Source organism: Manis javanica, chromosome 13, assembly GCF_040802235.1.
Source record: "Manis javanica isolate MJ-LG chromosome 13, MJ_LKY, whole genome shotgun sequence".
Classification (NCBI taxonomy): domain Eukaryota; kingdom Metazoa; phylum Chordata; class Mammalia; order Pholidota; family Manidae; genus Manis; species Manis javanica.
Window position 1 is genome coordinate 33,899,364 of NC_133168.1, and position 72,089 is coordinate 33,971,452.

At 40.7% G+C, this 72,089-nt stretch overlaps 1 long non-coding RNA gene across 1 annotated transcript; it reads right to left on the reverse strand.

The window, feature by feature from the left end:
* Positions 1-3,674: 3,674 nt before the first annotated feature.
* LOC108408902 (uncharacterized) lies at positions 3,675-53,061 on the reverse strand. Its single transcript, XR_012124162.1, has 5 exons — positions 52,854-53,061; positions 47,941-48,032; positions 40,149-40,217; positions 14,073-14,197; positions 3,675-8,381 (listed from the first exon to the last, which is right to left on the reverse strand). It is a non-coding gene; the product is annotated as an uncharacterized lncRNA (long non-coding RNA).
* Positions 53,062-72,089: the final 19,028 nt, after the last annotated feature.

The following is a 72,089-nucleotide window of genomic DNA, read 5'->3' on the forward strand; positions in this document are numbered from 1 at the left end:
TACCAACTTGTCTTGATTACTGTGGCTTTGTAGTAGACCTTGAAGTTGGGGAGCATAATTGCCCCCACTTTATTCTTCTTTCTCAGGATTGCTTTGGCTATTCGGAATCTTTTGTGGTTCCATAGGAATTTTAGAATGATTTTCTTTAGTTTGTTGAAGAATGCTTGGTATTTTGATAAGAATTGCATTGAATCTGTAGATTGCATTAGGCAGGATGACCATTTTGACTACATTAATTCTTCCTATCCATTAGCATGGGATTTGTTTCCATTTATTATTATCTTCTTTAATTTCTCTCATGAGTGTCTTGTAGTCTTCAGAGTATAGGTCTTTCACTTCCTTGGTTAGGTTTATTCCTAGGTATTTTATTCTTTTTGAATGGAATTGTTTTCTTGATTTCTCTTTCTGCTCATTCATCATTAGTGTGTAGGAATGCAACATATTTCTGTCCATTAATTTTGTATCCTGCAACTTTGCTGAATTCAGATATTAGATCTTGTAGTTTTGGAGTGGAGTCTTTAGAGTTTTTTATGTACAATATCGTGTATCTGCAAACAGGGACAGTTTAACTTCTTCCTTGCCAATCTGGATGCCTTTTATTTCTTTGTGTTGTCTTATTCCATGGCTAAGACATTCATAACTATGTTGAATAGAAGTTGGGAGTGTGGGCATCCTTGTCTTGCTCCCGATCTTAAAGCAAAAGCTTTCATTTCAGCTTCTCTTTGTTAAGTATAATGTTGGCTGTGGGTTTGTTATATATGGCCTTTATTATGTTGAGATACTTGCTCTCTATATCCATTTTATTGAGAGTTTTTATCATGAATAGATGTTGAGTTTTGTCAAATGCTTTTTCAGCATCTATGGAGATCATGTGATTTTTGTCCTTCTTTTTGTTGATGTGGTGGATGATGTTCATGGGTTTTCAAATGTACCATCCTTGCATCCCTGGAGTAAATCCTACTTGATCCTGATGGATGATCTATTTGACATATTTTTGAATTCAGTTTGCTTATATTTTGTTGTTTATTTTTGCATCTGTGTTCATCAGGGATATTGGTCTGTAGTTTTCATTTTTTGTGGTGTCTTTGCCTGGTTTTATATAAGAGTTATGCTGGCCTCATAGAAGAAGTTTGGAAGTATTCCCTCTTCTTCTACTCTGGAAAACTTTAAGGAGGATAGATATTAGGTATTCACTAAATGTTTGACAAAATTCAGCAGTGAAGCCAACTAATTCAGGAATTTTGTACTTAGCTAGTGTTTTGATTACAAGTTTAATTTTGTTGCTGGTAATTGACCTGTTCAGATTTTCTGTTTCTTTCTGCATCAGCCTTGGAAGGTTGTATTTTTCTAGAAAGTTGTCTATTTCTTCTAGGTTATCTAGTTTGTTGGCATATAATTTTTCATAGTATTCTCCAATAATTCTTTGTATTTCTGTGGTGTCCATAGTGATTTTTCCTTTCTCATTTCTGATTCTGTTTATTTGTGTTGACTCTCTTTTTTTCTTGATAAGTCTGCCTAGGGGTTTATCTATTTTGTTTATTTTCTCGAAGAACCAGCTCTTTCTTTTATTGATTCTTTCTATTGTTTTATTCTTCTCAATTTTTTGTATTTCTGTTCTAATCTTTACTATGTCCCTCCTTCTACTGACTGTGGGCCTCATTTGTTCTTCTTTCTCTATTTTCTTTAATTGTGAGTTCAGAGTGTTCATATGGGATTGTTCTTCTTTCCTGAGGTAGGCTTGTATTGCAATATACTTTCCTCTTAGCATAGCCTTTGCTGTGTGCCACAGATTTTGCGGTGTTGAATTATTGTTGTCATTTGTCTCCATATATTGCTTGATCTCTGTTTGTATTTGCTCATTGATCCATTGGTTATTTAGGAGCATGTTGTGAAGCCTCCATGTGTTTGTGGCATTTTTCATTTTCTGTGCATGATTTATTTCTAGTTTCGTACATTTGCAGTCTGAGAAATGCTTGGTACAATTTCAATCTTTTTGAATTTATTGAGGTTCTTTTTGTGGCCTAATATATGATCTATTCTTGGAAATGTTCCATGTGCACTTGAGAAGAATGTGTATTCTCCTGCTTTTGGGTGTAGAGTTCTGTAGATGTCTGTTAGGTCCATCTGTTCTAATGTGTTGTTCAGTTGCCTCTGTGTCCTTACTTATTTTCTGTCTGGTTGATCTGTCCTTCAGAGTGAGTGAGTGTTGAAGTATCCTAGAATGAATGCATGGCATTCTATTTCCCCTTTTAATTCAGTTAGTATTTGTTTCACATATGTAGGTGCTCCTGTGTTGGGTGCATAGATATTTATAAAGGTTATATCTTCTTGTTGGATTGATGCCGTAATCATTATGCAATGTCCTTCTTTGTCTCTTGTGACTTTGTTTTGAAGTCTATTTTGTCTGATACAAGTACTGCAACTCCTGCTTTTCTCTCCCTATTAGTTACATGAAATATCTTTTTCCATCCCTTCACTTATAGTCTGTGTATGTCTTCAAGTTAAAAGTGAGTCTCCTGTAGTCAGCATATAGATGGGTCTTGTTTTTTTGTTCATTCTTTGATTCTATGTCTTTTGATTGGTGCATTCAGTGCATTTACATTTAGCGTGATTATCGATAGGTATGTACTTATTGCCATTGCAGGCTTTACATTTGTTGTTACCAAATGCCAGGAGCCATGCTACTCAAGCTGTGTAGCGAAGCTCAGGCTGGAAGAAGACTCCCATAAGGCAGGGGTCTTCACAGCTGGCTCCCTCTATTACCCACCTTGATTTTGTTATTATCCATTATACTACTGGCTTTGTTTTTGCTTGCATTGTTGCCAAAGACTAAGCTAACCTTTGCTAAGCAGCACGGAAAAGATGAGAACATAAACTTCCCAGAAACTTTTCAGGACAGTGCTTCTGAAGAATGGAACACGCAGGGGCCAAATGGCGATCTTGGCATAAAGTACCGAAACCTCCTGTTAGTTAGTCAAACATTGACCACCCCATTTCCACTGAGAGTGTCCCCCTTGTTTACAATGCTAGTGAAACTAGTGATGGAAAGTTTTATAGAAATAGAGTCATGAGAAAATATTGAATAGAATAACCCTGTCTGACATTTAATTAATCATTTCATGTTTTCTTCCCTGTACTACTTCTATAGTTTGTTTTTCTTCTTTCCTAATTACAGCCACTTACTAGAATTTGTGCCTTATATGTGAGATTACCAAATACCATAATTTTCCAGGAAGTAGAAATACCTCAAGACAAGTGCTGGGCCTAGAAGCCACAGAGCATAAATCTGCAAAAAAGTAAAAAAACTAACATTTTCAAAGAGTATTACTTCTCTTTCACTTGTCAGCTTTACATGTCCCTGTATGGCTCTGGAAGATGGCTGGTTAGCCAAAGACGGGTAAGATTCCTCAAGGAGGAACAACCTAAGACAGGCACAGTTGCGGGGGGGCCATCAGGTGAGAAAATGGGAGTTAACAGAGGTGAGGCTTAGAATCTCATACCCCCAGTTTTGAGAGAAATTGTGTACACCCATGGATGTTTTGTTGCCCTTGTTCAGCTTGGATTAATACCTAGTCTATAGGCACAAACCTGATCATCTACACCTGCCTTCTTACAGTTCTAAATCATGCTTTCTATCTATATCTTGCATTTACCTACTACATTAACATTTTATTAGATTCACATATAAAGTATAAAAATCAAATGAATAATTCATACATTATATTTAACATGATTGTTTATAGTTTAAGGCTTATAGTTAAAACAGAAACAGTTTCTATGATATGAATGCCCTTGCATTGTTCACCATGTAAGAACTTGTTTAGTCCCTGCAGTAGTAGAGTCATGGAGAACTGTGTAGCATATATCAGGGAGATTTTGGTATCCACACAGAAGAAGGAGTAATGTAGATAAGAAGGGGAAATTTAGTTTGCTGCTTACTGTGCCCTATAATGGGGTATAAAGTGAAGATATGAGTTTATGATTTTAGATTGCTTATAAATTTATTAAAGTTTCTAAGAATATTTTTGTGAGAAAGAATCCTAGCTAACTGTGGCACTAGGTGACCTGTATTTCACCCTGAGCTGATAGACTCCATAGTCGCTGCTATGTACTGCACGCTCCTACGGTCACATGCACTGCTTAGAAACTGCATTGCATAGAAACGTAAAACACAATAGAGTACATGTTGATAGGAAAAGTTTCGGTCAAGGAACTGAAAAACAATCACCTATCTAACACTTGACCAACCATGAATAGATAAGAAAGGAGAAGAAAAAAAAAAAGCTTGCCTATAATTATTAACCAACTGCCTATACTAATTAATCATCAAAACAATAAAAAATAATCATATCCTTGTGCAATATAGTATAAATAAAGCTGTCATCAACACTTTGTCAAGAGACCACCTCCATCTGACTCCATGTCCTGTCTCTCCATATGCCAACTCAATCTCATCCTTTTGGGCTTCACCCCTCCCCCGCTGGAGCTGGACTCCAGCAACCAAAGTCTCAATGGTAACTTCCTTACTATCTAAGAGTCTAACTTAACTCACTTACTATGCTATTACGAACACAATCTAAAGGTTTTTTTTCCATCCTTTTTCTTCCTCCTCCATTCTTTATATATTAGGTATCATCTTCTGTACTCTTTGTCTATCCCTTGATTGACTTTGGGGATAGTTGATTTAATTTTGCATATGCTTAGTATAATTAACTGTTCTACCTTCTGTACTGTGGTTTTATTACCTCTGGTGACAGCTATTAAATCTTACGAACACTTCCATCTATAGCAGTCCCTCCATAATACACCGTAGACATGGTTTGTGGGAGCTAAATTCCCTCAGTTTTTGCTTATCCAGAAATTAATACCTCCTTCAAATTTAAATGATAATCTTGCCAGATATAGATTATTGGTTCAAAGCCCTTCTGCTTCATTGCATTAAATACATCATGCCACTCCCATCTGGTCTGTAATGGTTCTGCTGTGAAGTCTGATGATGGCCTGATGGGCTTTCCTTTGTATGTGATCTTATTTCTCTCTCTGGTTGCTTTTAATAGTCTATCCTTATCCTTGATCTTTGCCATTTTAATTACTATATGTCTTGGTGTTATCTTCCTTGGGTCCCTGGTGTTGGGAGATTTGTCCATGTCCATGGCCTGAGACACTATCTCCTTCCCCAGACTGGGGAAGTTTTCAGTAATTAGCTCCACAAAGACTCTTTCTATCCCTTTTTCTCTTTCTTCTTCTAGAACCCCTATAATGAAAATATTATTCTGTTTGGATTGGTCACACAGTTCTCTCAATATTCTTTCCTTCTTAGAGATCATTTTTTCTCTCTGTGCCTCAGCTTCTTTGTATTCCTCTTCTCTAGTTTCTATTTCATTTATTGTCTCCTCCACCCTATCTATTCTGCTTTTAATTCCCTCCATTGTGCTCTTCAATGATTGGATCTATGACTGGATTCATTCCTGAGTTCTTGAATATTTTTTTGTACCTCCATAAGTATGTTAATGATTTTTATTTTGAAATCCCCTTCCAGAAGAATCCTGATGTTGATTTCATTTGAATCTTTCTCAGGGGTTGTATTCATATTTTTACTCTGTACCTGGTTTCTTAGGCACTTCATATTTGTATATAGTGCCCTCTAGTGTCCAGAAGCTCTACTCTCCGGAGCTGCTCATCCCCTACAGGAATGTCAGGTGTCATAGGGGAGTGGTATTGGTGCCTGGGGAGAGGAAAGAGCTATTTCCTTCTTCCCAGCTGCTATGCCTGTCTCCACTGCCTAAACCAGTGGGCCAAGCACACAGGTATAAGCCTCTATGCTTTGTGTTTGTAGTTGCTGTAGATGGGGCTTCCCTCTGGCTGGACTAATGCCAGGGTCAGGTTTGCCAGTTTGTGACCCAGGTGGGGCTGGCCGGGAGAAAGTCGCAGTAGGCTGAGTATCATGAAGGGGTCCTTAGAGCTGTGTAGCCATCCAGGGAGCTGAGCGCCTGAAGATCGAGCAAGTTCCCAACCTGCTGGGCAGAGTGCATCTGGACAATTTTGTCTACTTCTCCTTTCTCCTGCATGGAAAGTTCTGTGCAATCCTTGCCCCATTAGCAGCCCTCTTGCTGTTAGGACGTCTTTCAGACTGCCCACCTTTTTTTGTCCCAGAGCAGCTGGATATGGATTCCTGCTTTCCACATGTGGCTGGAATCTCAGTCTTTCCAGGTATTCTGACTGTCTTAGCTTTCCAAACCCCTAATCACTAGAGTACCACAAAAAGACCATGAAATGTAGGTTTGTGCTCCCAGATTAGATCTCCGCAGTTAGGTATTCAGCAGTCCCAGGCCTCCACTCCCTCCCTGCTCTGTTTCTCTTCCTCCTGCCAGTGAGCTGAGGTGGGGGAAGGGCTTGGGACCTGCAGGGCCATGGCTTTGGTACATTATCCTGTTCTGTGAGATTTATTCTTTTTTCCTGGTGTATGCAGCTTGGCACTGCCCTCTTTCCTGTTGCTCTTTCAGGATTAATTGTATTAATTATATTTTCATATTATATGCAGTTTTAGGAGGAAGCCTCTGTCTCACCTCTCATGTTACCATCTTTAATCCTCTACAAAGTCACTTTAAGCTCAACTAGAAACAGTTTAATCCTGTAAAAGAAAAGTTGTACCTGACAGAGTTAAATGGGCAAAAAATACTTGATTCAACACAATTGCAATAAGTGAGAGAGATTGAACACCACTCCACTGAGACAATAAGTGGAAGAGTTTTAAGTAGTGAGGTGAGCTAGTGGAAAAGTACTAGCCTTAGAAGAGAGGGTAGTCAATAAAATTAGCCCCTTCATGTTTGCTAATTGATGCTTATCTTATGGGTTCTCATCTTCACACAGGGTCTGAGAGATAGAGGTGATGGCTGTTAGGTCCTTGAGTAGGAGCTTTTCTGAGTATTAAAAGGGGCAACAGGCTGGGTGAATACTTATTTCTCAAAGAGAAAAGGAATACATTTAAAATTATTTCCTAAAGTAAATGATTTAAGAAAAGTGATCAGGGGGCCGTTAGGAAACAATAACTGTGGCTCAAGTTTCATCAAGCTGAGGGGAAATTAAGGCCATCTTGATCAATACAGTATGCTAAATGAAATGATGGAGTTTTTAGGAACATATAGGAAAAATAGAACATACAGGAAAATAAGTGTTAAATTACATTGAAGGTATATGTTAAGACTGCCATGGGGTCATTTTAAAGTTAGAGCAATAGGCAAGATAGTGTGATCAAAAGAAAACTGGAGTCTGAATTATTTGGGACTTTAACTCCTGACTCCTGCATTCTACACCAGTGTTCTATTGGACAGGTCAAGCCTATTGGGGTACTATTTTTTTTTTATTTTGCCAGACATAATGACTAATTTTATTTTCTGTACTCTTGATAGCAATATATGAAATTTGACTAGAAGTGCCTCCTGAATCAATCCAGAAGAATGCCTTTAAAATTTTGGGGGTGAAATGTAGAGTGGAGTACTATTTTTATCTTTGATGGAGAAATGACTATCTACCTCTAATTCTTAGTATTGTCATGAATATCAAATACAATAAGATTTACCTGGAACAACATTTAAATAGCACAGCAGCAAATAAATGCAACGTAACATTCCTAGACATTATCAATCAACCTCATGAAAAACTGAAAACAAAAGTCAAAGAATTACTTCCAAAAGTCTCCAAACCCAGTCAGTTTAACAAGTATACAGTTTTGAAATTTCAAGTAACTGGTAATTCTCTTTCCATAGGTAAATCTGGGCAGGGGAAAATCCCGGGGTAAAATGCCTTTGAACCCGAGATCAGTCAAAGGGAGAAATAAAGTTTAAAGCCCATTTATTGCTTAGAAGGAGTCATCCTGCACCTCTCTCTCTCCTGCTGCAGAAACGAGCAAATCCTCCCCCCAGCGTCTCAGGTAAGATAAACCCTCACTTACCCAGGTAATTACCTATGGATATGGACATGAACTACTTCTCCCCACCTCTTGGAAATGCCTGTTGATATGGAGATGCACTAAAGCCAGGCAAAAGATTCTGGAAATACTGCAATTTTTCCCACAGCCCACCCCTCCAGAAATCTCTCCTTACAATCTACTTGCTCCCCCTCTTCTCCAATGGTCTCTGGGAGAGAAAACTGGAGCATTGTAACCAGAACAATGACATAACAATAGCAATAGCAATAAAATCATGATAATCCTCAAACCAGAGGATTCAGTGAGGTTCAAAGTCATATGCAGATGAAGTCCATAGCTTGCCCATTCCATAGGCAGGCAGTAGTTGAAGAAGTAGAGAGTTCAGAGCAATCTTCATGCAGCAGCTGCAGCCAGGGAGCGCATACAGGCCACAAGGACTGTAGAAGGAAGTAACCTTAAGGGCAATAAGATACATGATTTAATGACATCAACATAGGCAAGTCTTACCCATGCAAGAGAGTGGTCCTGTGATAGAACAGTGGCAGGAATGGGATTTCTTCCTTGTCTAGTATACCAGACTTTCAACCCCCTCCCTGTGGGAGTTACACATGAGTCAATATATAGGGCTACAGGAGGTACATGCACTGGCCATAAAGATAAAACAAAACTTCCCTGTAAGATGTTATTACCTCCCGGATGTTTTGGGTACACTATCATTATCTTTAGGGGATTCTCTGCTGTTAACTCAGGAATACACAGGAGGCCAACTTCCAGGCCTTTCTCCCAAGGTGCCAGAAGGACCAGCCATCACTGGTTCATGTGTCCAGGGCCATGTTTACTCAACACCATCTTCAGGGTTTAATGCACTAGGGGCTGGTAGCAGGATGTTGCTCTGCTGGCCATATCCTGGCTTCTATAACTTCTCTTTGGTTTGCACATACAGTTGTATAGGAGAGGCAGCAAGGTGTGTTACCATATCCACAGGGCTCAAAGCTCATTTTCAGGGCTTCTCATTCAAATGCTATAGCACTGTTCATAAGTGAACAGACCAGCCCCGCAGACTATTGTTGTCTGACTTCAGTCCAGATTTCAACAAGCTGTTGTAACTCTCTATTATGCCTGTAGGGTTATATGGTGCATGAAAATTTCACTTTATTCCTAATTGTTGCACCCATTCTCACAGTGCATGTCCAGTAAAGTGAGTGCCTTGATCACTCTCAATCACCTGTGACTGGCCACAGGCTGCAAAGAGATGCTCCAGGCCCCTCTTGGTGGTTTGCTGATATGCAAGACATAAAGGAAAAGCAACCAATTGTCCAGTAGTCATGTCCACACAAGTCATGGCATACACATATCCTTCTGATATGGACAGAGGCCCAATGTAGTCTATCTGCCACCTGACGAGGGGTATTGGCCCCTTTACTTTTATCCCATGTTGCTGGTGGACTCAGTCTAAGTCCCTCTTAGAGCACACAAGGCACTCCTTCCAGGCTCTGCTGACTTCTTCAAAAGTCAATGGCAAGTCCCACCGATGGCTATAGCTCACACTGTCTTTTGCCCCACGTGCAATGTAACCTTTCAGCTACATCAGAGGCAGGCTTTCCTTCCAGCCAACACACTTCAGCCAATGTGCCTGCTTCATTGTTCTTTGGGGCAGCCAAGCCAAATGGCCAGTCACATAACATACAGTAACTGTCTTAGTCTGACCAGAGGCTCATAGGTCTTGCCACCTCTTGATCCCAAAGGGGTAGTGTCCAACCATCTAGTTGACATGGTACCATGTCAGTAGCCACAGCATCAAGCACCAATAGACAGCCAACCTGTCATTGCAGACTATAGGGGAGGGCTCCTGGGTGATCATGAGCCACACTGCCCACAGCTCAGCCCATTGGATACTCTTCCTCTCTCCATCCTCCATCCATATTGTTTCAGTCTTAGAATGAAGAGCCATAGCCCTCCACTTCAGGGGCTGCCCACAACTGGAGCTGTCTGTATACCAAGCATCTTCAGGTATATGGGTTTTCCCTCCTGATTAAGACTCTCAACTACCAATTGTTCAAAAACAAGTTCTTCTGCTTTCTACTGGTATAGCTCTTTGGCCCCAGTAAGTGTTGGAGTTCTCCAGTTAAGGGACTAGTAGAGAGGGCACTGCACCTCTGTAAATATGTGCCCCATTTGGCCAGTGTAGGTGTCTTTGCCATGCCACTCCATGGCCTCTGAGTACAGTCTCGCACCCACCTCATGATGGGATAGGCGGTTATTTCCTTGGTTTGAGCTGTTCCAGCAATGGACTATGTAGCCAGCAACGTGTGGTACACAGCAGCCAGTTGCTTCTCTATCAAGGTGTACCAGACTCTGCTCTGTTCCATAGTTGTGACCAGAAGCCAAAAGGTTGGCATGTCTGTTCAAGCTGCTGCCAAACACTCCATCTACAACCATCTGCAGTTACATGAACATCTAGCTCAAAGGGCCTTGATGAGTCCATTACAATAAAGGAGTGCACAGCCTTGACTACTTCTTTAGCAGCAGCACAAACAGCTGCACATATCTCATCCAAGTCCCACCTGGTGCCCTTTTGTACCAACTGGTATAAGGGCTTAAGAATTTGTGCCAAGTGCAGGATAAACACTCTCCAGTACCCCAAAAGATCCAAAAACTCTTGTAATAGTTCCACAGTTATAGGGGAGGGAAATCCTGGACCTTGTCTATGACAAGACAACCTCCAAGAATTTTATAGACAAACCAGGCCCCTGAACCTTGGTTTATAGCCCATCCTTTCTCCTGTATATGTTGCAGCAATCTAGGAACTGCCCCTTCTAAATCTGCAAGGGAACCAGAAGTGAGCATAATATCATCAATGTAGTGATACAACTGCACCTTTTGCAGTTTCTTCCATGTGACCAAGTTCTGGGCTACAAGTCTGTGAAAGATGGTGGAACTGTGGAGGTATCCCTGTGGAAGGACAGTGAATGTCCACTGCCGGCCTTCCCAGGTGAAGGTAAGCTATTCCTGACTTTCCTGTGCTATGTCAATAGAGAAGAAAGCATTAGCAAATTCAACAACATAATAATATGTTCCCAGTTCATGACTTAGTATGTCCATAATGTCTACTATAGAAGGGACAGCAGCATGCAAAGGGGTGTGACTTTATTCAATTCCCTGTAGTCCACAGTCATATACCAGGAGCCATCTGGCTTTCTCAATGGCCACACTGGGGAATTAAAGTGACTATGAGTGGGCTTTATGATGCATACCTTCTCCAACTGCTGTGGAGTTTCTCCAATTTTCTTGTGCCCTCCAAGGCAATTTATACTGTATAGTATTTGTCACCTGCTGAGGTACAGGCAGAGCTACAGGTGGGTGCTTAGCATGTCCCCTCAGAACTGTCTTTACCACATATACCTTCAGTCTGAACTCACCTGCAGTGGTCTGTAACCACAGGCCCTGCAGTATATCTACCCCAAAAATATATTCAGGTATGGGAGAAATGTACACAGTATACTCCTTTGGGGGTAAATGCCCTGTCCCCAATGAGATTTGGGCTTTCTTCACTCTAATTTCCTTACCCCCATAGCCATCTATCACAGCAGGGGTCACAGGAAAACACTCAGGGTTGCCATAAATCAGAGAACACTCAGCTCCTGTGTCCACCAGCATCAGGACACATTATACATTCACAGGGGACCAATGAGTTGCTAATTCTACATGTTGCCTCTTGTACCCACCATGTCCCCCAAAGTGAGGACCTTGACTCCCCTCAGTTGAACCATGATGCCCAATCACCCTCCTGTGGGGTGAGGGCTCAGGCAAATTCTCAGTACTGTCCCCAAGGAAGTTTTGCCTGGACACAGGCCAGGCATGTGCCTTTGGCTCCAGTTTCCGTGTCTTGGATCTCAACAGCTGGCTTTAACTGGTGCCACAGTTCTAACAAGATCCTATTGGGCTGCCCATCAAGTTTTTCTTTCACCACCACGACCTTTATCAAACCAACCCACATCTGGGTCCTTGGGACCTTCACAGGGCCATTTGCACCTCTCCTTTCAGTCATAGCCTGTACTTCCTTTCATTCTCTTATTGTTTCAACCTCCCCCAGATCTTCTAAAGTATGAGTAGTTATGGGTTGCCCTATGTGTAATGCAAGAGTAGTCACTATGGATGCAAAGAGGGATGTGCAAGCTCTAGGCACCACCAGATTTTTCATTACTACAGTGAACAACCCCTGGAGGTCCATATTATAGATGATATTTTTCATACCCAATTTCTGCAATACCTGTTTGAGCTCTACATACATTTTCCAGCTAGTGGGTAAATACTGTAAATCACTGTGATTAGGGCAAAATGCCCTGATGGCAGCTGTCAGCCATTCCAGAAGTGTCTGATTCCCTGAGGCGTGATGGGCACTTTGCAACCACTGTGGAATGGAAGGGTGAGTCATCAGGGAAGCCAGTCCATCTTAGTACCCGACATAACAGTGTTTTCCACCCCCATATCCCAGAGACATAAAAGCCATGTAGGTAGAGATTCCAATGGCTTCTGCCTATACTGGATGCTCATGTCCACTAGCTCATCCTGGGTATGGGAGTGGAGCCTGGAGTTCTCCACAACCTGGGGAAGGGCAGCTCCTCCCCCTGAAGAGCTTGTGGTTGTCTCCTTTTAATTTTTTCAACTACAGCCTAGAGGGCCTTTAATACAGGAGAGGCTGGTGCCTTTGGCGGTGGCCTTGGCAGTAGATTGGCCCATAGCCCCACCTTCTTATCTTCTTCCCCATGGCTCCTCCACCATTTCCGGGTCTGAGGGCACTGAATTTCGTTCTTCTCTCCCATGGCTTCCTGCAATGCGGCTTCTCCTGCTGCTTCCCCCGTCTCCATTGCTAAGGAATCTTTCAGAAGCGTGATCCGTTTTCTCAATAACTGTCTCTCTTCCTTAAGGGCATCCCACAGGTCATCACCCAGATCCTCCAAGTGAGGTCAAAGTGTGTCTCTCTCCTGCTGAAGTCCCTCTCTCTCTTTGATAACCTTCTCCCTCTCCTGTATAATCCCCTCTCTCTCCTTGATAACATTTTCCACTATCTGGAGGAAAAGAAACTCTATAATGCCAGCTGCTCCATGGCCATTCAGGGCCTCTAAGTAGTCTGCTATCTCACAGACAGCTGATTCTGCAGTTTCTGGTGTCTCCACCCTTCCCCAGTTCTGGAGAAGACCCCACCACTCTAGGAGGTGCTTTGCTCTAAACCTGTTCCCCACTAGGGGATCCCAAATTGGAATCCCTAAAGATAGGGGACTCCCAGGTGAAGCTGCACCATCTAGGGTCTCCCCACTGCCCACAGGTGGGGTTCTGGGCATCTCCCTACCATCTCTAAGGGCAGGCAGCCCAAGGGTCACACACTTGTAGACAGATTTTGGGTTCAGAGTTTCTGCTGACTACTTCTGGATGCAAATCCTGGGAGAGGAAAATCCTTGGGCAAGATGCCTTTGGATCCAAAATCATTCATAGGTAGAAATAAAGTTTAAAACCCGTTTATTGCTTACAAGGAGTCGTCCTGCATCTCTCCCTCTCCTTCTGTGACAGAAGCAAGTGAATCCTCCCCTCAGCCTCTCAGGTCCAGATATGCCCTATCTCACCCACGATAAGGAGATGAACTTCTCTTTACCCCTTGGAAACACCTGTTGATAAGGAGATGGACTAAAGCCAGGTGAGAGATTCTGGAAATAATGCAATTTTACCCACACCATTTAGCCCATTCTCTACCCACCAAAAAATTCCTATTTGAAAATGTTTCACTTCATCAGTCTATCATAACCTACATACCTGTAGATTTATCAATCTGTAGAAAGAAAACACAAAAGGGAAAACTGCAGACTAGTTATAGTTCAGATCTTTCTATCAAGAGATTAATATAAAATGCCCAGGCAGGGTTTATTGTAGGAAAATAAAACTTGCTTTATGTTAGAAAATTTGCCAATATAGTCACATAATCAGTAAGTCAGAGGAGAAAAATGCTATTTTCAAAAGATGCTGAAAGGAAATTTTACAGTATATAACAACCAATTCTTAAAATTAAATTATGGGAAGATAGTAATAGAAAGATACTTATGTTTTAAAATAAAGGCTGTATATTGGGGTCAACAGAAAACACCATACTAACCTTGAAACACCAGAGGTATTCCCATTAAAATCAAAACAAGACCAGAAAGCACTGACACCACAACTAGCATTGTTCTGGGAGTGGAGCTAATCACTTGCAATGATCAGCAGTTATAACCATTAGTACTGTTAAAAAAGAAGAAATACAATTAAAAGCATTATCAGATAAATTAAGAATTCTACTGAAAATGAATTAGAAATATCAAAAGTTTATAAAAGAAACTTGTCACAAATATACAGAACAATAGATTTCCATATAGTAACCAAAAATATTTGCTAATCTTAAAATATCACATTCTCAATAGTCTTAACAATTAAATTATAAAAAAGAAAGACTTAAGGAGTTTGTGAGAAAGATTCCCAACAGTAATGAGGATGAAATAAAATGGCTGAACAGAGAAATGCAATATATTTTTAAGAGAGAAACTGAATATTATAAAAATCAATCAATTATTTTCTTATTAGTTCATTAGTATGATGTGATGCTAAACAAAATGAAAGAAATATTGAACTTGACAAAGTAGTTAAAAAGTAATAAAGCAGTTATAAGAACAATCTATATGGTTAAAATCCAAACCACAACATAACTGAATGAAGAAAAAAGTGAAAGATTATTGCCCATCTTCTTTGTCTTCTCCAGCCCGAACGTTCTCCAAAAGTGTCCAAATAAACAGAATAGCTAGGGACCTCTGAAGAAGAGCTGCCGACTACATGTTAAAGCGGTGGCTGTCAGAGGTGAGCACCAGGATGGATGAAATGGGTGAAAGAGTTCAAAAGGTACAGACTTTCAGTTGTATGATAGATAAGCCCTGAGGAATGTAATGTACAGTGTGGTGATTATAGTTAACAGTATTGTATTGTATATTTCAAAGTTGCTAAGAGATCTCATCACAAGAAAAAGATTGCAACCATGAGTGGTGACAGATGTCAACTAAATTTACTGTGGTGATCATTCTTAACATGTGCATACATCAGATCATTACATAGTACACCTAAAGCTAATATAATGGTATATGTCAATTACATCTCAATAGAAAATGAAAACAAATAGAAAAATTGTATTATTAATTAGACAATACTTAATATGTTACTGGCACAAGAAGTGAATGCAGGATACCTTAAAAAGATTAACTATCACCAGTGTAATAAGAGGTGATGATCCAGGGCCCAAAGATATATCTGGCTCACTGTAAGCATGGGATGCTTATGGAATGAACATGTGGATCACTATTTGGTGCTAGAGCAATTGTTCCAGAACAAAAAATAGTCTTTTCATACACTCTGCACCCAATTATTTCAGGTGGATTAATAACAACATATAAGAAAACAAAAATCTAATAAGAGGATGGAAACTTAGATAACTATGTGATTTCAAAATGGGGAAATTTCTCAGGATAAGAACAGCAAAATAAATGGCACAAGAAAAATAAAGAATAAAGATTGAATAAAGATTACTTAAACTTTGAATATTGAAAATTCGGAAGAAATAATAAACTGAAGGAAATATTCAGATACATATATTAAGTAAAGCAGTATCACCCTTCATGTGTGAAAATATGTGCTATTAAAATTATAACACCAGTAGAAAATTCAAGAAAAAATATACATTTAGAAAATAATAACACCAGTAGAAAATTCAGAAAAGGACATACAGAGTAAACTTAAGAGTTATCTATGAAAGCAAACATGTAAAAATATGTCTGTTAGTAGTTTACAAGGAAAGAATTAAAACATAATACTATTTTATCTCCCATATCAATGTGGGTGAAGTAACATAATATCTAGTACATATAAGACCATAGTAAAATTGAAGTTTCTCTTGCACACTGCAAGCTTAAGTATAAGAACCTGGAAGTTTCTGGAAAGTCAGTTGGCAAATAGTATTAGGAGTTTCAAATAACCTTTGGGGCAGAAATTCCTTTAAAGGATTTTTTTCAAAATATGTAGGTTTCGATAAGATGTAACCTAAATATCCATAAATATGAGAATAGTTGTATAGATTACAACATAACTATAGAATGAAATATTATAAACATTTCAAATCATGTTTTTAGATAATATTTAATGAATGTAGAAATGCACATAATAGAGTTCAATGAAAAAAGTGAGATGCAACTTATATTCTAAGAATATACTTCTGTTACAAATGTATATGGCTAATATAAGACATGCTTGAAATCTAATGAAATATTACTCTTGATTGTGGATAGACTTTACACTTTTTACTCTGCAGAATGTCTTAATTTTTAAAAATTGTTATAGTTACTTCTGTAGTAAGAGAAAAGTACTAACAAAACATAAATGAGCAAAAGCCTGCAAAATGTTTGTTGTCGCATTAGTTTAACAGTAAGCCTCAATATCCCCCAAATATTGTGCATATAGTCCATAGATTACAAACATGATTTCTCTAAACTTAACCCAACTCCTAGCTATAACCCTAGTACTAACAGTATTGTTCCATAAGTAGCAAAGTCAACCAAATGTTCAATATTTTCAAAAGCACTTTTCTCACATTACCAGGAACAATGTAAAATTATATATAGTATAAATCTTAGTATTTTGGACCATAGAAGAGAGACAATGCAGGTTTTATACTAGACACTGCAGAACAACAAAAATTGTATACTTTGTATCAGGTACACATCTTTTTCTAATCCATTCATATTAACTATTAAACAAATATTTATTGAGCATTAAGTAGAGTTACATTCTTAAAAAGATTACATTAATCCAGGAGTTATAAATTAAAACACTACAAGATAATCAAGAAGATGGTTTTTCTGGGACAAGTTGAGTTTTGAACTCCAGAACTTTTATTTACTGAATCAAGGAGCACTCCTTGTTTATCCCTGTAATCTCAGTGAAACTCCTTATCCTCTTTACTTTCATACAGTTATTTCCCCTCATCTTTGTATTTACTGCTTGTTTTCATCATGTATTTCTTTTTTTCAATTAGTCCTTCAGTCAACTTAATGATTCACAAGAGGATCCACTAGCCTGTTCTAAACCTTGTGACACTCATTAAATAATTTGAATTAATTCCATGTTTCACTCTGATGCAAAATTATCGCTGAACTGATGCATTCAATTTTAGATTATTTTGCCCTGCTTACAGATAATGCCTTTACAGATATTGTCTATTCAATACTGTGCGTGTCTAAGACTAAGTGACTTTTTCTAAATATCTAGCTATGAAATTAAACTATTGAATATTTAATGATGTTTAAATATTAATTTTCTTAGAGGGCAGGAATATATAAAAATGGGATTCATATTTTATTCCTTTAGATAATGGTAGCGCAACACCACTCATTGCATCTCTTGAGCATATAGATGGGTAGTTTGCTATTGAAGGTGAACCTAAGTGAATGCCCATCAAATAGAGCTAGCTGGAGGCCAGGGCTGTTGACTGTAAGATATCAATACCAGTTGTATATTAGTGATTATTTGCAGGATTTTCTAAAGCGAATGACTTATTTTATTTACTAATATTGAATGAAGTAATTAAATGCTGTTATAAGATAAGAATAAAATTAGAATCTACCCCTTTTTCATTAAAAAAGGTGTTGTGGAATTTAAGAACATTTAATAAGATGCTATGAAATATACAGACTAAGACAAAGCAGAAACATAATGTTTTACTTGTGTTTAATACAAGTATACATTATCAAGATGAAAGAGATCTTGCTTGTGTTGCTGAAATATACAGAGAAGATGAAACCCACAGGAATTACAGCTTAGGCACTCATATAAATCTGTGATGTCTGAATTGGGGTGCGGTAATCCATTGAAGGGTAGGAAGAAAATATTAGCGCTAATATTTATATTTTTTCCTGAAGATGAAATAAAAATTAAGCTTCTTAATATTAGAAATGTAAATAGGTACTGTAGTCTTCACATGCTTATTACATTATGTTTCCTTCTTTGTGAAGAATCCATGAGGTATCCAAGGGAAGAGTGGAGGCTGAACATCAAAAGGATGTTTGCTTTCAGCATTTTGTAAGGCAGTGTAGTTTGCATGTGTCTCATTAGGTGGTTGTATTGATTATATTATCTAGTATTAACTACACTAACCTTCTAAAAATAAACAAGTGGTTTAAAATAAATACTGCAAAATAACCCTGGCTTGAAGATAATATTTTTAAATACAAATGAATAGCAACCTCCTCCTCACCCCACAAAGAATGTTACAACTGAAATTTCTGCTGTTAGTATGGGCTTTTGCCAGCCACATTTCAAGGAAACCAATGAAGATCTAATCAGCTCTGATCTCTTAAAATAGTCCACTAAATTCTTTCAAATTATAAAATTATTAAGAAAAATATTTGAAATATAAGCTTTTATACACTATTTTTAACAATAAACCTCATCCTCAGCATATATTGTGCCTTGAAATAATAGTTTATAATAGTACATACACACCCATATGTATAATTTTTCAAGAAAAGGAATACATATATAGATTTTGATCCTGCATAACTGTTTATTTTAATATCTATATTTTTAATTATTAATGATGTGAGTACTTGATCAAAGAAATTTAGACACTGCTATTTGTGATAGTGAATTTGAATTTGGAATTATCCTTGGCAATTGGACTAGGGTTGGTTTAGGCCAAATAGTAGGTGCTAATGCCAAATGAATATTTATTAATATATACACCCAAAATGTAAATCTATGTATCACATGAGAGACAAAGAATGCCTGACAATGATTTTGGATTACTGACTTATCAACACTCCAGAAATGGCTTTTTCTGACAGCCCAAAACATTTTCGTAATACCACTGAAGCCAATTTGGAAAACTTGGGGTGCTACATCTGATCTCCAGGGAAAGATTCCCAGGGGAAATTCCTGAGTCTGATGTCTCATTTCTATATGTAAGTTTTTACTGCAAAAGTGGCTCACCATTGATAATGATCATGTATAGATTATCCTTCCAAGCATGGACTGGTAACACCCCCTTCCCTTTTGTCTTGACTAGTACTAAGGATGTTAACAAGGCATTTCAAAATGCATTGTAGACTACATTCCAGGCTTTATTTAGGTCAGGGTTAAGCAAAGGGGATGCATTTCTGTCCTACAGGTTGTGTTCTCTGATCATGAATACCCCATCTAGCAAGGGATGTTGAATCTCTGGGACAGCAGAAAAGTTTGGAAAAGCTACTATCTGGGGCTATCTCTGGAATACATGCCACAGTAATGATGAAACCCTAAGCTTGATGTAACTGCTTAGCAAAGCGATTTGGAATTTCCAAGAGTGACACTAGGAGAGAAAATCCGAGTCCTTCTGGTGGGATACTGCCCACTCTCAGTAAAGGCAGGAAGTTGCTGCTCTAGAAACTGTTTCACTTTATAGAGGAGTACTCTTGAGCATACTACAATACTCTAAAAATAAGTTGTGGTAACTTTGGAGGCCCAAGATAAAAAGAGACATAGAGCTAACTCATCCTGGTTCTCCTGACATAAGATAGGAGAGAGTGTCCAGGCAAAATGTGAGACCTGTGCTTGAGACAACTCTGAGGAAAACAATTAACCACTTGGGTGCCTTCATATCAGACTCATATCTGAAAAGTCATAACTAGATTCATACCTGAAAAGTCACTTGTTAGTTTTATTGAATTTTGCCTCTAGGAACAGATTGTCCACGACAAGGCAATAAATAGTTGGTGATGATTTAACTCACATGGCCAGATATTTCCCATTAGAGATGAAAAAAAATCTACCATAGCAAGTGCGTTATGGGAATAAGTCTTCTCTTTTTATGGATTTTCTGCCAACAGTTATTCAAAAGAAAAGGGCAAAAATTTTAAACAGCTTTATTTACAATAAGTTGCATGTACTTGAACTGTATAATTTTGATAAGCTTTGCTTTGTGTATATAGCAATGGAAACATCACCACGATCAAAACAGTGAATATATTTATTGTCCTTTTGAGGGAGTATAAGAGGCAAGTGGAAGCTTTGGAAGGAATACTTTTTAAAATAAGAAGAAAATTGGGCTTGACTTTGTTGAGGAATATTAATTTTAAGGAACGGTAGAAAAAAATATTAGAGACCAACAAAAAGGGAATCAGAAGTGAGGTAGAAGGACTAATACCAGGAATGAAATAAATGATGAAGACAGGTCCGAAAAGGAGGGAGCACAAAAGGGATAAAGGGTGCCAGAAATCCAACAGATGAAGGATCATAAGTATCTATCATGCTGCACAGGATCGTACTTCTGGGGAGAGACTTTAACCAAAGTGATGAGGATGGAAATCATAGTGCCAGTGATTTCATGGAAATGGGATGCCAGGAATGGTAATCTTGAATGGAGATTATCCTTTTCAGAAACTTGGCTCGAAAGGCCCAGGGAATTGTGGTAGTGAGACAAGGATGCAATGTCCATGGAAGGTTGAGGATTTGTTCTTTTTGTTTATTTATTTATTTAATTAGTTAGTTTTTTCCAAAATCATCTTTAATTGTAGCCATTGGTTCTCCCTGGTTTCTCATGACTTTCAGCCTTCTCATGTTTTTCTTCCCTTTACTGAATCTGGGCTTCTGCTCAGATTTTCCTTGATGAAAAAATAGCCGGTTTAATATACAGCTGGAAGTCCATCAGTCCTTATTTCCTTTCCAGCTTTTCTATAGCAGGACGTAACTTCATCAAAAAGAAACACTTGGGCTTCCTGATTTTCTTTATGGGTAATTCCTGTTTACTGAAAGCTCTGCATTAAGGCATGCTCAGATTCATTCTCCTTAATGGTTTTGGCAAGAACACTACCCTCCTCCCTCAGCAAATCTATGGTTCTGAGAAATAGAAGTGTACTGGCTTCTGCTTCTGGGACCAAAATCTATAATAATACCTCTCCTGTCCACTAGTTTTTTTTTTCTTGCTATCATTAATGTACATTACAGGAGCAACATTATGGTTACTAGACTCCCCCCATTATCAAGTCCCCACCACATACCTCATTATAGTCACTGTCCATCAGTGTAGTAAGATGCTATAGAATCACTACTTGGCTTCTCTGTGCTATACTGCTTCTCTGTGAACCCCCCTTACATTATGTCTGCTAATCGTTAATGCCTCTTTTCCCCCCTTACCCCTCCCTTCCCACACATTTTTCCCATGCCCTTTCCCTTTGGTAACTGTTAGTCCATTCTTGGGTTCTGTAAGTCTGCTGCTGTTTGTATCCTTCAGTATATGCTTTGGTCTTATACTCCACAGATGAGTGAAATCATTTGATAATGTCTTTTTCCGCCTGGCATATTTCACTGAGCATAATACCCTCTAGCTCCATCCATGTTGCTGCAAATGATAGGATTTGTTTTCTTCTTATGGCTGAATAATTCCACTGTGTATATGTACCACATCTTCTTTATCCATTCATCTACTAATGGACACTTAGGTTGCTTCTATTTCTTGGCTATTGTAAATAGTGCTGCGATAAACATAGGGGTGCATATGTCTTTTTACTCTGAAGTCTTAGGGCAAATTCCTAGAAGTGGAATTCCTGGGTCAAATGATATTTTTATTTTGAGTTTTTTGAGGAACCTCCATACTGCTTTCCACAAAGGTTGAACTAATTTACACTTCCACCAGCAGAGTAGGAGAGTTCCCTTTTCTCCACATCCTCACCAATATTTGTTATTGTTTGTCTTTTGGATGTTGGCCATCCTAACTGGTGTGAGGTGATATCTCATTGTGGTTTTAATTTGCATTTCTCTGATGATTAGCAATGTGGAGCATATTTCATGTGCCTCTTGGCCAACTGAATTTCTGCTCTGGAGAAGTGTCTGCTCCGATCCCCTGCCCACTTTTAATTGGATTATTTGCGTTTTGTTTGTTGAGGTGCGTGTGTTCTTTCTATATTTTGAATGTCAACCCTTTATCGGATATTTCATTTATGAATATAATCTCCCATGCCGTAGGATGCCTTTCTGTTCTATTGATGGTGTTCTTTGCTGTACAGAAGCTTTTCAGCTTGATATAGTCCACTTGTTCATTTTTGCTTTTGATTCCCTTGCCCAGGGAGATATGTTCATGAAGAAGTTGCTCATGTTTACATCCAAGTAATGTTTGCCTATGTTTTCTTCTAAGAGTTTTATGGTTTCATGACTTACATTCAGGCTTTGATCCATTTCGAATTTACTTCTGTATATGGGGTTACAGAATGATCCAGTTTCATTCTCTTACATGTAGCTGTCTGGTTTTGCCAACACCAGCTGTTGAAGAGGTTGTCATTTCCCCATTGTATATCCATGGCTCCTTTATCATATATTAACTGACCATATGTTTGGGTTGATATCTGGACTCTCTTTCCTGTTCCACTGATCTGTGGGTCTGTTCTTGTGCCAGTACCAAATTGTCTTGATTACGGTGGCTTTGTAGTAGAACTTGAAGGTGGGAAGCAAGATCCCCCCTGCTTCATTCTTCCTTCTCAAGATTGCTTTGGCTATTTGGGGTCTTTTGTGGTCCCATATGAATTTTAGAACTATTTGTTCCAGTTCATTGAATAATGCTATTGGTATTTTGATAGGGATTGCATTCAATTTGTAGAGTGCTTTAGGTAGGATGGATATTTTGACAATATTAATTCTTCCCAGCCAAGAGCATGGGATGAGTTTCCATTTATTAACGTCCTCTTTAATTTCTCTTAAGAGTGTCTTGTAGTTTTCAGGGCATAGGTCTTTCACTTGCTTGTTTAGCTTTATTCCTAGGTATTTTATTCTTTTTGATGCAATTGTGAATGGAATTGTTTTCCTTATTTCTCCTTCTGCTAGTTCATCATTAGTGTGTAGGAAAGCAACAGATTACTGTGTATTAATTTTATATCCTGCAACTTTGCTGAATTCAGATATTAGTTGTAGTAGTTTTGAAGTGGAGTCTTTAGGGTTTTTTATGTACAATATCATGTCATCTGCAAATAGTGACAGTTTGACTTCTTCTTTACCAATCTGGATGCCTTGTATTTATTTGTTTTGTCTCAATGCCATGGCTAGTTCCTCCAGTACTATGTTGAATAAAAGAGGGAAGAGTGGGTATCCCTGTCTTGTTCCTGATCTTAGGTGAAAAGCTTTCAGCTTCTCACTGTTAGGTATGATGTTGGCTGTAGGTTTGTCATATATGGCCTTCATTATGTTGAGGTACTTGCCCTCTATACCCATTTTGTTGAGAGTTTTTATCATGAATAGATGTTGAGTTTTGTCAAATGCTTTTTCAGCATCTGTAGAGATGTTCATATGGTTTTTGTCCTTCTTTTTGTTGATGTGGTAGATGATGTTGATTGATTTTCTTTAAATAGGTCTGGATTGCTATATACTTTCCTTTTAGAACTGCCTTTGCTGTTTCCCACAGAAGTTGGGGCTTTGTGTTGTTGCTGTCTTTAGTTTTCATATATTGTTTGATCTCTGTTTTAATTTGATCATTGATCCATTAATTATTTAAGGGCATGTTGTTAAGCCTCCATTTGTTTGTGAGCCTTTTTGTTTTCTTTGCACAATTTATTTCTAGTGTTATACCTCTGTAATCTGAGAAGTTGGTTGGTAGGATTTCTATCTTTTGAATTTACTTAGTCTCTTTTTGTGGCCTAGTATGTGGTCTATTCTGGAGAATGTTCCATGTGCACTTGAGAAGAATGTGTACCCTGCTGGTTTTGGGTGTAAAGTTCTATAGATGTCTTTTAGGTCTGTCTGTCCTAGTGTGTTGTTCAGTACCTCTGTGTCCTTACTTATTTTCTGTCTGGGTGATATGTTCTTTGGAGTGAGTGGGGTGTTGTAGTCTCCTAAAATAAATGCACTGCATTCTATTTCCTCCTTTAATTCTGTTAGTATTTGTTTCACATATGTTGGTCCTCCTGTGTCGGGTGCATATATAGTTGTAATGGTTATATCCTCTTGTTGGACTGCCCCTTTTATCATTATGTTATGTCAATCTTTATCTCTTGTTACTTTCTTTATTTTGAAGTCTATTTTGTCTGATACATGTACTGCAACACCTGCTTTTTCTTCCTATTATTTGTATAAAATATCTTTTTTCATCCCTTCACTTTTAGTCTGTGTATGTCTTTGGGTTTGAGGTGAATGTCTTGTAAGCAGCCTATAGATGGGTCTTGCTTTTTTATCGATTCTATTTCTCTGTGTCTTTTGATTGGTACATTCAGTCCATTTTCATTTAGGGTGATTATCAATAGATATGTGCTTATTGCCATTGGTGGCTTTGAATATGTGGTTACCAAAGGTTCAAGTTACCTTCTTTACTATCTAACTGTCCAACTTTAATTCACTTATTGTGCTATTATATTTTTTTATTTATTTTTAAGATTGTTTATATTTCTTCACATCAATAGAGTTTCAAAGAGAGCAAATAAGAAGAAGATGGTAAAGATATTATTGAAGCCAGGATAACTAAGAATTTGAAGCAAATTAAAGAAAAAGGGTAGAAGATTCAGAGAAAAAGTACAAGGGTCATGCTTCAGGTTAAGGAGGGTATTTCTTCTACTACAGGATGAAGAAGAGAGGTAAATATCTCTCTAATTTGGTCTTCTGTGTTTTCTTCCACCTCTCCTGTTCTGATTTCTCAATCAGTTGACTAAACTGATCTTTCTCCACCCAAGTTTCTTTTTACTTCAGAAGTTTCTATCTTAGTAATCAGTACCACCATCAATTAAGGAAAAAAAGATCTAGAAACCATTTTCAGTCTGAGTCTTTCCCTTACCTTTCATATGCAGCCCATCAATATATCCTTCTGTGCTCCCTTCAAAATTGGTCTTGAATTTAATTACTCCTGCTCAGGCAAAATCATACCTATCTTCTATACTCCCACTAAATAAAGTTCCTTAATGGATAAACTGACCATATACTTCACTTCTTAACTTAAACAAAGCATTTTTGAAATAATTAAAGAATATTATTTATACTCATATGGAACACTAGACAAAATTTAAGGTTCCCAAGGTGAATGGTCACCCTGCTAATGGATGCTCTTGTTTCCCCCATCTCTATGCAGTCTGTTCCTCAGATGACTGTGAGAGTGAAGAGTAGTAAGATAGTGGTGTCAACTCCCCTCCCTACTTGCCTTCAGCTGTAAACATCGTGAGGCTTCTACTGGACATGCAGTTTAAAGAAATTCCAGCCAATGGCCTATAAAGTGTTTCATGAGCTGAATCCTGCTCACATTTCCTAACTCATCTCAGAACCTATGCTCCTCCCTTTCTCTTTTATACTGTTGGCTAAATGGGTCTCTTGCCTTCTTTGTGTACCTTGAACATATTCTTTCCTGGCTCAGGGCTTTTGCATTTATTCTTTCTGCACAGTATGTGTTTTTCCAGCATTTTCCTATGGGTACCTTTTCTGGTAAATCAAGTCCAATCTCAAATGTCTTTACCTCAAATGTTCTTTCTTCATTACACATATAGCACATTTTTAATCTTCCAAAAATGCTTATCCCATCACTGTGTATGTAATTTATAACACCTGTTACAACCTGTCATTACTGAGTTTGTTTACTTCTTTGTTACTTGTTTTCTTTCACTGAACTGTACGTCCATGAGGTGGTCTTCATAAAAGCATAGAATGTTACACTCAATTTTGAAAGCAGTTTGGCACTACTTAGTAGAGCTGAGCATAGAGAGGTGGTATGATCTAATTATTCCACTCCTAAATATACACCCATCAGAAATGTACAAGCATGTTCATCCAGAAACATGTATTGAAATTTTTATAACATTACTATATTTAATAACCCCAACTACAGGCATATCAAATGTCTGCCTATAGTATAATGGATAAATAAAGTTTATTCATAAAATGGGCGACCACATAGCACTGAGAATGACAAAGCTGTACTGTAACCATAACATTGATGAGCATACATAATATTGAACTAAAGAAGCTATAGACAAAAAAGTGTAGACAGTATAATAAAATGAATAAATAAAAAGGAAGAAGAGAAAGAAAATGAAAAGGAAAAATGCAGAGTTACCTGTGTTTGAAGTCAGAGCAATGGGGGGTTAGGAAGCATAGCAAAGCTTCTGGGTTGCTTATGACATTTGGTTTCCTGGTTAAGGGGCTGGCTTATAAAGGCATATTACATTTTCGAAAACCCATCAAGCTGTAAACATATGTGCATATTTTTTATGTCATGTTATACTTTAATAAAAAATTAATTTTTAAAATGTTTGTGGATATGGCAGGATACAAGGATTGAGAATATTTGTAGTAGCTAGTATTTGTGAAGGTACAAGGGAGTTAGTTGGAACAATCACCTAGCAGTGTTGGAGAATGGGAATTTACTCTGGCCAACTGTGTGCACAACTGTGTGATTACCTCCAATTTCATTTCAACAGGTCTTGTGTAAAAGGAGAAGAGGTGGGATGTTCAAGATACAGGTTGGAGCATTTCAGAACAGGGCTGGCAGAAGGTTAAAGGAGAAAGGAATGTGATGTTGTCAGCAAGAAATGCACTCGTGTTGGTCAGTCTAGACTGCATGAGAAGGAAAATCGAGTTTACTCATAGATTGAGGAAAGGTAGGGATTTAAGGAATAAGAGACTATAGAGGCTTCAATTACGGTTGTAGCAGGAATAAATAAGTGAGACAATGAATAGCTGTTAGTACAAATGGGAATTTACAGCTAAAACTAAAGATGGAGTATTTCTAGGTTACTATAAAATCCAAGGTAGAGCTTGTGTTTGAGGCTAAGAATAGGGTGGATGTGAAGGTCACTGATGAAGCTAGCAATTGGACTGGTCTCTGCAGGGCATTGAACTAACCCAGAATATTGATGAGAATTTGAGTGGAGGAGAAGTGACAAGCATGGTGCTGAATCCTTTGATAAATGGGGAGAATGACTCAGAGGCTCATTCAAGACTGGATTATAGAGTCAAGTGGCATGATATGAATGGAGACAGTGTCTGTCTGTGGGGCAGGAGGGGTGAGAGTTGCGTAGTGCTGATCTGGGGGTGGATGCAGCTGGAGACCAGCAGAATGCTGAGACCTTCCTATGCAGAGATTCCCCATCCTTGCGACTTCACCCCTCCGTTTCAGAGAGCTGGAATTAGTGTAAGAAGAAGGGGCAATTTTCAACAAAAGCAAGGAACTGAAGGAAATTTTTGTTGAAGAGATGTGAAAGAGGGCTTTGTTTTGCTTTGCTTTGCTTTGTTTACCACAGCACAGGGATTTTAGAAGGAATAGATTAAGTTTTAAGAGGAGAAGATCAGCAAATCTAAGTAAGAACAGTTTAGCACAAATCTCTATGGAACTGAGACTGAAGGGGTACCTTTTGAGTTCTAAGTAAGGGTGACAAGGATGTCAAGTGTTGTGATATTGCAATACCTCAAAGTTCCACGTATCTCTGCTGTTTAGTTGTTACAACATTTCTACAAGGCCAGGATTCAGGTGTTGTTAAGTAATCCACTATGTGGGCAGATGGACTGTTTTTCAGAGTTCCAACAGACTGCTACTGCAAATTCATTGTAATGCCCCTGGAAAATTCTAGGCTAAGGTTATAAAGGAAAGATAATCTAGTTCCTGGAACATATGCCCTCTTTGTAAATTGTAGCAGTTTCTGGTGGATGGGAAAACTCCTTCAGAAGGTGGCAGAGAACTGCAAACTGGTTTCTACAGTAATGATTCATGGTATTGATTCCTGATTCCCTATTGAAATGGTAGCTAGTAGCCAAGGAAAGTAGCCTTCCCTAGGCTGAAGTAAAATGTAAACAAGAAATCTCCCTGGGGTGGACTGAAAGAAACACTTAGAAAGAAAAACAACCTGTTTCTGAGAGCAGGATATACAGTCACAGAAGAGGGAAAGTAAATGAGAAAGAAACCAGGCTGGCTCTGTGGCAACAGTCTCTATTTACCCCAAAGGAGCAGTTTACTTGTTTCAAGAGCCGGTGGAATTTCCCCAGGCAACACTCTTATGTGTTGCTGCCCATGCCTTCTTTAAAGGACTTGACCAGTAGCAGGGGAGTGAAAGGGTATAAGCTAGTCCCAGGGGCACAATCATGGCCTTCCGCAGTTTAATCATGCTCTGGATTAGGTTTGTGAGTTCCTGTTATGTCCTCAGAATAGATGAAAAGCCTACATTTTCTGCATAAACAGGATCTATTAGTTTGCCATTTAGAGAACCTACATTGGCCATATCTGGATGCCCCATAGCAAATGCCCTCTGGAGCCACGTGGTTAAAATTATGAAAGAAAAGAAAAAAAGGTATACTAAATATTCAAAGCAAGGTATTAAGAAGTCTTACAAAGACAGAGAGCCAATAACTACATACTTGAGAGTAAAGACTCTTGGGATGCTTATAAATGTTTATAAGGCTCAGGAGAAAGTCTTTCCAGAAAGTAAAATATTAAAAAGTGTGTGTGTGCATGTGTGTGAAAGATAATGAAAACACTAAGGGATAATCGACATACCGAGTGTATAATGAAAATGATAAGCAATATCATTGGAAAATTCACTAGTTATTTAGAAGCAAAAAGTATACACATTTTATTAGGTTGGGATCTCAAATATCTGCATATGTCCAAATTGTAAAATAAAGGTGGAAAAAATTAGGGATTTAGTTTTACAAAAAGGCATTAGAAAATGAAGGAGTAAATGTCTCAGTGAGAGAAAAACCTTCAATCTTCATTTCACTTAAGAAAAGTCATGCCCTGGAAGACCACTGAAACAATTTATATAAGAAATGGATTTATTTTGAAGAACCCAGTAAAAATGTTTCCTCCCTCCTAGCTCTTCTTTAGGTTCTAGCATGTAGTCTGTCTCAGCTTTGTAGGACTGAATTTAAATCAGTAAATAAAAACATAAGGATGTTCAAGCACTGGATCAATTTGAAGTATTTAATGAGATGTTCTAGGGTGCTGTATCATGCCAAGGATGCTGGTTCAACTCCCACACTCAATTTCTAATGGCCTAATTTATATTGTGGCAATAATTTTAGTTTCAGCATAGCTTTGGTGGCCTTTTCTAACCCCATGTTAATTATCTCATGCCCCAAATTTTCATTTTGGTGTCATGTCTTTCAGTTTTCAAAATTATTGTATTTGATCTGTGATATCTGGGAATATTTTCTTTAAATATCACATAATTGTTTCTTTATATTTGCTGCTTTTAACATATACACAGTATCCATCTTTCTAAAGGCTAAAAATTAAATATAACATTGTGTTTTTTATGTGCAAGGACTTCAGCTATGATTAAGTGGTGAATACTAGAAAACATTCCCATAGAAAAACTACTAACGAAGCATTATTTGGCTTCTCAGTGTGGAAAATGAATGTTGCATTTTATTCCTTTCCATCATCACCCTTAGAATTGCATCTTCTTGCTGTAGCACCAAGAATAATGCAAGGTCATTTCTAAAGTGTTTGCTTTTCTTACCTTTGTTCACCTTTCCTCTGAGGCAGGGCGATTATGTGTTTGAATTGTGACCCAAATGTGTCCAGTGTGTCCAGAAGCTCCCCTTTAATTACTCAGGTGGACAGATAAAAATAGAGGAAATGAACAAAAGTTTATGGTTTTCATAAATGCATCCATTGTGGTGATTTTCATTATGTATATCATCCAAAGGCTATATGCTTTTTAAAGCTAGCATTTCCTAAGTCTGAAGCAAAACGGAACTATAGAAAAGTTCATTTTAAAATGAAACTGGTGAATTGCTTTCTCCTTACCATTTCTATAAAGAGTATACTTCATTATTATATTTTTCAGTCTCTGGGACTTTCTCCCTTGCTTTGTAGATGTAGATAATGGATTTTCCATTATGTAGAACACAGGCTTAGAATTCATATTCTACCATATTAGTGGGCTAAACACTACTTACCTGTAAACCTGGGTCTAGGTAAATTTTCATCTTAATAAACCTGTGTAATCGGCTTTTGAAAATAAGTTGCATCCCTTCATTTGCATTAATTACAGGGGGGTGAAAAACGTCAATTTTTAATTGGTTCAGGAGAACTCTGTACAACAAATCCCCATGCTAAATTTAACAGAGGGGTTTGCAGAGACCAGCTGGCTCTCTGTTCAGATTAGGGCTCCCATAAATGGAAAAGGTTTGTCCACCTTCCAGTATCTCAAAATCAATAACGAAAAGCTTCATAGATGCCCTGATCTTACAAAAGAGTGTCAAGGATGATTTCTCTGGAGGATTCTTAATATGTGCTGCCGTTACTAGTTATTATTTCTGCAGTTACAGTACCTACTAGCACATACGCAGTTAATGTTGATGCGATAAATTCAGTAGCATTAATATAAATCAGCACTGAATAGTGGTTGAATGAAAAGTCCCTAAAATCACCTAAATCCCTACCCAAGGAGTTCCAAATCTTCTTAAGTATTTGTTATGTAAACGTATTGTTAAACCAAAAACATCCTGGAGGTCTTTATACTTAAGATGTAAATGGTCAACTCACTTCCTTCTGTTTTCTCAGCTCTTTCTGATTTCCCTTTTTATTCATGGTTCTTAATGGTCAGTAGCTTTTTCAAAACTTACTGGAGTGAATCCATCTCTTCACTGGGCTCTGACAGATAGGAGGCTTAAAAAATTCAGTCTTCACACATTGACATCTGAGGAAAACACATTGTAGATTTCTTTTTGAATGCCTGCTCCAGCACGAAGAGCCCAGAGTAAAACACTTCCAAGCATGGCTCAGGAGCACACATGCACTCAGCTGAGGACAGCTCTCCTCCCTTTGCTCTGTGAGCATGTCACTGGGAAGCTTCTTAAGTTAGAACCCAATATGACATTTTGACATAAATATACTCTTTTAGCATTTGACTCAGAATTTAGCTTGTATTCTACTACTATTAAACCCCTGACATATTTACATGGTGTCAAATGAGAAAAGACCATTTATTTTTAATGGTCTTTAGAAATGTGGCCATTTATTTTTAATGTTCTACCTTATTTCAGAAGACTGGATCCAAGTAAGTGCTACTTAATCCAATTAGTTTTCAACTTGTATCTTCTTTATGTCAGAAACATTCTGTGATTTCAAAAGGAATTCCTTAACTTGTAATAATACTCAGTGGAATAGGAAATAATATTACAGTGTCAAGCTGCAAATGTTTCCCAAACAGGAATTCTTTGCCTTTCCCCCCATGTTCTTAGATATTGGTCTGTCTTGGTAGATCCTTATGATAAGCATTCAGTTGTTTAATGTTAACTCATTAAGCACATACAATTGGTTTGATTTAAGGGCTATGATAATGACAGATTTTTGAAATAGAGATACCACTGGGATGATTCCTCCAAATCAAGGGACAGCATTTCTGTGTAACAGTAAGTTCAGTAGCAACTCATATTACCCTGGAAATGTGGTGTTGAGATGTCAGTCTTTGAAAACATTGAGAAAAAAAGCCGAATTATGAATTAAACATCTGTTCTTGGACGACAGTTTGAACTTAACAAGACCACCAGGGGGAGCAAGTTACTGGTCAAAGGAAGTGATGTGCAGTTTCAAATATTTAATAGAAAATCTGGCTTGCGGGAGCAAAATTACATCATAGCAACATGACAGAAAATTACACAAACCCTTAGCTCACTGAAGTAGTATCTTACCAAAATCAAATTGCTTTACTTTAGCTTTTGGAGTAAGTGGCTATGCCAGTACCACATAGTTACTTCTTTCTCTCTAAATATTTTTCTAGTGAGGTATCCCATCTTCAGTCCTTATATGATCGGCTTGCTGACAGCAGTTTAGAAAATACAAATGACTGAAATTTAGTGGCATACACATAAATTCCATATAATTATAGATAGAAAAAGATTAAAGAGGGTCTGCCTCCTTGAAAAATAAGCAATGTAGTTTAAATATAGGAGAGCAAATCCTCAAAGATTTTACACTCAAATTAAAGGAAAATAACTTCTCTAAGGGAAATAAATAGAGTGACCTCTAAGCAAACTGTGAGCAAATACTCTTAAATCCTGTGGACTGAGATTATTCAAGAAGTCCCTCATGGAACAAGAAGTTAATAAACTTGTTATGAAGAATTTTAACAAGTGTTTATAATTTTTAAGTCATGTTAAGCTATATAAATTAAACAAAGCATTTTGAGGGAAACAACTTGTATCAGTGCCATTATGGGTATTTCCTATTAACATTCAACAGAATAAAACTCTTATTTTATTTAACATGAGCTATTCATTGACTTCATACAGAGTATATAATACTAAACAAAACTAAAATGACCCCATTCTCTTGAGTCCAAGAGGAGAGGAGAACATTAAACATATGATTACTCTAATATATGATTATTTAACATAAAAATGTCAAAAGGAAGCATTGTATGCAGTCTCCAAGTATAACAGGGTTCTATCTTTGGTTATGTACTTAGGGAAAGCTTCTCAGAGGAAGTTGTGCTGTAGATACTAAAATATTATTCATGTAAATCACAGCAGGGGAGACTGGGAGGAGGGAAGAATAATCTGGTTAGAGGAAACTGCACCTTTGGGAGCTATATACAGAGAAGACCTTGACATACTTGCGGAACTGAGAAGTGCCTGATGGGTCAGGAGTTGAGTGATCAAGGGGTGCAAGTGGAGATGAAAATGAAAGAACTGTGGCATCAGATGAATCTGAAAAGATCTTCTAGGGTTTTTAGATATTAATAGAAAACAATGGGGCCTGGAAGAATTTTGTGCTGGAGAGTGACATGATCCAGATTATGTTCTGGGAAAGTCACATTAGCATATGTGTCAGAAAGAATTAGACTGAAAATAAAAGGGAAGCAGGGAGACCATTTAGAAGTTCTTGTGGTGATCTGGGAGGAGATGATAATGGATGGAATTAGGGTAGAGACAGTGAAAATGAGAATCATATATATTTGATACATATTTTGGGAGTAGAGTCAAGAGGACTTGGTGACTAACTGAACACAGAGAATGATGGATAAGGGAATGACATGGCTAGGAAATGCCCTTTACTAAAACAACAGATGGAGAAAAAGCAAATTTTGCAGAAGGAGATTAATAATTCATGTTTCAAATGTTTGAATATTCAAAAGTTTGATTTTTTTGTGAGCCATCCAAACTGATATCCAGGATGCCAAGTTACTCATATATATAACTCAGATATATATATATAGATAGATAGATAGATAGATAGATAGATAGATAGATAGATATAGATATAGATATAGATATAGATATAGATATAGATATATAGATATATAGATAAGCATTATGAACAATGTGATTGGACTAGTGATATGGGAGTGATAGGCCATCAGATGGTAATTGAATGGAAGGCATAAGTGTTGAAAAGAGAATCAAGGGATAGAGTATAAGTGAGAAGAGAAGAGAACCCAATATTCAATACTGAGAAACTTGATTATTTAACTGATCTGAGTAAATGAGAAGCTTGCCACAGAAGTTGAGAAGGAGAAGACATCAAGACAAGGGGAAATCTAAAAAGCCAAAATATTCTTTAAGTTTCCAAACTTTTGTTGCATGCTGTGGAATGATTTGTTTTTAATGAGATAACTACATTCAAGGGAGGCTAACAATTCTGGTTGACCACTATGGCTATGTTTAGAATTACTTTTTCAAATCAAGGTATTATTATTGACTGTATTTTCTCAGGGAAAGAAGAATTTTACTAGTCTCCTTTATTGATCAGTCACAAAAATGTGTACTGTAAAAATACTTTGATCAATATTCAAATATACATCATTTTGTTATTTAGAAAATACATGAATTAAATATGTGTGCCTTATGTCAATGCCTCTTGTGTCTGTACTCCCTTGAAGAACCCATATTTGAGTAGCTATTATGACTTTGAGTCCTGTGCAAATATCCTATGAACTATTGGAAGGGCCAGCTGCCAGCAGTTTCTTTTTTCATTGCTGCTAGGTGGTTCATATGCTTCACATTTCTTCCTGTCTATTTATTTTTTTATTAAGGTATCATTGGTATACAATCTCATGAAGGTTTCACATGAGCAACACTGAGGTTACTACATTGACCCATGTGATCAAGTCTCCCTGCCACATCCAATTACAGTCACTGTCCATCAGCATAGTAAGATGCTAGAGTCATTTCTTGTCTTCTCTGGGCTACACTGCCTTCTCCATGCCACCCTCATGTTATATGTGCTAATCATTAATGCCCCCTTAATCCCCTTCTCCCTCCCTTCCCACTCACCCTCCCCAGTCCCTTTCCCTTTGGTAATGACTTGTCCCTTCTTGGGTTCTGTGAGTCTGCTGCTGTTTTGTTCCTTCAGTTTTTGTTTTGTTCTTATATTCCACAAATGAGGGAAATCATTTGGTACTTGTCTTTCTCTGCCTGGCTTATTTCACTGAGCATAATACCCTCTAACTCCATCCACATTGTTGCAAATGGTAGGATCTGTTTTCTTCTTATGGCTGAATAATATTCCATTGTCTATATGGACCACATCTTCTTTATCCATTCATCTACTGATAGACACTTAGGTTGCTTTCATGTCTTGCCTATTGTAAATAGTGCTGCAATAAACATAGGTGTGCATATGTCTTTTTGAATCTGGGATCTTCTCTTCTTCAGGTAAATTCCTAGGAGTGGAATTCCCGGGTCAAATGGTATTTTTATTTTGAGTTTTTTGAGGAACCTCCATATTTTTTTCCACAATGGTTAAACTGATATACACTCCCATCAGCAGTGTAGAGGAGTTCCCCTTTCTCCACATTTTCGCCAGCAGTTGTTGTCCCTAGTCTTTTCAATGTTGGCCATCCTAACTGGTGTGAGGTGATATTTCATTGTGGTTTTAATTTGCATTTCCCAGATAATTAGCAATGTGGAGCATGTTTATGCTTTTTATTTTGAAATCTTTATCAAGAAGAATGGTGACTTCAGTTTTGCTTAGCTCTCTTTCTGGTGTTTGAGGGATTTTGATTTATACCAGATTCTTTTACCATTTCATATCTCTAATGATTACCATGGGATAATAACTTTGTGTAGGTGACACCCACTAGTGCCCAGAAGCTCTACTCTCTGGAGCTGCCCAGCACCTGGAGCAATGGTGGTGGTCACAGGCCACCAGTGCTGGCTCCTGCTGGGAGGAAAGAGCCCTTTTCTGCTTCCCAGCTGTAGTGCCTGCCTCCATTGCCAGGTACAGTTGGTCAAGTGCACAAGGAGGGGCCTCTGTGTCATGTTCCTATAGATGCCATAGGGAGGACCACCATCTGGCTGGCTTGGCATGATGGTGAGGGCAACAGGTTGCAAAACAGTGCTGGCTAGAAGGCAGGAGAGGCAGGCTGTGCACCTCAGTGAGACCTTGGCTCTGCATTGTCAGCCAGGGGGATGGTGCACAAGAAGCTCCTGAATATTGCTAACCTGCTGGGCTGAGTGCACCAGGACTATTTTGTCCATATGGCCTTTCTCCTGAGCAGCAAGCTCTGTGTAATCCTTGCCCCTTTAGCAGGGAAGTCTTTCAAATTACTCACCTTTCTTTTGTTCCAGAGTGGATGTTTATAGGTACCTGTTCTCCACAAGCATCTAGAATCTCAGTCTCTCTGGGTATTATGCCTGTCCTTGCCTTCCAACCCAAACAATCTCCAGAGCACCATGCAATGTGGGTTTGTGCTCCCAGAGCAGATCTCCAGGGGTAGGTGTTCAGCATTCCTGGGCTTCTACTCGCTCCCTGCTCCATTTCTCTTCCTCCTGCCTGTGAGCTGGGGCAGGGGAAGGGCTTGGGTCCTGCCAGATCACAGCTTTGCCACTTAACCCTTTTGCTTGAGGTCTTCTCTTTTCCCCAGATGTAGGCCATATGTTTCAGTGTTCTTTCTGGTCACTCTTTCAGGATTAGTTGTATTTGCTGTACTGTCATGTTATATGTGGATTTGGGAGCAGGTTTCTGCCTCACTTCTCATGCTGCCATCTTTTTCCCTCTTCCTGTTTTTTAAACCGTTTCTATTGTCACTTTGTTTGCTGTCCTAATTATTAGCAGACTCTTCGCTTCTATTCATTTTACTCTTACAGGTATACTAGAGTTTGAATAATCTATGCAACTTTCCACAGGTTACTTCTGTGAAGATACTGAATGATTTTTCCTTGTTGTACCCTAGAACACTATTTACTCCAACTCATATTGCCCTGGACAGGTGGGCCACATTCTTTCAATATGAAGTTACTATCAATCTCTATCCATCTAACTCTCATAAATATTTGTACTCCTCCTTATTTCACTAACTTAATCCCTATAGTTCAGGGTACACTAATATCTACCTCCAAATTTTCTGTGCTATATTTTTCCCAGTAACTTAAGGAATGTGTTGTACAGCCTTGAGATTGGAAGTTCATAATTGAGCTATACAGATAATTCCATCACCACATAGCTCTGAATAAGCTCTACATTATAGTCAGTATATTACAACTCCCTTTTAATGTGTTATGTTAATTGTTTGTGTCCTTAAACCATGTGCTATGGGTACATGTAAAAACAAGAGAACTGAGATAGAACTGATGTAAAATTTCCTCTCAAGTCAATAGTGAATATACAAATCAAATCAATAGTGGATATGACTAATATTTGATCCATTCAATGAAACCCTTAAATATGGAGCTTAATTTTTATGTTATTTTAGTGTCATATGGACATGCTGATTTTGATTGTTTTCTCCATCAGAGTGTTATCTTTTGTGCTGTAGGTAAGGGCTTTAAATGAAGACTTTTGGTAGAAAAATATTTTCTTCTTAGGTGGGAGAAATTTGCTCTTGCAAGTTTCTTTTTCTCTTTTCTTTAAATGTAAAATTATTTAAGATGACGTCTTAAATACTGTGGAAAACAATATTGTGCCATTCTTAACCATTAGTCTTTCCAGATAACTCAGAGATTTTTTGACCTGACAGAAGGGGAGTCATAAAAATGAGTTCACAACAAATGAAAAGCACAGCTTTCAAAAAATATGTGTGGTATCAAATCTGTGGTAAAGCTCTATAAAACCATTTGGATTTACCTATTAACTATAATGAAGAACACTGACCTCCTTCACCCTGTAAGTATTGTCAATAAAATAACATAAAAATCCATTTCTCCAATATACTTAAATATATTTGAACTTTTAAATATAATGACTCATTTGCTTAAAAATTTCCCAGTAAAACCTAGGTTATCTATGATTTTCTTGAAATGTCAATCATTCCTAGCCTTAATATCTAAATTGTCCTCTTATTGGGAAATGTATCTAAAAGGGATTGATGGGGAAGACACGTGGAATAGGACTTGGTTCATTAGCTGAACTACAAGAGAATTTCCTTTGAAATTATAACATAGCTAATTATTTTATATTCCATAAGCAACTCTGTAACCATGATACTTAGAGAACGAGGCTAGTATACTAGGCATTAGTAATAGTCAAAGTGATAAAGATGTTACATAAGATGATGTATTAGGGTTCTCCAGAGAATCAGAACCAATAGCATGTGTGTGTGTGTGTGTGTGTGTGTGTATCTGTCTCTGACTGTCTCTTTCTTCCTATCTATTATCTATCTATCATCTGTCTATCATCTATCTATCTATCTATCTATCTATCTATCTATCTATCTATCATCTATCTATCTATCTATCCATCCATCTATCTATCATCCATCTTTCATCTATCTATCATCTATTGAGAGAAATTTATTTCAGAGAAAGAAAGAGAGCTTTATCTTTAGGAATTGGGTCATATAACTTTGGAAATCAGCAAGTCGAAAATATGCACAGCAGGCCAGCAGCCTAGAGAAGCAAGGAAGAATTGTAGTTCAAGTCCAAAGGCAGTTTGCTGGCAGAAATCTGTCAGGCAAGATGAGTCTTTTTCTCAAATTCTTCTGCTGTTTACATGAGGTCTACTCACATTATGGAAGGTAATCTGCTTTCTCAAAGTTTACTGATTTAAATACTATCTTGTCCCAAAAAAATACCTTTACAGAAAGATGTAGAATAGTGTTTGATCAAATACTATACCCTAGACTAGCCAAGGTGACACATCAAATTAACCATCATGAGATGGTCTTTACAACTTCTAAGTTAGCAGGAGAATATTTAGCAGAAAACACACTTTATCAAATCAATAGTTCCTCGGTGCACTCTTTTTCCTTTCATTACCTGTGTCAAGAAAATTCAGATGTATTCTGCAGATTTAGGAATTTTGCTGAAAGAAACTTATGTATGTAACTATATATGAAATTCATTTAGTTTGTAATTAATGTAGACAGGTAGTGAGTTTCTTTACTCAAGTTTTCTTTACTGGAAATAAAAATTAATGTCAGTTGAAGAGATTTTTTCTGAAGGCTAAGTTAGCCTTCTACTTGTGCTGTTACTGAAGTGACAAGCAAAAATCTGAAAAACAGCATTGATATGTGTTATGAGAAATGCCTTGGGTTTAGATCCAATTTACTGATACCTTATAACTAATCTGTTATACAGTACATTTTCAAAGACGGGGAGCCCTCTGGCCTGCTTATCATTGATATTGAAATAGAAAATAACTAGAGTAGACAAGCTCTGTTATGCATACAGAGAATAAAGAAACTGAAAGAGACAGCGCATGTTTTTGATGTATATAGAAACCTAGACAGTGTATTTTAATTCTTCTGTCACTAATTTTTGTAAGTCATGGTTTCCAAACTCTATCTGTTTCTTACATTTTTAAATTGTCTTTGTAAAAATTAATATATAAATTACAATATACTGAAAATTAGAAGATAAACATTCATTTTTCAGTTGCTAACTTTTCTTTTGATCTTTTAATATTCATAATTTTTAGTATTGTGGTACTAAAGCAGTTTCAATAATATATAATTTATAATTTTGCATGCTGCTTTATAAAACTTTATCATACAAATTTTTTTTATTATACAGTGCCTGATATATACTAAAAACATTAGTTAATTATTGAATAAATTAATGAATACAGTTATAGATAATGCATGTTGAAATTCACCATTAACAACTGTTTTCAACTGTTGGCTTATTTAATCAAACAAATATACCTAAATTACTTAACTATTTCCATATTATCCAGCATTTGGGTTATTTTCAACCTAAATTTTCTTTTATAAATAATAATGTTATGAGCATCTTCAAAGTGTAACATTTTTTCTGCTCTCAAGATATTTTCTCCTAGGTGTATTTGTAGAAGTGATAACACTTGGTCAAATATATAAACATTTCCTAAGAAACAACTTCAATTTTCCTTTTAAGGTCATTAGAAATGACAAATTTCTTATAAAATTTTTGGTCAAAAGATGTTTTATTGTTGCATAAAATAAACAATAATTGCTATGAGAAAAAGATATACTGTTAGGATGCAAAAAAGCAGTGGAAAAATAGAAATACATATTTTATTCCTTTCATTCTGATATTTCTCAGATACCTCTAATAGACCCAGATTCTCTGTACCTAACTTTTGTGGTTTGATAACTCAAGCAAGCAAGTAAAAAACCCCAGAATTTTGAAAACATTTCAAAACCAAGTATTTTAATTTAACTGTTGCTTTGGATTACCCAAGCCATAGCTTTTCTTCATATTAAAAGTCAATACTAGGCAATATTGAAAAAACAGAGGGAGATAAACAATGGAGTATGGTAAGTTCATGTTGAATAAAGTTGATTAACTTGGATGAAATGATGCGTAATTTAAATCTACTTAACCAAGAGTTCACAATAAAGATAATAGAGTTCTGGACATAGATTATTGTTCTTTCTGTATCTGTATCCACAACAGGATATTGTTCTGGGAGAAACTAAATGCTAGATAATCAGCGGTGCATTCTTCTGGCTCCAAATAGATGTGCATAATATTAGAAAAGTGTTGCCTTAGGAGTTTATGTCATATGAATACATGGGGAAAGATCAATCTGAAAACATAAATAAACTGGTCCAATTGCTAATAGGATTGGAGTAGTGATTTAAGTCAGGGACTAAAACTAAACTTATCAAGAGAAGATGCACATAAGTAAAATGCCTTTTGTCACTTATCTGTAAGCATCAACAGCCAATGAGAACAGCTTGAGTCCTACTGCAGTCCTTCCTAGGTCAGCCACCTGTGCACTTTTACATAGGACCCAGAAAATTATTTGGTGTTATTTTTCTTTCAAATATTTTTCTTCTCTATTTCCTGAGACTCTTACCTTCAAGATGCTATTTCTCCATTTTTCTGTTGACTTAAGTAATGTTCATGTTTTGTGATTTATTTCTCTCTAGAAAATAAAAGAATAAATATGGCAAAATTAAGAATATTGCAGAAGTTTCAGAAACCTAATACAGTTTTCTGTGATTGTTATTGGACTAAAATTCTTGCTATTTTTCGACAGTGCTATAGACTTCCTACCATCTTGCTTTCTTAAAAAAAAGATAAATATAAGGCAGGAACAAATCTTCATTGTCAAAATCTGAGTGTACAAACAGGTATGCAGCAGTGGTTCCAGAGATTTGCTGTGCATGAGAATCAGAAGCACTCTAGGGCCCTGCTCCAGAAAACATGGTCCATGGACCACAGAGCAACATCAGCATCATCTGAGAACTAGTTAGAACTGCAGATTTTAAGTCCTCTGGACCTGCTTGATCTGCAGTTAAACAGGATTCCCAGGTGATTCCTATGCATATTAAATTTTGACACATGCTCTGTGATTCCATTTATATGAAATTTTGAAAATAGGCCAATTGATAGAGAATGTAAAGTAATAGTTGTATGGGGCATAGAGTGCAAAGAGGATTAGAAGTAGAAAAAATTGAGGGATTGTATTGGCTTGATGCAAACGCTCAAAAACTGATTTGTGATGATAATATAAATTGGTGTAACAGTTCTATAAATCATTGAGTTATACACTTAAAATGTGTGAATTATATTATATGTAAAATATGCCTTAATAAAGCTTAAAAAAAGAAAAACATGTTTGTCAAAAAGCAGATTCTTGGATCTGACACTGGACCCCATGTGATTGTATTTAGTTTGTGGTGCTCTCATTAAGAAACCTTGTTATAAATAGTAATGACCCAACCCTGCAATCCACCCCAGTCATCTATCTGCTCAACGTCACTACTTCTTCTTCTGTTTCACATGGCAGGAGAACTCCAGGGTCAGCGCAATTGGATGAACACTTTGTTTAATTGCTGGATAATATTCCAAATTTGCTGATAACTCTCTGCTATATCTATATTGATGAAAATTTTTTTTGGTATTACAATGTTACAGTAGCATTTTATTTTTGTATACATAAGCAAGTATTTCTTTAGGATAGGCATTTAAAAGCAGAAGTTGAATCTAACTGTACAAAATTTAAAATTGTAACAAAAACTGTTGAAATCTCCAATAAACTGAGGTATTTTATCACCCCCTAATACAGTCTAAATGGCCATTTCTTCAAGATTAACAATTAATAAGTGCAATCAGTCTTTCCTATTTTGCTCAAGTGTCTGGTAAAAAAATATAACTCATTATATGAATTTGGAATTTTTTAAGTGTTCATGAGAATGAGCATATTTTCAAAATTTTTTTCTCATTCCATGAATTATTTAGTTTCCTTGTCTATTTTCTTGGGTTTGTGTATGCTTTTCTTACTTATTCACATAAACTATTTATTGTATTTGCACACTAATTTCACATTTCTTCAAAAAACTAATACTGAAAATTATCCCTCCCTCAGTATTTTAGTTACATTTTTACCACATACACAGTGTCTTTCGTTATTACAGTTTTAAAATGTTTAGGTACTTATGCTTACATGTGTTTATTTATATGTAAATTAGGGATGTAACTTTTCCAAATACTAGGTATTAGTCCCAGCAGTATGTATTGATTACATACTGTTCTTATTGAAAAAAATAAAAAAGAATAATTTGTCAAAAACTAAATCTTCATATACATCTGGATCCACTTCTGGGGTCTTCGTTTTGTTCTGTTAATTTGCATCTGTCCCTTCTCCATACTGTTCTCGAGCTTATGTATGCTCTTACAGAACGTGTTTTAATATCAGGAGGAGCCACTTCTCCTTCTTTACTATTCTTCCACAGATTTTTCCTGTCCAGTAAAAGTTCAGTCTAACCTGTCTTTCAAGAATAAACAAAGTGATTATCTCCAGCTCTTCCTCATTTCATTTTCCTTGGCTTTTACAAAAATCTGCTGTTAATGAGGCAGAGGATATCATTATGTTAGGAATGTTGGGTAGAAAGATGGACCTGAACAGCTTGGGAAGGGAAAGATAAGGTTCAAACAAAAAGCTGTCCCAACTCTGCCGGCAGGGCGTTCCCCGTGAAAACAACAAAGGCTTTGCAGCAAGAGAGCTTCCTATCAGGACTAGTCCAAATCTGTCCCAGCCAGATGCCAGGGTGGGAGCAATCAAACATGACTAAGAACCTCCCAAAACACATCTCATCATAGAGAAGGACATGCTCACTGAAAGGCCTGACTATTCAGGTGGGACCGTCAATCAAATAACTCCACCTTGTCAGTGAAAGAGGTGTCTCCTAGCCAGAATGTAATATAAAGGCCTCTTGCCTAACAGATTGGGGCTTTTGTCTACCTTGACCCTGGCCCACTCCTCCCTTGAAGTGTATTTGAATAAAATTTTCTCTCTGCTTCACGATTGTGTCTCTGCCTTTCAGTTATCTGTTGTGGTGGGGACAGGAACAGAGCAGCACAAACTCAACCTATAATGACTACACACATTTGCATTCCCAACTTCGCAAAAAAATTATGCTGTATAAAGAAAATAATAACACGTGTTTAGAAGCTTCTCTATGTCAGGTACCTAAACTAGTTATTCCCCAAATAAAAAAAGGAAGCAGGGAACAAACGAAAGAAACTGCCCTAGACCCTTGGTATCCCAAATATTTTTATTCTGTGATTTCCCTAAATCACTTAGAGTCTTTTGTGAAAAAGTGTGGTAGGATATCCACACTATTAAGAAGAATAAAAGCTATTTTCTTTGTTTAGTCAATTAAAAATATGTAAGAATAATCAATAGCAAATGCAGAGAAAATCAGTTAAAGAACCCAGTACAAGCAGGGTTATTCTGAATCCCCTTTTCTCACGGTAGATCCCTGTTCCACTATTATTCACGTGATTACATTTTGTGCACTACTTTAATGTTAATGTTTTTCACAGATCAATCTATTCTTTTCTTATCTCCTGGGTTTTGAAATCAATTGCCTTTAGAGTTACAGACTGGTAACAGATGGGGAACAACACAGCCAGCTTTCTTTAGTAGGATAGTTACTGCCTGGTGAGGCTTGGGACAGAACAGAGAACTCTTGTCCCAGAACAGAATGTTCAGATGCAGGCATTTGATAAACACTATACTTTGACTCAAAAAAATGTACCTGGCAACATTTGAATCTTTATATTCCTGGTCATCCATTCTCAAGTCTGAAATTATCATTTATGTCCTCATTTCTCTTAAATCTACATCACTAATCCAGGTCTCTCTCAGTTTCATATCAGCGTTCCCAAATATGTAAATAACATTTCTAAATACCTACAATATTTATCTGGTACAAGGAGATCTTTAGGGATATTTAAAACTGAACATATAAACCACATTTATTTTCTTCCCATATAAACTTAATCCTTTTCATTTATGGCTCATTTGCTTCTAACGCTATAAACAGTCTTGGAAACCAGCTAGCGCTCTGCTCTACTCCCTACTTCTAAACTAGCTGCGAGTCTATTCAATTCACTTGCTTAAGTTGGTTTGTTATCTGTATTCCCAGTTCACTCTCTCAATTCAGCTTCTCGTGTTTTTGTTCTGGATGATTGCAATAGCTTCCTAGTTATATCCACTATCTTCTAGTGTCATATTTCAGCTTGTTTTTCTGTACTTTTACTTTTATGATTTTTCTAAAATGAAAATTTAATGGAGACAACACTTCTCTTGAAATCCTCAGTGACTCACTGGACTTTGGACACATCTCTGCATTTTTCCAGCCTCCTTGCTCATCACTTCGTTTCTCCCACCTTCCTGTGCTTCCTTTCCTACCCATGAGCATCAACCTTCATGGAATATGTTATCCCCTCCAAAATCTTTGCTCATGATATTCCTTTTACTTCCCGGTATTTCTTCCTCCTCCCCCTTTGCTTTCTACACAGCTAACTACTATTGATACTACAGGATCAGCCCAGTGTAATTTACTCCAGGAAATTCATAGTTCCTTATATTTATGCTTAGTTAACATAAATCGTATGTATCCTTATCTTAGTTTTACTTGTCTTTCTCCCCATTCTTCTCTGAGTATACTAAAATTACTGACTCCATCTTGCCGATTTTTTCAAATCCACAATATTTATCTAATCCATAGTAGATATTAAGTAACTACTTGTTTAAATACATGGATATTCATGAAAGCACGACTAGGTAAAATAGGCAGTATCCCAGAGCTTGAGAGATATAAATGTGATTTAGGGAGGAAGGAAATGCAGGTGGTGCCAGGTTTTATTGACACTTCCATATAAGAAGTATCAGACATTTTTGATATGAAAAATCTGAAATAATAAAAATAATGCTTCTAAGAAACCATAATAAAATTGGAATTTCAGTAAACTCCATGACATGTATCTTGAAATACAAAATATTTTGTTCATTTTTGTCGAAATGTTAGAATAAAACTAAATCTAATTTAAGGACATTTAGCTTTATTTCAGAAGAATTCTAACACCTTGGGCATGCAGTTTCTAATAAATAGTTATATTCAATATTTTGTTATGTAATTAGTAATTAGTTTCAGATAAAAATTTCTATTAAGTGTGAGGCTTTGCCAAAATTTGCTCAATAAGCTATTGAAAGGGTCATAGAACCCTTAGATGTTGTCAGTGCTGGAATTTTAGATTGATTCCTTTTTTGAATTAGTAGTGCCATACTACATTTTATTGTTTAACTATTTTTTTAATGGAATTGTCTAACCAGATTAATTATAAAATACCCTATTATGATGGAGTTCATTTGCTTGATGATTTACTGAAATGTTATTTCCTATATCCTCTGTTTCTTATGTAAATAGAAGTCTTAATATAAAATTAGAGAATCTGAGTGCTTTTGAACTGAGATCTCTGCAAACCCAAGGTGATGGGCATAGCTCTATCTCAGTCCTCGAGTTTATTGTCTGTAAGTAATGATTTTAGGTAAGATAAAATGTCTTACTGTTAAGCAAAAGGATTAATGTAAAATTCTGAAGTTCTGAATTTACCCAAAAATTCTAAAATTATGGGCAAAAATATATCTTTAAAGTTCTTTAGGCAAAAATATTTGAATATTACTATAGTAGGATATGTGGATAATATAAGAACTAAAAATTTGAAATGAAATCCTAAATTTAGTATATGAGATATGAATTCAAGGAAACTTAGAAGGCTATCAAGGTAAAATTTTGTTTTTAAGAAGGAAACCGCTTTTGGAATTCCAATTTACATTTAAGACATTGAAGAATTGTAGTGCTATTATGCTATGGCTATGAGTTCATTGTTAGGCTATTTGATAGTATAATTTAACCTATCTTAATATAAGGGAGTAAAGTCCAAGACCAACTATAATCATGGGCTACAGAAGGGAAAAGAACACCCAAAGAATACCTGCACCGTCAATTTTTCCATTAGCCCATTACTTGGGCTGAAATTTTCCCAGTAATGATTAGAGAGCAAAATTTGGATAATTCTCTGTCTTTGAAGTTTAGTCAAAAAAAGAAAGACTGAATGACAGATATACCTGGCAGCTTCTAACACCTAGCACCATTCAATTCTTTCACTCCAAATTTTAAGGAACCAAGGTAGAAAATTCTTAGTTTAGAAGCTTAGTTTGGAAACTAAGCATAATTCTTGGTTTAAAAATCACTAAAATCTAAATATGAAGTATTTAAAACATTTTTCTTCTTTTCTTGGATAACATGAACATGCTATAACTTCTGAAGTTTCTTTTTATATATTTAATTATAAATATGTCACTACAAAAAGCTTTGAAATATATCTGTAGATCACCTCTTCTGAATTATATATTTGTGTGTATACATACATACATATATAAATGTATATGAGTGTATACATGTATATAATTATATATAAAAATACATTATAAATTTATAAATATATTACATATTTGTAATATGTAAATAATATATAAATATATTTGATATAATAATAAAAATAAATGGATAAATCAAATATAGGGATATAATACCTGCTTTAAATCTCATTTAAAGGTATCAAATATACAAGCACTTATCTTGAATGCAGCTCAAAAATATTTTAGTCATAAGACTATAAGAATAAATGAAAGTAAGAAATATCTCATACCCTTATTCAAATACCAGTTCCAAAAGGATAATAAAATACTGAATTAAGATTTCTGACTTACTTAATAAAACGAAGCTACATCTAAGACAGAAACAAAGAAGCATAGGAATGATGTTATGCCAGAGTCTTAAAAATAAATATTTATAAAAAAGGAAAAAATGAATTAAAAATTTTGTAACCTCTTATAGCAGTATTGTACTGCCTCTTGCATATTTGTTTTGCAGATAAAATTTTCAAGAGTATGAAATTATGCAAGTGAAGATGTCATGGCCATTCTGAAGTTAGATATCCTTAAAGTTTTGGTTCTATTTTTATGTAATTTATATACAAGGTAACATATTAACTAGTGTAACAGGATGGTGGCATGACATGAAATCAGCTTTCCTTAAATTATTCTCCAAGAAAGCTAAAGTTAAAAGCTATGCATTTTTAACTTAGCATAAGTTAAAAAAAGACTGCTTATCAGTACTTAGGAGAGTTGCATTACATTTGTGACCCAGGGTTTAGTGGAGTACAAGAATGGCTGTATTGTAAAGCTGACTGGGCAAATGTGTCTTCCTCTGAGGCTTACAAATACTGTGGCTGACCTCTCATGGAGCATGTTTTTAGTATCACCAACAGATCCACCATGTATCTTTGCCACTTCAACTGTGTCAGCTCAAATGACTTCCCAAACAGCCCTTAGATTGCCAACTATAAAAGATGGGTTTATTTGCTCAATTTCCTTACTCAAGTGTGTATCTATGGTGGGTACTTTTTTACATGTTAAAAATTAAGTGAGAATCTATAATCTACCTTAGGAAATTTAGGATCCAAGTTTTCACCTTAGGGAACTAGAAAAAGAAGAACAAATTAAATTCAAAGTAAGCAGAGAAAAGAAATAATAATTAGAGCAAACTTCAGTTATAACATGTGAGAAACACACTCACTGGTCCAAATTCAGTAAGTGGACATGGAGACAAAGAGAATAGCAGAGTGAGGCTTTAATGACGGTCTTTCAAGATCGAGTGTCTGGTGGGCAGGCACACCTAGGGAATTTGGCACCAATACTTTATTACTTTATTTCCTAGTGCGTAAGTCCCTCCCCTGGTTCCTCATTGGCTGAGTATTACAGGGTTCACACTTGTTGCTCCTCAGCAACAAGAAGGGGGGTGGGGGGGACAAGCAGGACCAGCCTGTTATCCCTGGGGGCTGAGCGAGAGGGCAAGTGTCCACGGCTCGGTCACCCTCCCCAGAGATCTGAGAAAACAAAACCACACCAAGCCGGGAGATGTGTCAGCCTTGGAGGTGCAGCAAATCTCAGCTTTATTGCATCAGAGGCTTAGTTATACAGGGGAAGATAAGGAAGTAACAGAAACCAATGGGAATTGACTATCTCATCTGTCACTAGGGTCTTAGGCAGGTTTTAGGTTAGGTGGGGGGGTGGAGTTAGGGCTAAGAGCGCATGCGCGGGAACTCAGTTGGGCCACGAATGTGGAAGTAATGAGGCAGGGTGGAAACCTCCAGCCTGCGGCCGCCTCATAGTCACTAGCCGGAAAGAGGCAAAAGGTTCCAACAATTCCCCCTTTTTGTTTTATAAATGCTCTGGGATGTCCTGGCAGGCAAGGCCCCTGTCTTAGGTTGTTCCCCTCTGGAGATCTTACCCGTCACTGGGTACCTTGCAGCTCCTTGGTTGTCCCAAGCTTACTCATCCTCCGTAGCCTGTCTTAGGTTGTGTCCACCTTGGAGATCTTACCTGTCATGGGCACACGAGGAGATAGTCAGGGGGAATCAATGGACACTGCTGCATCATAAGGCTCACAGCGACTGTAGGGGTCACTGGCTTCTGTGGCAAGTCTCTGGTATTGTACTTGCACGCTTATCAACTGACTTGATTCAATTCTTTTTTTGACAAACTGGATAATCCTGTTAACAAGGCAGGGCCCAAAAGTGAAAAGTAGGAGCAAAAGAAGGATAGGACCAAGGAGGGGCAGAAGATAGGGTGACCACCCATGTAACTCAGTATAAAGAAAATTGGCTTGTAATTCTTGTCTGCATCTCTCGAGGTCTTCTTGAAGTTGTATGACCTTATTTTGGACTATGCCGGAACGGTTCGCATAGAAGCAGCATTCTTCTTATAAAAAGAGACATAAGCCTCCCTTTTTACCTATGAGGAGGTCAAGCCCCCTACGGTTCTGTAGGACTACTGCCGTGAGGGAATCTAATTGTGCTTGAAGGTCAAGAATTGTGCTGGCTACAGCTTGTATGTCATTGATCATCTGTTGAGAAAGGGCTTTATAATAATGCAGAGAGGTCCCCAATCCTGCTGCGCCAGTGGCAGCTCCAGTGGCCACCTCAAGGCCCAGAAGCAGGGGGATAACCTGAATGGCTCTCTTTGATCTACCTCCAATGTCATCTAAAGCAGGAATAGGGAGGCTCTGAGTATTAGGAACTATCCCAATGTCAGGGAAAATGACAGCTGGAGCACAAAGCCCCATCCAGTTCGTCGGGAGAAAGCTAAATGCGTCTTCCCTGCAAATGAAGACTGTTCCATTAGGGGGACAGAGAAAGGTATTATTCACAGTAATATTTTGTTGACAAAAAGAATAGTTGGATTCAGCCCACATCTGTCTCATTAGTATTATCAGAACTGGGGTCAGCTTTGAAGCATGGGCCTTTAGGGGCAAGAGGGTCTAGATAGACTCTAGAACTTGGGGGTAACAGCTGGCACTGGGGCTTGGCCTGTGACAGGTCAACAAGAAGAGCATTGGCCCGTAATGGTCCTGGCTTCAGGCACAGCCAGCAATCCTTCGCTAAGTCAGGATTGGTTCTATTGAGTAAGGTAAAAGCAGCCTGTATGATTGATTGTGTTTCAGGATCAAGAAGCAATTCTCCCCTGATCTCCGGGAGGCTAAGAGGGTGGTAAATTGGGGGATTTTGGTCTTCAATCATCCTGTCTACCAGTTTTTTAATTTTGTGCTGTCGAGCCTGATCTTGGACTCCGCCATCAGAGATGCCTATAGGGGTATATGTATTCCAACAGACTTGCTGTCCCCTGTTCTTTCGACAGTCAGCATATTCAGCCTTGCCTTTTGTCAAAATAGCTTACCAGTATGTTTTGTTACAGTGAGTGCAGGGGCTAACCTCCTGATAGCATGTAGCATGAATGGAGGCTTGAAAGTGGTGCAAGGACAAGTAGAGGGGGGTTTCCCTGGGGCAGGTGAGGATACTTTGGGGCCTTGCCAACATTTGTGATTGAGAACCCTTCCAGGGCATCCATTTTCTCTCCCTTTCGTAAGAGTAGCTGCCCTTGCCCATTAGGGCAGGTTTTGGTAGCAGTATAACAGGTTATGGGGGTAGGGATCTTGGTGAAAGCACAGGCCGTGCAGGGGTCTCTAATGGTCTTTCGTAGTATGGCCCTTGCTTAACCGGGTTCTCCAAATCCTATCTTAGCTAATGGGATATTCATCGCTATTAACAGGAAGACCAGCATCATTGGGTTCATTGTGGACTCTAAAAGAGAGAGAGAAGAGAGATATCTTCAGGAGGAAAGGGGCCTTCTGGGTTATCATTGACATCAGTGAACTCCCCCTCCGTAGGGGGGTAATACTTGAGATCCCTTGCAGGGACCCAGATCGGCCTTTTTTCATTGGTCAGAAAGACACAGCCGAATCCCCTTCCAGCTGTAATGAGGGGGTCTGGGCTCCTCCATTCTCCAGTAAGGGGGTCTTTCCATTGGGCTCTAATCGTCTGATAAGTAACGGTTGTTGTACAGTGCTTTTGAAAAGGCGAGAAGTGTTCACCTTTGGCAAAATTTAAAATATTCAGAGTACATAATGCCATCTTTAGTTGATCATGGGGGGGAGTGTTCCCCCTTTTTCTTTTATTAATTGACATTTGAGGATATGATTGTGTTTTTCCACAATTGCTTGTCCTTTAGGGTTATAAGGAATTCCAGTGGTATGAGAAATTTGCCATTTACTCAAGAATTCAGTAAAAGACCTACTGATAAAGCAGGGACTATTATCGGTTTTGATTTGATCTGGCAGGCCAAAGATGGCAAAGCACTGGAGAAAATGGCTTATGGCATGTTTGGATTTTTCTCCCATATAGGCTGTAGCCCAACAAGCATGGGAGAAGGTATCAACTGTTAGAAATATGTATTTAAGCTTCCCAAAAGGGGCAAAATGTGTGACATCAGTCTGCCAAAGGTCATTGGCCTCAGACCTCGAGGGTTCACTCCATTCTTTTGAAGCAGAGGAACCTGTAGAAAAGGCTGGCATGACTTACATGTCCTAATGATCTTTTTTAAGTCTTTGATGGGGCTTGAGGGAACAGATGGTGTAGTCCCCTCCAATTAGCATGTGTAAGTTGATGAAAAGAGGTGGCCTCCTGTACCATGTAGGCTGAAGCTAGTCAGTCTGCAAGAGCATTGCCCCTCGACAAAAAGCTTGGCAAGTCTTGATGTCCCCTTAAATGTTGTACAAAAAGGGGAACGAGTCTCTGTTTTAACAAATTGCGAGCTTGAATCATCAAAGGAGTGATGGGATTATTGTCAAGTCTGATGTGTGAGCCCACAAGGTTGGGCAGTAGATTGACAGTGTAAAGGCTATCAGAAAACAGATTAAGAGGGCTTTGGATCTCAGACAGAGCTAAAGCAACAGCATAAAGCTCTTTAAACTGGGTGGAGCCCTGTACCTCATGAAAGAGGGTTATGGCCAGAGGGCACTCACTTGTGCCTGCAGGGAATATTACCATAGAGGCTCCCCGTTTACCCCCATCAGTAAAAACAGATGGGGAAGAGGGGTCTGCCTCAGTGAGGAACATTTTAGGTGGCTGTCACGTCAATTGGCCAAAAGAACTCATCCACTTATAGGGACCATAGTGACAGCCCACTATCCCCAGAAAACCCTCCATGGCCATTGCCAATCTGAAATTATTTCTCTGTAACCACGAGAAATCATTGACCCAAAAAGGGATGATCAAAGAGTGTGGTTCACACCCAAAAAGATGGACAGAAAGATCTCATCCCTTGACAATGCAGTCGGCCATTTAATCCACTATAGAGTACACTCGGGGTGCCCCTCCCACAGATAGATGTATTCAATGTACAGGATCTCCCTCCTGAGCTAAAAGGGCAGTGAGAGGGTCTCTCCCACCATAATATAGAGGATTAGTGGCAAGTTTGGATTATATCTTTTTAAGGCAGCGTTATCAATGGCATGTTGAACTTTTGTCAATGTGTCTCTATGTATAGGGGTTAAAGTCACTGTTGAAGCTAGGTTAAGGCCTTTTAATAGGTCGAAAAGAGGGATAAGATCAGCTGTGGTTATAGGAATCCAGGGCCTCATCCAATTGATTTCCCCCAGCAGTTTCTGGAGCTGTGGTAGTGTATATGCGTCCTGAATACATAACTGGGGCTTAATAGGGGAAACAACATCTAATGTTAAAGTAGTCTCCAAAATTTTAAAAGGAGCTATCTGTTGAACTTTATCTGGGGCAATTTGAAAGTTGTAGTTTTTGAGCAGGGAAAGGCACCTTTTAAAGAGGTCATCTAATTTGCAGGAACAAGTGTCCCCCAAGATAATATCATCCATATATATGTAAAAGAGTATGTCAGATTCCTCTCAGCTTGTTTCTGGCATTCCTCTTTATACAAAGCACATGACTTAATATAAAGGGGGCCAGGGAGAACCGCCCGGGCAAGAGCCCTCCAATCTGCAGTGGTACATGGATGGTGAGCAAGTCCCTGGAGGATGGTCTCAGTCCAAGGCGCATTGGGGCCATCCTCAAGAACAGCCTTCTTTAACTCCTTAAGGTCCCCTAGCTCCCAAGGGTACCAGGGGGCAGGGTGTTTACCTCTGGGATTAACATTGACAGGAAATAGCTGACATGGCCCTAGGTCGGGTTGTGGGTGGAGCCCTGGATTCTCTTGAGGTTGACAACCAATAGGAGAGCCTAAGTCCTTATATGGAGAGGAGCTGAAACCCCTGTCCATTGGTATGGGGGAGGGGGGGGCTGATGGTGATTTGAAAGGATTAGAAGGGGAACTAACACCAGGAAGTGGACGATATAAGGGAGTCATGGATTTTGGGGGCCAGAGAGCGGCATCAAATGGGTAGGTGGTGTGGCCACTTCAATCCTTCTCAGGCTCTTTATTACTCTCCTGGCCTGAAGGGGTGGTTTCGGGTGGGGGAAGAGGACCCAATTTTCCCCAAGAGGGGGCCCTTGCTCCAGTGGCCTCCTTATCTCCTGAATCCTTAGCTGGTGGTTTGGGAGGCCAGGGAGGGAAGCAACTCTTCAAGGCTGCCAAAGTGGGGAAAGTCCCTAGAAGGGGGATCTCACCCCTGTTAACCTGGGCCTTGAGCATGAGCTGCTCTACCTGATCCCAAGTCTCCCAGTCAAATAAATTACTCTCCAGTAACCATGGGGCAACCTTAACTAAAATCTCCCAGGTCTTGATAACCTGACTATCAGAAAGCTCTAAGCCCCTGCTTTTGAGAAGGACCCTAAGGGACTCAAGGGAAGGATCAGACTTTGAGGAAGTTTGTCCCATAGTTTATGGGAATACACTTACCCATGGTCCAATTAGCTTGTTAGCGAAGCGTTCCTCACACGGGGCACCAGTTGTTGCTCCTCAGCAATAAGAAGGTGGGGGAGGTGACAAGCAGGACCAGCCTGTTGTCCCTAGGGGCTGAGCGAGAGGGCAAGTGTCGACGGCTTGGTCACCCTCCCCAGAGATCCGGGGAAAACAAAACTACACCAAGCCGGGAGATGTGTCAGCCTTGGAGGCGCAGCAAAACTCAGCTTTATTGCATCAGAGACTTAGTTATATAGGGGAAGATAAGGAAGTAACAGAAACCAATGGGAATTGACTATCTCATCTGTCACTAGGGCCTTAGGCAGGTTTTAGGTTAGGTGGGGAGGTGGAGTTAGGGCTAAGAGCGCATGCGCGGGAACTCAGTTGGGCCACCACAAATGTGGAAGTAATGAGGCAGGGTTGAAACCTCCAGCCTGCAGCCACCTCATGGTCACAAGTCCAAAAGAGGCAAAAGGTCCCAACACACATTCTTTCCCAGATGTTGCCTAAGCCAGTTATATCTTTCCCTTACATTTATCTTAATCTTATTGGTAGATTTAAAAAACTCAAACAGGTGTAGCCAGGCCCTTATCAATTCCCACCCCCCACTCTCAGCCTGAGCAGCTTCTACCATGTGGCCTTTTGTTAATACCTTACTGTTAAAATTTTTTAAACCTTCTGGTGGGAATAAATCACATTTAGGTTTTATGCTGTTTTCTAACAGTTCCCCCTCTTTTTATTTAAGAATTTCTTATTTTATTCCCAGTAATGTATTTCAACTCACTCTTGGTCCATTTTCAAATTTCTCTAATAGATTTTTACTCTCTTGTTCATAATCAAATTTATCTTCTAATAACAGATTACTTTGGGTGTATGTCATAGGTATTTGTTTATGGCTGAATCTGTAAACTTCTGCTGAGTCAGACCTCTCATACACGGGATTATACAGCATTTTACTGCAGTTACAACTCCTGCAACTATAACAAGGGATGTTAAAACAGAGGCAACCATACCTTTCCATTTTCCAAACCACCCTTCTAACCAGTTTGTAAAAGGGTCATTCATGCCAGAGTTTACAGCTAATTCATTAGCTAAAGTGGTGAGGCTTTATAGGCCTTTAGTAATAGTACCCATCAGGGGCAGTATTATTTGGGATAAAAATACAACATTTTCCTTTGAACATAAGACTCCTCCTTTTTTCTGCTAACATCACATCTAACGCTATCCTCTTTTCCCAAGCCATCCTACTGGCAGTGTCTAATTGGCTAGCTACTCCTTGAAAAGCATGCCTGGCATAGGTAATAATAACCTTGTGTTGATTATAGTAAATACAACTGACCAAATTTACCTTTTTGTTGATGGTGGACCACCAAAACAGTGCTGATTTAAACCCTAAAGCTATTTAGTTTTTAGCTTTAAATACATTAGGGACTCCCTTGGGGACTCCTATTGAGTCAATGTATACACTCAAATGAAAGGATCCTTGTAATGATCTGCGATTTCTATGAAAAAAATTTTTCATTGGGTGTGGAGAGAAATGCCAGGGTAAATGGAATTACCAATGGGACTAAAGCACAAGTCCCAGTCCAGTTGGGTGCAATGATAGCACAGGTTCCCCTTTCCACAGTACCACCAAACATCCGCTTGGGAATGCATAATTTCAAGAAGTTGTCCTGTTTAGAGACATTTAGGATGTGGGTACAAGTCAGCAAGTTCCCCACAGGAGTTGTGAAGCCTTCCTCTTGCCAGAGAGGCATGAGGAGTAATTCATCTTCTCTATGGAAAAAGAGGGGATTGCCCTTGGGTCTGACTTCTTTAGTGCATGAAAGAGTGAAGACAAGCCCTTGCAAGTCTCATTTCCCCCAAGTGTCCTTGTCCTGGTACAGGGCCAACGTGCAGTTCATCCCAGTGGGGTCTGTGTCCCAGCCAGAGGGAATGGACCACCTGCACCTGTGGCCACCCAGCAGCACATGTATAGCAATCATTTTTATTTAAAGCTAGTACTGAAAATTAAACCCATTCTACCCGGGCATCGGTGTCTCTATAACCTGTCTCTATTTCAAGAGTCTGTTTTAGATCTTTTATCTCTGTTACAGTAACTAGTCTAGGGTCATTATGGGGAAGCTCTGGCTCATTATTTCCTTCAGGATCAGGGGTGGCCACTGTGGGTGAAGCCTTGTCTTCGATTAAATTAAGACCAAACCTTCCCACAGATCTACGCCAATGACATAAGCACTGAGTCCATAAACACAAGGAATAATTACAGGGTCTGAGTTTAAGTCTTGAGGTTTATGTATAGTTAATAAGAGGGTGTTACACTGTCTGTCCTGGCAATTATCAGGAGGAATTCCTTTGGCTAAGTGGAGCTTTCTTTTTAAAGATTTTTCTGCTGCATGAGGGGCCATCCACCATTGAAACTGGATGGTCTACTAAACACTGCTCCACCTTGGACATGGGGGCTCACTTGCCTTTTTTATTCCATTAACATTTGTCCATTCAAGACAGAGATACTTATTATCTCCAGAAAGCTGTCTTTGGTCATTTAGGTCACCATAAAAGAGAACATGACAAGCATCAAACCTAATGGTTTGGGGCCTTGATGTTTTAGTAATATTGATAACCAGTTTGACAGAATAACCAGGAGCTCCTTCCCATTTTAGGGCTCCCTGTGACTTGCTGTGAAATAGAGTTTGAAGGATAAAAGTTAAACATTTTAGGTTCTTTTTAGTCTTTTTTCAGCCTTAAGTGTTGGTTAGCCACCTGGGACACTAGTCAATTCTGTTTTCTCCCCAGATCCCTCAGTCAGTTTCTTTACTCTGGTGTAGTGAGTCCAAACCTTTTCAGCCATCCTCACTGCAGTCTCTGTGGTCAGGAGCACTTGGTAGGGGCCTTCCCAGCTGGGCGGGAGTCGATCTTTCCAGGATTTTACTAACATCAAGTCTCCAGGCTGGAAGCAGTGAGAGAATAACTCAAGTGGGGGAGTCTGGGTGAGAAGTCCTTTCAGCTTGAGAGAAGATAAGTTAGAAGACATGGCCAGCACATATTCCCTTAAAAATTTATCTTTTGTTTCCATAGTGGGCAAGTCTGCTGCTCTTTCCAGATATAGTAGCCCATATAATAATTATTCCCTGTAGTACTTTTGAAGTAAAATGACTCCTCTTATCTGAATCAACATTTTCTATTAACTCAAACCTGGAAATTACTTTCTCTAAAAGTACTTTTGAAAGGAAAGGAGCGACACACAGCAGCAATTCACTAGAGAATTCCGCTTATAGGGAAACGTACTGGGTTATATGGGAAGGGGCATGAGCTGGTTGAGGTATCACTTCTACAGGGCTGGTGGCTGTTGGCTAGGTGCTGGGAGTGGGAGGGGGGAGAGAGGTGATTGGTCTTCAGGTGGCGCCATCAGGAACCGAGGACCTGGAAGAGAAGCTGGAAGTTTGCCATCTTACTGGTGGGGGCCCTTCATTCCCCCCTTTCTCCTCTATGGGGTTGTGGACATTGTTTTCTCTCTGACTGCTTCCTGCTGAACAGGGGCGGAGAAGGGAGTGAGGGCTTGAGGACTGGGATGAAAGGGTTGATAGGACTCCCCACAGTAAGGACCAGTAGATGTGGACTTCTTCAGGTTGGAAATCAATGAAGGTTCCCTGTAACTATAGGTCGAGGACTTGTTGATTCTAATGGTGGTGCCAGGAGGATGCAGGTGCCAGAAGCCAGGCATCTGTGGCCATTGTTTCCAGGAACAATTTCCAGTGGAGAGAGGGGTCCATCTCAGCTTGTGGTGAGTAGGTTACATGAGGGTGAGGGATCTTTTGTGGCCAGAAGCTGATAGTTCCTGAGTAAAAGCTGGTTGAAAGTTTGATTAGAGATTTTTCTGACTTGGGATTTGATGAACTTTATTAAACAGGGTAAGAAGAGAAAGATGAGAAGAATGATTATTATGGGGCTTGCAATGGGCCAGAGCCAGGTGAGGAAGGGGTTTGTTAGTATTGACGAGAATGGGTTGGAATTGGAAGCAGAGTGGAGACTGGAGGCAAGGTTGGTGAGTTTGGTAAAGTCAGTTTCTACAATGCCGGATTCATTGATGTAATAGCAGCACTCTTCTCAAAGGAAGATGGAGGTGCCACCCTTCTCGGCTGTAAGCAGATTTAAGGCCCGCTGGTTTTGAAGGGTGACTTTAGCTAGCGAAGTGACCTGTCTTTGGAGAGAGGCCAGGGAATTGGCAGTGGATGTCAGGGCTCTCTCAAGTTTGGCGTTGAGATCTTTAATTGCCCATAGAGAGTGACCCAAGGCTCCCCCAGAAAACCCTGCCCCAATGGCTGAGGTGGCCAAAGAGATACCGACCATGATGGGAAGGAAAGCAGCCCTTTTTGTGCACGAGGGCAAGGGAGGTTGGAGCTCAAGGAATTCTGCCATGCGGTAGAGTGTAAGGTGTGGGATTAGGGTGAAAAGAATGCAGGGTGTATCGGAGTTGGGAGGCAGTGAGTTGAAAAGACTGCCATTACACCAAAAGAAGTGTCCCAGTTGCGTAAAAGTCTTAGAGCCAGAGGTAGGGGTGTAGATAGAGAGGCAGTGAAGTGCACTGGAGGGGGGTGGAGTTGGGCCTACACAGTGGTGGATGGTGAGATTATCTGTGTATTCTGGTTCCCATAGGGGTATGTCTGCCAGGGGGAAGAGGGGTTGTTTTTCTGCATGGAAGGAGTAGTTGGAAATATTAAGGATCACAGCGGCCAGCAGTGGGTGCTGTAGTGATGCCCACAAGGAACAATTGGTGGTGTTGAGGTTGTGGTTGAGAAAAATGGTGGTGTCTTGAATGAGCTATAACCAAGAGTAGGAGAAATAAGAAGATGAAGAGGCGCCATCAAGAGTTTGGATAATGACTTTTTCGGAATGTCTGATATCTGATGCAACTTGAGAGATCTGGGAGTGAGAGGAAACATACTCTCAAGAGATATGAAGGTTACCGTGGGGGGCCGAGGACCCCCCCATAGTAAATGGAGGCTGTGACACCGGCAGCTCATCGAGAGTCCCAGGGATCTGGGATTGATAAGGAGAATGAGCCATTGGGATATTTCATGAACCGGTTGGAGGAGTAATACTATGGGTACTGGGAGTTACCCATGTAGTGAATGACCCAAGACCAGTAGGGACATCCCCCATAGGTGGCCATCACCTGCAATAGGCTTGTTTTTGGTAATAGAGGAAGCAGAGATAGGGAGAATAAGTGTATCTGCTAGTGAACACTTCGGTGGAGCGAGGACAGTGGAGGTATAAAGGCTCAGAGCAGCTTTTCAGACAGCAGTCTGGTGTGGCAATGAGGGCAGTAACTTTTGTTTGATGCTGTGTGTAAGTCTGTCTGACTTTGAATCGCCATACAAAGGAGGCTGGGGTGGCAGGGAAGACAATAGGAATGAGGAAAAAAAGCGAGAGAGCAGTAAAGGAGGAAAAAGTCATGATTCGGGTATGGATGGCAAAGGGGGTGAACAGGATTTTGGAGGAAAGAGGACAGTAAGGTCAGGAGTCTGGAGGGAGGGAGAGTCTGTAAACTTTTGTAGGTTAAGAGATCTTTTAGGTGATGTGGGGACAGAATGGTAAGGGGCGCCCTGAATGTTAGTTTATGAGCTTTCTTCTGCAAGAGCTGTCCAGCGGCTAATGCCTGTAGGCAGGGGGCCCATCCCAAAACTGTGGGGTCTAATTGCTTGGAGAGATAAGCTACTGGGGCAAAGGATGGGCCATAATATTGGCCTAGGACTCCTAGAGCTTGATTGGTCCTCTCATGAATGTATAATGAGATGGGCTTCGACAAATCAGGAAGATGGAGAGCTGGCACTTCCACAAGGGCTCGACGGAGCTTAATGAAGGAGTGTCAGGGTGAGGAGGATAATGGTTCTTCAGGGGGGCCCTTGCTGAGGTCGTATAGGGGTCTTGCCAACAGGGAGAAGTTAGGGATTCACGCTCTAAAATACTCAGCCAGGCCTAGAAAGAAAAGGATTTCTGTCTTGGTTTTGGGAACGGGCAGGTCAGAGAGGAGCCGTTTTCTGTCTAAGGTAATGGACTTTCTTTGTTGAGATAGAAGGAATCTGAGGTAAGTTACACTAGGGGAAGAGATTTGAGCTTTGATGGGGGATACTCGGTAACTTCTGGAAGCTAGAAGGTTAAGTAGGGAGGCAGTGTCAAGTTGAGACTGTTCCCACGAGGGACTGCAGAGTAGAAGATCGTCCATGTATTGTAATAAGGTGGACTCGGAATGATCATTATTAAACTGTTTGAGGTCCTGAGCTAGGACCTGTTCAAAAATATGGGGACTATCTCGGAAGCTTTGTGGCAAAACTGTCCAAGTGAGTTGTTCAGAATGTCTGGTGTATGGGTCCGTCCAGGTGAAGTTGAAAAAATCTTGGGAGGAGGGGTCCAGAGGGGTAGAAAAATGGGTCTTTGAGATCTAGGACTGAGAAGTGGGATGCCAAGGCAGGGATCTGCGATAAAAGGGTGTATGGATTTGGAACTAAGGGATGGATAGGGACAACGGCCATGTTGATGAGGCGAAGGACTTGGATGAGGCAGAAAGATCCGTTGTTTTTTTTTAACAGCTAATATGGGGGTATTAAATGGGGAGTGAGTGGGTCTGAGGTAATTTTTGTTTAAGAGATCTTGAATGATGGGTTGGAGGCCTTAGAGGGCTGAAGTGATTAGGGGATATTCGGTCTGACAGATATACTGAGAGGGGTCTCATAATTTGATAGAGGCAGGAGGACATAGAGCCACGGGGGGGCTTGTAATGTCTCAAACTTTGGGATTTACAGGGTGTATGAGGGCAAAACTGGAGCTTTCATTGGGTAGAGGGGGGGTCGTCAGCTATGAGGGCCATCAGAAAGGGAGTACTGGTGTCTGTAGGAGTGGATATTGTTATGGAAACGTGGAGGAGGGAAAAGATGTCCCATCATAGTAAAGGGATGGGACACTGGGCATAACTAGGAAGGAGTGGGAGAAAGGTATGGGATTGTCTAGGATTGTGTATAAAACAGGGGGTGGGGGTTTAATGGGAAAATCTGTTTACTTCCTACCCCAACTACCGGAGTAATGGCAGTCATGGTAGGGCCCCACTATTCTCGCAAAACTGAGAAGGTGGCTCTTGTATCTAGGAGGAAGGAGATGGGGTGACCATCTACTGTTAAAGTAACCCTGGGCTCCTGTTTGGTGATGGAAATGGTCAGGCGAGAAGCCCCCGGGCTCCGTCAATATTCTTCTGCCAGCCCCACTACGGCGAGCTTAGGATGGGGGTTGTTCATCCAGCCTCCCCTTTGGGTGGCTGGGCAATCAGACCCCTAGTGGCCCTTTTTGTGGCATCTGGGGCATGGGGTGGTAGGAGATCTGGGGGAGGGCATGCCCATGACTAATGCCCTTCTTTTCCACACTTAAAACAAGCTCTTAGGGGAGGCTTGTTTGTAGAGGGGCACCCAGATTGTGGTTTTATCAGATGGGCTAACATTTGGAAATTGGCCTGATCAGCCTTTTGTTTATGGTGTTCTTTCTCCTCCTCCCAGTTATGGAAGACTTTAAAGGCTACTGTTAGGATCTCAGTCTGTGGGGTAGTGGGGCCCTGTTCTAACTTTTTGAGTTTACCTTTAATGTTGGGGTAGCTTTGAGCTAGGAAGTATGTCATAAGGACATGTCTACCTTCAGGTGTTTCTGGGTCAAGGCTGGTATAATGTAGAAGGGCTTGAGTGAGTCTGCCTAAGCTACATCTTGGAGGGGTCAATAATTTTGGGAGGCCCTCGGGACTGAGTCTGAGGGGGACTGAAGGGTTCTGGCTCAGTCTGTGGGGGAGTGACGCAGTCCAGCAGCACCTAGTTGAGCAGGTCCTGAAGTGCAGAAAGGGGGCAAAGAAAGTAAAGAAAGATAGAAAGAACTGGGAGAGCTGACACTCCCACACATTGCCAGCCAGCAGCCCAGCTGCTTGCCTCTGCTGCTCCAGTTGGGCTTGAACTCATGACTCTGAGGTTAAAAGTCCCATGCTCTACCAACTGAGCTACAGCAGGGCTCCAGTTAGTTACTTATGGAATGCGTAAACAGAATGTTCTTTGTTCTCCATTCCTGCCACATTGGCAAATGGGGGAAGGGCATAGCTAGAAACAGGGGTGGTGTTTCTACACATCTTCAAGGTCTCTCTATTTTCAGAGTGAAGAGTCTTGGCTCGTCTTCGAGGACAAGATGTTTTTGTGGACAGATAACTTCCAAGGACTGCACCAGTTGTTCTTAAGCTTGTGCTTTCTTATGCTGCGTTTAGACATGGGGGAAGGTGCTTTCCCATTCTGCCTACAAACATGTGAGAAGACAAAGGCGGTCTCCAACAGGGGAGAAACAGGTGATTAGGGAAAAGACAGAGGAGGTCCCCGGGACCTAGTTAAAGGGGGGCTGAAATGCTCAGGCTTAATCTGTGGGGGACGAAGGCAGAGAAGGTGAGATGGGGGAGGAGATGGTGGGGGAGGAAGAGAGAAGGGCTGTTGTAGGAGAAGAAGGGGAAGGTTAGTGAATGGGAGGCTTCTGCGGGGGCTAGGAAAACTTGGGGGGGGCGGGGGGAGGAGGAGGCGGGAAGCTTCTATATAGGGAATCTCCTTCCATTTTTTCAGGTGCTGGCAGTAGTTAAAGAGATTGTGAGTGATGTTAGGATCAAGAGTTCCCCCTGCAGGCCATTGGTTATTATTGTCTAGGGGGTATGTTGGCCAATCTTGGGAGCAGTATTTACAGAGAAATTTTGGTTTTATATCAGGTGTCAGGGAGAGGGTGGCCAGATGCTTGAGCAGGCATTCAAGAGGTAAACTTTCAGGGAGGGATGAGGAGGCTCCCATGGCTGAAGGACAGAGAAGGAGACAAACAGGGGAAGATGAACAGAGGTCCTCGGACTGTAGGCAGACCGCAAGGAGACAAAGGGCATCCCAGATGATCCTTGGTGGTCTGCGGAAACTCGTGTATGAGTCAGAATTTCTTAGGAAGTGTGGGTCATCACCCAGACTTCCCTAAGAGGGCAAAGTGCTGGAGTCACAAGGTACTTAGTACTAGGAATTTTTGGCAGACAGAATGGATTTCGGCAGACAGAACGGAAGGAGGAGGGGGGGAAAAAGGGAGCATTCTCATCCGCAAAGGAGTCACCTCGTTTATGGCTGTTGGAGGAGGGGCCTGAGGGTCTGTTGCAGCTGTGAAGGCCTGAGGCGGGGTTTATGGCTGTTGGAGGGTGGGGCCTGAGTGTCTGCCACAGCCGTGAAAGCCTGAGGCAGCGATTTATGGCTGTTGAAGGGGGTCCTGAGGGTCTGCTGCAGCCATGAAGGCCGGAGGAAGGGAGAGTTCCCTCCTCGTCCCTGAGCGTCAGGGCCTTGCCGGATGATCACGGTCAATGGCACTGCTATAGCTCAGGAAAGAGTGGCCCACTTGCGGGGAAAACTTACCTAAAGGCCAGAGAGGAGTGGTGAATGTGATGAGCCAGTGCCAGAAAAAGAGGATGAGGGCAAGCTGCTGCTGGTGTCGGGGGGAAGACGGGGCCCCGTTGGGGTGTCCCGTCTCCTGGGTTTCGGCACCAATGAAAGGAAAGGAGCGACACAGAGCAGCAATTCACCAGAGAATTCCGCTTTATTAGGGAAAGGTGCTGGGTTATATAGGAAGGGGCATGAGCTGATTGAGGTGTCACTTCTATGGGGCTGGTGGCTATTGGCTAGGTGCTGGGAGTGGGAGGGGGGAGAGAGGTGATTGGTCTTCAGGTGGCACCGTCGAGGACCTGGAAGAGAAGCTGGAAGTTTGCCATCTTACTGGTGGAGGCCCTTCAACTTTTATCACTGATCCTGATGCTGCAGTTGTTAATGGGTGAGCCTCCACCCATCCAGTGAGATGGTCAATAATCACTAATATATATTTAAGCTTCCCCACTTTTAGCATCTCAGTAAAGTCAATTTGGATACTTTGGAATTGTCCTATTCCTGGGGGGGGTCTCCCTCCAGGTACTGGCTTTTTCATATGCTTCTTAATTCTTTGGCACATTATGCAACTCCTATAAACCTTTTTAGCAATGAGTCAAAGCATCACATATTGCCTGGGGACCCCAGTGGCTCCCTCTAAGACATGTTCATCAGCTCTCCCATAATAGGTCGGCTGATCATTTCTGTCCCATCTGGTAAAGTCCACCTCCTTTTCTCATCTAAAGATACCCCCACCTCCTGTAGCTTCTTAATTTCCATGTTTTTTTAAAGAAAACTTTGGGATAAAAGAAATTTTAGGGTTAATAGGTGTGAGATTTAAAAGTCTAATTTCATCTTCAGATGCAGCCTCTTTAGTGTCTGCATCAGAAATTCTATTACCTGTTGCTTCATAAGAATTTCTTTTCTGGTGACCCATTTACATGCATTATAGATATTTCAGCTGGAAGTAAAAGACTTTCCAGAACCTCCTTGATGAATTCCCCATGAATTCATTCCTTTCCTTTACTGTTTATGAGACCTCTTCCTATCCAAATTTTTCTAAAGGTATGGAGTACCATGAGTCTGATACTCTATGAGGTCTATGTAATTATGGCTCAATTTTGATTGGCCTTCAGCCTCCCCTGCACATAAGAAGCTGGTCGGATTGAGACAGGTGTCTGTGGTTAAGATTAGGTCATCTTTTTCAAGTAAACTTGCTTCATATTTTAAAATTTGATAAGCTATTATCCAGTGACCAGCTCACTGATTAAGTAAGTATGACCTGAACCTGGTGAGGACTACTGACCATGAGGGTTCCTCCAAAAATTAATTTCCTGCTCTCTTCTACCAGTAAGGCCGTGGCTGCAATGGCCTGAACACATTCAGTCCATCCTTGAGAGACAAGGTCCAATAGCTTAGACATAAAGGCCATCAGTTGTTTCCTTCCTCACCAGGCTTGGGTCAAAACCCCTATACTGGAACCTTGTTCAACAGTAACAAACTAGTGAAATGGCTTCTCTAAAGATGGGAGTGCCAGGACTGGGGCGGTGACTAAAGATTGCTTTCAATTCTTCTAGAATTTGCACCTCCCCTGGGTTTCTTGGAGAGGATCTGGCTCTCCCTCCTTTGATATAAAAGCTTCTAGCCTCTCTTCTAACAAACACTTTTTGAGCTTCTCTCGGTAATTCCTCTATAAGTTTCTCATTCCATCCATCTAAATTCTGTGCACGGTCCAGCCGCGCCTAGTCAAGCAGGTCCTGAAGTGCGGAAGGGGGGCAAAGAAAAGAAAGAAAGACAGAAAGAGCTGGGAGGGATGACGCTCCCACGTGTCGCCAGCAAAACTTTATTGAAGGTCCAGGGTTTATATAATGCAGTGGGGTTACATGATTCCAGGACATAGCATTATCCAATAGACAATCAAGCACAGTATTGACGTCAGTGGTAGCCGGGCAAAGGTAGGCTCAGCAGGGTTACAGTTAGTTGCTCATGGAATGTGTAAACAGAAAGTTCTTTGTTCTCCATTCCTGCCACATTGGCAAGTGGGGAAGGGCAGAGCCAGAAGCAGGGGCGGTGTTACCACACATCTTCAAAGTCTCCCTTGAAGGGCCCCCACCAGTAAGATGGCAAACTTCCGGCTTCTCTTTGGGGTCCTCGGTTCCCGCCATGCCCACCTGAAGCCCAATCACTTCTCGCCCCACCTCCCAATCCCAGGACCTAGCCAACAGCCACTAGCCCCAAAGAAGTAACACCACAATTACCCCCATGCCCCTTCCTATATAACCCAGCACCTTTCCCTAATAAAGTGGAATTCTCCAGTGAATTGCTGCTGTGTGTCGCTCCTTTCCTTTCATTGGTGCCGAAACCCGGGAGACAGGACACCCAACTGGGCCCTGTCTTCCCCCTGACACCAGCAGCAGCTTGCCCTCGTCCTCTTTTTCTGGCACTGGATCATCACACTCACCACTCCTCTCTGGCCTTTAGGTAAGTTATCCCCCCAGAGTGGGCCGCTCTTCCCCGAGCTATCGCAGTGCCATTGACTGTGATCGTCCGGCAAGGCCCTGATGCTTGGGGATGAGGGGGGAACTCTCCCCACCTCAGGCCTTCACGGCTGTGGCGGACCCTCAGGCCCCTCCTCCAACAGCCATAAATCCCCGCCTCAGGCCTTCACAGCTGTGGTGGACCCTCAGGCCCCTCCTCCAACAGTCATAAATGCACTCACTGTACCTTCCATCAGTGCCGAAACTTTTTAAGCAAAATTTCCCTGGGGTGGGCCACTCTTCCCTGAGCTATCTCAGTGCCATTGACCATGATCGTCCGGCAAGGCCCTGACGCTCGGGGACGAGGAGGGAACTCTCCCCGCCTCAGGCCTTCACGGCTGTGATGGATCCTCAGGCCCCTCCTCCAACAGCCATAAATCCCTGCCTCAGGCCTTCACGGCTGTGGCAGACCCTCAGGCCCCCCTCCAACACCCATAAATGAGGTGACTCCTTTGCAGATGAGAATGCTCCCTTTTTCACCTCCTCCTCTTTCTGTTCCGTCCCCAGAAATCTGTTCTGTCTGCCGAAAATTCCTAGCACTAGGTACCTTGTGACTCTGGCAAACTGCCTTCATAGGGAAGTCTGAGTGATGACCCACACTTCCTAAGAAATTCCGACTCCTATACGAGTTTCTGCAGACCACCAAGGATCATCGGGGATGCCCTTTGTCTCCTTGCGGTCTGCTTCCAGTCTGAAGATCTCCGTTCGTCTTCCCCTGTTTGTCTCCTTCTCTATCCTTTAGCCATGGGAGCCTCCTCATTACCTCCCTGAAAGTTCACCTCTTGAATGCCTGCTTAAGCATCTGGCTACCCTCTCCCTGACACCTGATATAAAACCAAAACTTCTCCGTAAATATTGCTCCCAAGACTGGCCGACATACCCCCTAGACAATGAGAACCAATGGCCTGCAGGGGGAACTCTTGATCCTAACATCACTCGCGATCTTTTTAACTACTGCCAGCACCTGATAAAATGGAAGGAGATTCCCTATATCAAAGCTTTCTGCCTTCTCCTCCACCCGCCCCCTCCCAAGTTCTCCTAGCCTGCAAGCCACCGCCCCCACAGAAGCCTCCCGTTCACTCCCTTCCCCTTCTTCTCCTACAACAGCCCTTCTCCCTTCCTCCCCCACCATCTCCTCCCCCATCTCACCTCCTCTGCCTTCGTCCCCCGCAGATTAAGCCTGAGCCTTTCAGCCCCCCCTTTAACTAGGTCTCAGGGGCCTCCTCTCTCTTTGCCCTCATGACCTGTTTCTCCCCTGTTAAGGACTGCCTTTGTCTTCTCACATGATTATAGGGAGAATGGTAAAGCACCTTCCCCCATGTCTGAACGCAGCATGGGAAAGCACAAACTAAAGAACAACCGGTGCAGTTCTTAGAAGTTATCTGTCCACAAAACATATCTTGTCCTCGAAGATGAGCCAAGACTCCTCACTCTGAAAATAGAGAGACCTTGAAGATGTGTAGAAACACCGCCCCTGCTTCTAGCTATGCCCTTCTCCCACTTGCCGATGTGGCAGGAATGGAGAACAAAGAACATTCTGTTTACACATTCCACAAGCAACTAACTGGAGCCCTGCTGTAGCTCAGTTCGTAGAGCATGGGACTTTTAACCTCTGAGTCGTGAGTTCAAGCCCAACTGGAGCAGCAGAGTCAAGCAGCTAGGCTGCTGGCTGGTGATGTGTGGGAGTGTCAGCCCTCCCAGTTCTCTTTATCTTTCTTTATTTTCTTTGCCCCCCCTTCTGCACTTCAGGACATGCTTAACTAGGCGCGGCTAGACCGCGCCACTCCCCCACAGACTGAGCCAGAACCCTTCAGTCCCCCTCAGACTCAGTCCCGAGGGCCTCCCAAAATTACCGCCCCCCTCCGGGAGGTAGCAGGATCTGAAAGCATCATGCGCGTTCACGTCCCTTTCTCCTTAGGAGATTTAGCCCAACTAGAGAAATGCCTAGGTTCCTTTTCCACTGATCCCACAACATACATCAGGGAGTTTCAATGGACCCTCCAGTCTTACAGCCTCACACATCATGACATTTTCACACTCCTGGCCAATACTCTCCTCCCTGAACTGTGTAGACGAGTTTGGGACTTCACCCAAACGCACACTACCGAAACCCACAGGACTGACACCACTTATCCCCCTGGCCCCACTGCTGTCCCCGAACAAGATCCACACTGAGATTATAACACCGCCATGGGTCTCCACTCTCGAGATATTTTTGCCTCCTGCTTAATAGCAGGTCTGAAAAAGGCAGCTCGTAAAGTAGTCAACTTTCAAAAGCTCCAAGACATAATTCAAAAGAGAGACGAAACCCCCTCCAAGTTCTTAGACAGACTCACTAAAGCCATATTACAGTATACCAGCCTAGACCCAGAAACACCTGAAAGAAGACATGTCCTTATGCCATACTTCCTAGCTCAAAGCTACCCTGACATTAAAGCTAAACTCAAAAAGTTAGAACAGGGCCCCGCTACCCCACAGACTGAGATCCTAACAGTAGCCTTTAAAGTCTTCCATAACCGGGAGGAGGAGAAAGAATGCTGTAAACAAAAGGCTGATCAGGTCAATTTCCAAATGTTGGCCCAACTGGTAAAACCACAACCTGGGCGCCCCTCTACAAACAAGCCCCCCACAAGAGCTTGTTTCAAGTGTGGAAAAGAGGGACATTGGTCAAGGGTGAGCCCCTCCTCCAGATCTCCTACCACCCCATGCCCCAGATGCCACAAAAAGGGCCTCTGGGGTACTGATTGCCCAGCCACCCAAAAGGGAGGCTGGACGAACAACCCCCATCCTAAGCCCGCCATAGTGGGGCGGGCAGAAGAAGATTGACGGAGCCCGGGGACTTCTCGCCTGACCATTTCCATCACCAAACAGGAGCCCAGGGTTACTTTAACAGTAGATGGTCACCCCATCTCCTTCCTCCTAGATACAAGAGCCACCTTCTCAGTTTTGCGAGAATAGTGGGGCCCTACCACGCCAGCCATTACTCCTATAGTCGGGGTAGGAAGTAAACAGATTTTCCCATTAAACCCCCCTCCTGTTTTATGCACAATCCTAGACAATCCCATACCTTTCTCCCACTCCTTCCTAGTTATGCCCAGTGTCCCATCCCTTTACTATGATGGGACATTCTTTCCCTCCTCCACGTTTCCATAACTATATCCACTCCCACAGCCCCCAGTACTCCCTTTCTGATGGCCCTCATAGCTGATGACCCCCCTCTACCCAATGAAAGCTCCGGTTCCGCCCTCATACACCCTGTAAATCCCAAAGTTTGGGACATTACAAGCCCCTCTGTGGCCCTATGTCCCCCTGCCTCTATCAAATTACATGACCCCTCTCAGTATATCTGTCAGGCCCAATACACCCTAACCACTTCAGCCCTCATAGGCCTCCAACCCATCATTCAAGATATCTTAAACAAAAACTACCTCAGACCCACTCACTCCCCATTTAATACCCCCATATTAGCTGTTAAAAAAACCAACGGATCTTTCCGCCTTGTCCAAGACCTTTGCCTCATCAACATGGCCGTTGTCCCTATCCATCCCTTAGTTCCAAATCCATACACCCTTTTATTGCAGATCCCTGCCTCCACATCCCACTTCTCGGTCCTAGATCTCAAGGACTCATTTTTTTCTATCCCTCTAGACCCCTCCTCCCAAGATTTTTTTGCCTTCACCTGGACAGACCCATACACCAGACATTCTGTACAACTCACTTGGACAGTTTTGCCACAAAGCTTCTGAGATAGTCCCCATATTTTTAGAAAGGTCCTAGCTCAGGACCTCAAACAGTTTCATCATGATCACTCCAAGTCCACCTTATTATAATACATAGACAATCTTCTACTCTGCAGTCTCTTGTGGAAACAGTCTCAACTTGACACTGCCTCCCTACTTAACCTTCTAGCTTCCAGAAGTTACCGAGTATCCCCCGTCAAAGCTCAAATCTCTTCCCCTCCTGTCACTTACCTCAGATTCCTTCTATCTCAACAAAGAAAGTCCATTACCTTAGACAGAAAATGGCTCCTCTCTGACCTGCCCATTCCCAAAACCAAGACAGAAATCCTTTCCTTTCTAGGCCCTTTCTAAGCCTGGCTAGATACTTTAGAACGTAGATCCCTAACTTCTCCCTGCTCCCTGTTGGCAAGACCCCTATACGACCTAAGCAAGAGCCCCCCCCTAAAAAACCATTATCCTCCTCACCCCGACACTCCTTCATTAAGCTCTGTCAAGCCCTTGTAGAAGCCCCAGCTTTCCATCTTCCTGATTTGTCGAAGCCCTTCTCATTATACATTCATGAGAAGTCCAGTCAACTCTAAGAGTCCTAGGCCAATATTATGGCCCATCCTTTGCCCCAGTAGCTTATCTCTCCAAGCAATTAGACCCCACAGTTTGGAGATGGGCCCCCTGCCTACGAGCATTAGCCGCTAGACAGCTCTTGCAGAAGGCAGCTCATAAACTGACATTCAGGGCGCCCCTTATCATTCTGTCCCCACATCACCTAAAAGATCTCTTAACCTACAAAAGTTTACAGACTCTCCCTCCCTCCAGACTCCTGACCTTACTGTACTCTTTCCTCCAAAATCCCGTTCACCCCCTTTGCCATCCATACCCAAATCATGACTTTTTCCTCCTTTACTGCTCTCTCACTTTTTTCCTCATTCCTATTGTCTTCCCCGCCACCCCAGCTTCCTTTGTATGGCGATTCAAAGTCAGACAGACTTACACACAGCATCAAACAAAAGTTACTGCCCTCATTGCCACACCAGCCTGCCCTCTGAAAGGCTGCTCTGAGCCTTTATACCTCCACTTTCCTCCCTCCACCGAAGTGTTCACTAGCAGCTACCCTTATTCTCCCTACCTCTGCTTCCTCTATGACCAAAAACAAGCCTATTGCAGGCGATGGCCAGACACCTACAGGAGATGTCCCTACTGGTCTTGCACCATTCACTACATGAGTAACTTCCAGTACCCACAGTATTACTCCTCCAACCATTTCATGAAATATCCCAATGGCTCATTCTCCTTATCAATCCCAGATGCCTGGGACTCTCGATGGGCTGCCAGAGTCACAGCCTCAGTTTACTACTGGGGGTTCCTCGACCCCCCACAGTACCCTTCATATCTCTCAAAAGTATGTTCCCTCTCATTCCCAGATCTCTCAAGTTGCATCAGATAGCAGACAGTCTGAAAAAATCATTATCCAAACTCTTGACGGCACCTCTTCATCTTCTTATCCCCGCCCCCCTTCTCATTTCTCCTACTCTTTGTTACAGCTCATTCAGGACACCACCATCTTTCTCAACCACACCCTTAACACCGCCAATTGTTTCTTGTGTGCATCACTACAGCGCCCACTGCTGGCTGCTGTGCCCCTTAATATTTCCAACTACTCCTTCCATGCAGAAAGACAACCCCTCTGCCCCCTGGCAGATATACCCCTATGGGAACCAGAATACGCAGATAGTCTCACCATCCACCACTGTGTAGGCCCAACTCCACCCCCCTCCAGTACACTTCACTGCCTCTTTATCTACACCCCTACCTCCAGCTCTAAGACTTTTACGCAACTGGGACACTTCTTTTGGTGTAATGGCAGTCTTTTCAACTCACTGCCTCTCAACTCTGATACACCCTGCATTCTCGTCACCCTAATCCCACAGCTTACACTTAACAGCATGGCAGAATTTCTTGAGCTCCAACCTCCCTTGCCCTCACGCACAAAAAGAGCTGCTTTCCTTCCCATCATGGTCAGTAGCTCTTTGATCACCTCAGCCATTGGGGCAGGGTTTTCGGGAGAAGCCTTAGGTCACTCTCTATGGTCAGTTAGAGATCTCGACACCAAACTTGAGGGAGCCCTGACATCCACTGCCGATTCCCTAGCCTCTCTCCAAAGACAGGTCACTTCGCTAGCTAAAGTCACCCTTCAAAACTGGCGGGCCCTAGATCTGCTTACAGCCGAGAAGGGCGGCACCTGCGTCTTCCTCTGGGAAGAGTGCTGCTATTACATCAATGAATCCGGCATTGTAGAAACTGACACTACCAAACTCACCGACCTTGCCTCCAGCCTCCACTCTGCTTCCAATTCCAACCCATTCTCTTCAATACTAACAAACCCCCTCCTCACCTAGCTCTGGCCCATTGCAGGCCCCATAAGAATCATTCTTCTCGCCTGTCTCTTCTTACCCTGTATAATAAAGTTCATCAAATCCCAAGTCGGAAAAATCTCTAATCAAGCTTTCAACCAGCTTTTACTCAGGAACTACCAGCTTCTGGCCACAGAAGATCCCTCACCCTCATGTGACCTCCTAACCACACGCTGAGATGGACCCCTCTCTCCACTGGAAACTGTTCCTGGAAACAATGGCCGCAGACGCCTGTCTCCTGACACCCATATCCTCTTGGCACCATTGGAATCAACAGGTCCTCAACCTATGGTTACAGGGAACTTTCATTGATTTCCAAACCTGAAGAAGTCCACATCTACTCGTCCTTACTGCGGGGAGTCCTATCAACCCTTTCCTCCCAATCCTCAAGCCCTCACTCCCTTCTCCGCCCCTGTTCAGCAGGAAGCAGCTAGAGAGAAAGCAACGTCCACAAACCCATAGAGGAGAAAGGGGGGAATGAAGGGTCCCCACCAGTAAGATGGCAAACTTCCGGCTTCTCTTCAGGGTCCTCAGTTCTCGCCAGCGCCACCTGAATGCCAATCACTTCTCGCCCCCCTCCCAATCCCAGCACCTAGCCAACAGCCACCAGCCCCGTAGAAGTGACACCTCAATCAATTCATGCCCCTTCCTATATAACCCAGCACCTTTCCCTAAAAAAGCAGAACTCTCCAGTGAATTGCTGCTATGTGTCGCTCCTTTCCTTTCATAACCTGTCTTTATTATGTTAATCATACAGGCCCAGCTTCTTTTTTAATTTTACCCATATGCTATTTTTTTTCTTTTATTTTTCCTCTGACCCAAATCAAATAGTCTGCAACCCAAGCAATCAATTCAGTATGCAGGCACAGCCATAAACAACATAGCAAAAGGCAGGAAGAATTTCATCCTTGGGTCTCTGTGTGAAGGTGAGATGCCCAGACAGAGCCGGCCGCCCAAAGATGGGCAGGATGCATCTTCCCACTCCGCTTGGGCCCCCACCTCGCACAGGCAAGAGGATCCCAGATGAGCCCCTAAATTGTGAGAAATGCACTCACTGTTCCAAATTCAACAAGTGGACACAGAGACAAAGAGAAGAGCAGAACAA